Source organism: Mesoplodon bidens (assembly GCF_964165515.1).
Source record: "Mesoplodon bidens genome assembly, contig: HAP1_SCAFFOLD_97, whole genome shotgun sequence".
Classification (NCBI taxonomy): domain Eukaryota; kingdom Metazoa; phylum Chordata; class Mammalia; order Artiodactyla; family Ziphiidae; genus Mesoplodon; species Mesoplodon bidens.
In genome coordinates, this window is record NW_027672422.1 from 174,461 (window position 1) to 246,549 (window position 72,089).

A 72,089-nucleotide genomic window follows, 5' to 3' on the forward strand; every position below is an offset into this window, starting at 1 on the left:
TGGAAGGTGCTCGGAACCACAGGAGCTGCCTTTGTGCTCTCTTCGTTAGAGCTTGGGCCCAGCAGTGCTGGTGGACACTGTTGCCTTTGGTCTAAGGAGTCTTGCTGCAAATCAAATTGTTAGTAGTTTTCAGCCTGGGAGGTGCACTTTGGAGTCACCTGGGGGAACTTCAGAAAAATTCCCACTCCCGGGCCCTACTGTAGAATTCCTGATTTCATGGGTCTGGGGGCAAGTACTTGTCGCCTTTTCCTTTTTTAAACTTAAGCTTAAACTCACTCTCAGGTGTTTCCGTCGAGTGGCCAGCCTTGCGGCCTGGCTCCTAAGGGTTCAGGAGGGAGGGGGAGCAGCCTTGGGGCCCATCGGGGTCACGTCTGCCTTCCTCAGTAATGGTCCCCCCACGGGCCCTGAGTGGGGCGAGGCCCACCACCAAAAACCATCTGGCCATCTCTGCTTTTGTTCAGAAGGAGATTCCCAAGGGCTGCAGAGTGGGGCTGGGGAAGGAGGTCTGGGAATATATCCAGAGAAAACCATAATTTGAAAAGATACGTGCACCCTGATGTTTATTGCAGCATTATTTACGATAGCCAAGCAACCTAAATGTCCATCCCCAGAGGAATGGATAAAGAAGATGTGGTACATATATACAATGGGATATTACTCGGCCATAAAAAAGAACAAAATAATGCCATTTGCAGCAACATGCGTGGACCTAGAGATGGTCATACTGAGTGAAGTAAGTCAGAGACAAATATCATATGATGTCACTTATATGTGGAATCTAAAAAAATGGTACCAATGAACTTATTTACAAAACAGAAATAGAGTCATAGATGTAGAAAACAAACATGGTTACCGGTGGGAAGGGGAGGGGGAGGGATAAATTGGGAGATTGGGATTGACATGTACACACTACTATGTATAAAATAGGTAACTAGTAAGGACCTACTGTATAGCACAGGGAACGCTTCTTGTTAGTCTGTAACGGCCTCTATGGGAAAAGAATCTAAAAAAGAATGGATATATGTGTATGTATAACTGATTTGTTTTGCTGTACAGCAAAAACTAACACAACATTTAAAATCAACTATACTCCCATAAAAATTATTTAAAAAAACACAAAACAAAAACCACACTGCCACCATTCAGGTCACAGGGACATCTTATTTGGGTTCCTCTGGTCAGAGGGATGGGTTTTCTGTGAGGATTTTCCCACAGTCCCCGCTCACACGGGCCTCTTTTCCTGGTCCTCCAGAAAACTACAAAACATTGCTGCTGCTTCCTTTACCAAATACCCACCCTGGTCATTGCAAGTATCTGAAATAGTTAATTCTGATCTTTTTTTTATAGTCTACTGCCATAAAAAGGCATAAGGGCATCACTGTTTTTTTTAAGTGCATTTATAAATTAAATCTTTTATTTTTTTAAATTAAACTTTTTTAAAGAAAAAATTGGAAAATTTTATTTGAGCCGAATTTGAGGATTCTAACCCAGGAAGAGCATCTCAGAAAGCTCTGAGAACTGTTCCCTAATTTTCTTTTTAAGCCCTTTAATTGCCACCTCTTCTAGTATTTAACCTGATCTAGTGAATCTAATAAACTCATAAACACGGTGAATCTCTAGTTCTTTTAAAAATACCATTTACATACGTACACTATTATGTATAAAATGGATAACTAATAAGAACCTGCTGTATAAAAAAGTAAAATAAAATTCACAATATAAAAAAAGAAACCAGAAAACCTGAGGTTTCTTTTCCTCACATCGAAAAATAATAATAATAAAACAAATAAATATCATTTAATACAATGTTCTTAAATTTTCCATTTAATCCTAAACTGAGTTATTTAGTAGGTTTCTAATTGAAATAACAAAACTAATCTGAGATGAATATGCCAAATTCTCTTCAATGTTAAAAACGAGCCATCAAATACACTTTAACACATACAATTTGATCTAAAAACATCACTATCGTTTTAATTTACTACATCATCTCAGATTTAATTTTCAGTCTTTACAAAGTTAGAAAGCAGCCACTAAGGGAAGTTTTTATCTTCCTGCGTGAATTAAGGTTGGCATCCCAAGCAAGTTAAAAAACAAATATGTGACCTGGGAATGGTGTATGTCCACAGTGATTCTCAGACCACTGATTGGCACAGACCTGGCTCTTAAAACTTTTGTGAAATAAATCATACATATCAGAGTGTATATAAGTGATGTAAAAGGAAAGACATAATAAAATAGACACTCGTGTACCCCACACCCCATCGTAAGTAACGGCACTGCTGACACCTGGAAAGGTCACTCCATGTTTCTTCCAGACACTCCGCCCCACCACCCCCTTCCACCTAGTTGTAACCCGAATTCTGAATTCTGTAGTTTGTATAAAGTTTCACTGCACACCCCCAAATTATACTTACTTAATTTTGATGTTTATGTGTTATATACAATGGGTATTCTGGAGCTGACTTTTCTCCCCATCATTGTTATATTTCTGAGATGACTAGCCGTTATCCACTCTTTTTGGGTGGAGGGTAGTATTCCATTTTAGGAACACACCCCAGTTAGCCCGTTCTACTCTGATGGACTTTGGGGTTGTTACTGCTTTTCCTGTCACATTCCTCTGGTACCCACGTAGAAGAGTTTTCCCAGGCAGTGCTTAGACCTTTGTCACATAGGGACACAGGACAGGAAGGCACTCCAGAGCACCCAGACGTGGATGTTTCTGGGCTTGAGGCTGTGACATCAGAGCTCCAGACAGCAGCACGGTCAGATGCTCCCTTCCCCAGGAAGCAAGCCAGGAGGACTGCATGCCAGATGGGGACTGATTGGAGCCCCGCCCTTTGCATCATAATCCCCTTATCCCACCAGTAAACCCCTTGGTCACAGGAGCCAGACTTTGTGGGTTCCATTCTTAGTAACATAAGTGCCTTGATTGGAGTACTCCTTACCTAGCAATCTAAGGTAGTTAGGGGTCTAGAGACACATCCTGTGGTCCTAGCGATGTTGGAATTACACCCACCTCTCTGGGGCAGAGTTTCAGCGCCAGATGTAAATAGATCCCGGTAGCTGGGAACTGTCCACAATGTTATGGTTAGGTGGGAGTTATAGTTTTTGTTTTCTGTATACGTGTATATATGTGTGTGTGTGTGCGTATATTTGAACAGAGTAAAGAGGCAATGGAACAGGAAGCATAGGAATTCTATGGAATGGGAGAAAAGATTTGCCAACTACATGACAGCTAAGGGACTAATGTCCAAACATAAAAGGACACAATTAAAACAAAAGCTGAATAATCTAATTAAAAAGTGGGCTGAACACTTTAGCAGATATATTCCTCTCATAGGAGACCTATGAATGACCAACAGACACATGAAAATTTGCTCAAGTTCTGTACTAGTAAGAGAAATGCAACATAAAACCACCAAAAGATATCGACTCACACATTTTATAGTGGTCATTATGAAAAAGACAAGACATAAAAGTGTAGTCAAGCATGTAGAAAAAAAGAGAACACTTACAGACTGTTGGTGGGAATGTAACTTAGTACAACCACTATGGAAAATAATTCGGATGTTCCTCAAAATAGTAAAAACAGTACCACCATATAACCTAGCAATTCCATTTCTGAATATACATATTTGAAGGAAATGAAATTAGTTACTTTACTGAGATATTTGCACTCCCTTGTTCACTGTATTAATATTTACCTAAAATATGCAAGGCATAGTCATTAACTATGTCATTGTTTATCAATGGTTAAATGAATCCTTTTAATGTGCTGTTGCATTCTCTTTGCTAGTATTTTGCGGAGGATTTTTGCATCTATGTTCATCAGTGACATTGGCCTGTAGTTTTCTTTCTTTGTGACATCCTTGTCTGGTTTTGGTATCACGGTGATGTTGGCCTCCTAAAATGTGTTTGGGAGTGTTCCTCCCTCTGCTATATTTTGGAAGACTTTGAAAAGAATAGGTGTTAGCTCTTCACTAGTTGTTTGATAGAGTTCGCCTGTGAAGCCGTCTCGTCTTGGGCTTTGTTTGTTGGAAGATGTTTAATCACAGTTTCGATTTCAGTGCTTGTGATTGGTCTGTTCATATTTTCTATTTCTTCCTGATTCAGTCTTGGCAGGTTGTGCATTTCTAAGAAGTTTTCCATTTCTTCCAGATTGTCCAATTTATTGGCATAGAGTTGCTTGTAGCAATCTCTCATGATCTTTTGTATTTCTGCAGTGTCAGTTGTTACTTCTCCTTTTTCATTTCTAATTCTATTGATTTGAGTCTTCTCCCTTTTTTTCTTGATGAATCTGGCTAATGGTTTATCAATTTTGTTTATCTTCCCAAAGAACCAGCTTTTGGTTTTCTTGATATTTGCTGTTGTTTCTTTCATTTCTTTTTCATTTATTACTCATCTGATGTTTTTGATTTCTTTCCTTCTGCGAACCTTGGGGGTTTTTTGTTCTTCTTTCTCTTATTGCTTTAGGTGCAAGGTTAGGTTGTTTATTTGAGATGTTTCCTGTTCCTTAAGGTAGGATTGTATTGCTATAAACTTCCCTCTTAGAACTGCTTTTGCTACATCCCATAGGTTTTTGGTCGTCATGTCTCCATTGTCATGTGTTGCTAGGTATTTTATGATTTCCTCTTTGATTTCTTCAGTGATCACTTCGTTATTAAGTAGTGTATTGTTTAGCCTCCATGCGTTTGTATTTTTTTACAGATCTTTTCCTGAAATTGCTATCTAGTCTCATAGCATTGTGGTCGGAAAAGATACTTGATAGAGTTTCAATTTTCTTAAATTTACCAAGGCTTGATTTGTGACCCAAGATATGATCTATCTTGGAGAACGTTCCATGTGCATTTGAGAAAAATGTGTATTCTGTTGTTTTTGGATGGAATGCCCTATAAATATCAATTAGGTCCACCTTTTATAATGTATCACATAAAGCTTGTGTTTCCTTATTTATTTTCATTTTGGATGATCTGTCCATTGGTGAAAGTGGGGTGTTAAAGTCCCCTACTATGAATATGTTATTGTCGATTTCCCCTTTTATGGCTGTTAGTATTTGTTTTATGTACTGAGGTGCCCCTATGTTGGGTGCATAAATATTTACAATTGTCATATCTTCCTCTTGGATCGATCCCTTGATCATTATGTAGTGTCCTTCTTTGTCTCTTGTAATAGTCTTTATTTTAAATTCTATTTTTTTTCTGATATGAGAATTGCTACCCCAGCTTTCTTTTGAATTCCATTTGCATGGAATACCAATTTCCATCCCCTCACTTTCATTCTGTATGTGTCCCTCGGTCTGAAGTGGGTCTCTTGTACACAGCATATATATGGGTCTTGGATTTGTATCCATTCAGCTTGTCTGTGTCTTTTGGTCGGAGCATTTAACCCATTTACCTTTAAAGTAATTATCAATATGTATGTTCCCCTTCCCACTTCTTAATTATTTTGTATTTGTTTTTGTAGATCTTTTTCTTCTCTTGTGTTTCTTGCCTAGAAAAGTTCCTTTAGCATTTGCTGTAAAGTTAGTTTGGTGGTGCTGAAGTCTCTCAGCTTTTGCTTGTCGTTAAAGTTTTTAATTTCCCCATCAAATGTGAATGAGATCCTTGTTGGGTAGTGTAATCTGGGTTGTAGATTTTTCTCCTTCATCACTTTAAATATGTCCTGCCACTCCCTTCTGGCTTGCAGGGTTTCTGCTGAAAGATCCACCGTTAACCTTATGGGGAATCTCTTTTGTGTTTGTTTGTTTGTTTGTTTTCCCCTGCTGCTTTTAATATGTTTTCTTTGTATTTAATTTTTGATAGTTTGATTAATATGTGTCTTGGCGTGTTTCTCCTTGGATTTATCCTGCATGGGACTCTGTGCTTCCTGGATTTGATTAAATTTTTCCTTTCCCATATTACGGATATTTTGAACTATAATCTCTTCAAATATTTTCTCAGTCCCTTTCGTTTTCTCTTCTTCTTCTGGGACACATATGATTCGAATGTGCTTCATTTAATATTGTCCAAGAGGTCTGTGAGACTGTCTGCAGTTCTTTTCATTCTTTTCTCCTTATTCTGCTCTGCAGTTTTATTTCCATTATTTTACTTCCAGGTCACTTATCCATTTTTTCTGCCTCAGTTATTCTGCTACTGATCCATTCTACAGTATTTTTAGTTTCATTTATTGTGCTGTTCATCATTACTTGTTTCTTCTTTACTTGTTCTAGGTCTTGTGAAATGTTTCTTGCATTTTCTCTATTCTATTTCACAGATTTTGGATCATCTTCACTATCATTATTCTGAATTCTTTTTCAGGTAGACTGCCTATTTGCTCTTCATTTATTAGGTCTGGTGGGTTTTTACCTTGCTCCATCATCTGCTGTGTGTTTTTCTGTCTTCTCATTTTGCTCATCTTTCTGTGTTTGGGGTCTCCTTTTTGCAGGCTGCAGGTCCGTAGTTCCCATTGTTTTTGGTGTCTGTCTCCAGTGGCTAAAGTTCATTCAATGGGTTGTGTAGGCTTCCTGGTGGAGGGGACTCTGGTGCCTGTGTTCTGGTGGGTGCAGTTGGATCTTGTCTTTCTGGTGAAAATTTCCAGGTCTAGAGTTGTGTTCTAGGGTGTCTGTGGCCTTATTATGATTTCAGGCAGCCTCTCTGCTAATGGATGGTGTTGTCTTCCTGTCTTGCTAGTTGTTTGGCATATGGTGTCCAGCACCATAGCTTGTTGGTTGTTGAGTGAAGCTGGGTCTTGACATTGAGACGGAGATCTCTGGGAGATTTTCACCATTTGATATTATGTGCAGCTGGGAGGTCTCTTGTGGGCCAGTGTCCTGAATTTGTCTTCCCCACCTCAGAGGCACAGCACTGACTCCTGGCTGAAGCACCAAGAGCCTTTCATCCACATGGCTCAGAATAAAAGGGAGAAAAAGTAGAAAGAAGGAAAGAAAGAAGGAAGGAAGGAAAGAAAGCAAGAAAAAAGAAAAGATAGATAAAATTTAAAAAGTTATTAAAACAAAAATAGAAAATAATTATTAAGGAAAGAAATATTTTATAAGTAAAAAAAAAAAATTGACAGACAGAACCATAGGACAAATTGTGAAAGCAAAGCTATACAAACAAAATCTCACACAGAAGCATACACATACACACTCACAAAAAGAGGAAAAGAGGAATAAATAATATATCTTGCTCACAAAGTCCACCCGTCAATATGGGATGAACCATTGTCTATTCAGGTATTCCACTGATGCAGGGTACATGAAGTTGATTGTGGAGAATTAGTCCGCTGCTCCTGAGGCTGCTGGGAGAGATCTCCCTTTATCTTTTTTTGTTTTTGTTGTCTGTGTTTTGTTGTTTGTTTTTGTTTTTGACCCTGGTGTGAAATATCTTTTAAAAATATATTTTTTAATTAAGTGTACTTTCATTTATTTATTTATTTTTAACTGTACTGGGTTTTCATTTCTGTGTGAGGGCTTTATCTAGTTTTGGCAATCAGTGGCCACTCTTCATTACAGTGTGCAGGCCTCTCACTGTCGTGGCCTCTCTTGTTGTGGAGCATAGGCTCCAGACGTGCAGGGTCAGTAGTTGTGGCTCACGGGCCTAGTTGCTCCACGTGGCATGTGTGATCTTCCCAGACCAGGGCTCTAACCCGTGTTACCTGCATTAGCAGGCGGATTCTCAATGATTGTGCCACCAGAGAAGCCCCCCTTTCTCTTCTTTGCTCACACAGCTCCTGTGTTTCCGCTATGAATTTGGCCCTGCCTCTGCATGTAGCTTGCCTGAGGGTGTCTGTTCTTCGCTCAGACAGGACAGGGTTAAAGGAGCCACTGATTCAGTGGCTCTGCCTCTCTCAGGCCGTGCGGATGGAGGCATATGGATGCAGGTCTGGCCTGTGGTGTCCAAACCTGGCGTGACTTTGCAGCAGCCTGAGGTGCACAATTAATTCTCCTGGGGAAGTTGTCCCTGGATCTCGGGACCCTGACACTGGCGGGCTGCTCTGCTTCCTGTTCACGGAGGCATGAGGAGGGACCTGTGCTTCTACACAGGATTCTAGGTGGTGGCAGCAGCAGCCTTAGCATCTCATGCCCATCTCTGGGGTCACGCTGATAGCCACAACTCGCACCCTTCTCTGGAGCTCCTTTAAGTAGCGCTCTCCTCGCGCACCAGGAATCAAAGAGGGAAGAAAATGTCTCTTGCCTCTCTGGAAGCTCCAGACTTCTTCCCGGACTCCCTCCCAGCTAGCCGTGCTGCACTAACCCATTCAAGCTGTGTTCACACCGCCAACTCCAGTCCTCTCCTTGCGCTCTGACCCAAGCCCGAGTCTCAGCTCCCAGCTCCTGCATGCCCCAGCCATTTAGCAGACCAGCCTCTTGGGCTGGTGAGTGCCAGTCATCACCGATACTCTGTGTGGGAACCTCTCTGCTTTGCCCTCCGCACCCGTTGCTGTGCTCTCCTATGTGGTTGCAAAGCTACACCCCTCAACCACCAGCAGTCTCCGCCCACAAAGGGGCTCCTAGTGTATGGAAGCCTTTCCTCCTTCACAGCTCCCTCCCACTGGTGCAGGTCCCATCCCTATTCTTTTGTCTCTGTTTTTCCTTTTTTTTCTTTTGCCCTACACAGGTACGTGGGGAGTTTCTGGCCTTTTGAGAGGCCTGAGGCCTTCTGCCAGCGTTCAGTAGGTATTCTGTAGGAGTTGCTCCACGTGTAGATGTATTTCTGATGTATCTGTGGGGAGGAAGGTGATCTCCGTGACTTACTCTTCTGCCATCTTCCTGAACTCCCCCTCTATTTATTTTTTAAACAGAGAGGACAAAGGAAAAAATAGCAAACCAATGGTTTACCAGAACAGGTGGATTTAATCTTTTCTCATAAGCTTGGATGTGAGGCAAATTCCATGCTGGTGGGAGGGGCTGAGCCTTTCATACTATCACCTGAACCTGCAGAGCTAAAGAAAGGCTGGTCTTTCCCACAGACAACAGTGTACGGGCGTTTGACAAAAGAAGGATATGACACACTTGGATTAATAACTCTTTATTAAGAATTCCAACTCCAAACAGTAGAAAGCAGCAGCAACAACAAAAAGTCCTCAGAAGAACTTAAGGCTCAGCATTTGCGACAACTATAAGAGAAAGGGAAATAGATTGATTTGACTGAGAATGAGGTAGATGGGTGTAGAGGGAATAGCGAATGGTGTATCATACATAGGGGACATCCAAATCATTGCCGCTCTAGTTGCAGCACAGCTCAAGAAACAGTGCTTGAATGTGGTGTCCCAGCTTTTGCTTTGATACTCGTTTCACTATTGCTGACATCCTGGGGTGAGGAGAAAGAGAGTCTGTGAAGTAAACAGAGAGGAAAGACTTACAGAGACAAAGTTAAGAGAACAGTGAAGATGAGTTGCATAGCTAGCTGATGTTTCCCAACCCAGGCAGGACCTGTTTCTGTTTGCACACTGACCCAACTCAAGCCTGAGTTGATCTTTGATCTTACTTGCTGTCTTGATAAAGGAGTAGAACATAGATACACCCTGGAACAGCATGATGATCTCTAACTTGTACTCTGTCTGAAGAGGGTGGAAACGAGGATGGGCAACAGGGTCACTGGGATGGACAGTACCAGTAACCTGGTCAACCACCACCACAGGTGCAGTGAGTGAAAGGGTCTTACCTTAAAATAGTCAAGGAACTGCTTGAGGGGCATCTCTTCACCATTAGGCTGCAGCCACTGTACCTCAAAGCAATCCCACAGTGACCACTGCTGGTTGCAGTATTATGGGACAAAGCACAGAGTAAAGCACAAAGAGTAAAATGGGAGCAAGCCCTAATCATACGCTCCTCTTTATTTCACAAACATGCCAGTTCCATTCCTACTTTGCACAGGTTCAAACAATGAACAAAGGATACACAAAATTAAAAAAGCCTCTCACCAGGTATGATGAAAACTAGAGCCTGTTCTACCGAAATAAGATACACACAACTTCTTCGCATACACACACACACACATAGCATCAATCACTGATGGGCAACACCAAAGGTTTCTATAAAAGCAAGCCCTTACCTGGTGATGGTGTGGGGCAAGAGGCTCAGAGAAACGGAAAAAAAAGGAAGGGCCAAGTTGATGAAGCTGTTCTTATAGGACTCAAGCTGTTGGTGTCCCTGAACTACCTTGTACAGCTCCAGACCTGAAAGGCCAACTATAGCTGCTATGGCTGGAATGATCTTCCCTGCAATCAGCTTGATCTGTAATACAGAAGGTGATGAGAAGACGTAGTTGTTAGACACGTTCAAGGTCTACAGAAGACTTCAAATGTGGCAGAGTTAAACTTGGAAAAGGATGCAAGGTTAGGTATAGACTATTGTAATCTTATGCCGGTCAGCAGGGGGAATGTTATAGCTCTCTGCCCGGAGACTCGATACAGCCACAATGAAATGCATATGAAAGTTGCTGTCACCATCCTGTTGTGAGTGGAGAGAGAGGAAGAACAGGAGAGACAGAGTTAAGGAGAAAAAGTTTTCCTGGATACTGGGACCTGAGGTATATTCACCTCAGTTACCTGCCAGACCAGCCAAATACTAGCCCAGACCACAAAAGATACTTGGGTCATCCGATGCAGGAGAAACGGGTCCGTGCACCAGTCGGGGAAGATCCCACATGCCAGGGAGCGGCTGGGCACAGGAACCATGTTTGCTGAGCCTTCCCCTCCGGCGCCTGTGCTCAGTAATGGGAGAGCCCACAAGAGAGAGAAAGCCACGTACCGAAAACAACAACAACAACAACAACAACATAATTACAGTCAGGCCTGTAATCCCCAAAAAAGCTTAGGGTGGCTCAGCCATTTCTCATACACGGTTTAGGTCCCCATCACAGCACCTTCTCAAAGTTGATGGGGTAGATCTTGAACCCAGGGAGGCTCTCTGGTTGGTCAGCATGGCTTGAGCTCCTGCAGGTGATTATCCACTGCGGAAAGGGAGGAAGTACACGTTAGTCCTTAGATACATGTTAAATCCCTGTTCACGGTCTGAGGTGCCAGCAGGAATCCAGGGTGGGGCAGAGATGTTCAGGCAGATAAAGGATTTGAAAAGGAGAGACATCATGGGAAAGAGAAAAGAAGGGGGAAAGATAGGGCAGAAAACATGTCAGAAAAGAAAAAGGTAGACAGGTGTGTGGGACATGGAGATCTGTAGAGACACTGAGGGCAACAGGTAAAGCCACTAAGAAAGGATATAGACAGCAGCATTAATCATGACAGATAAGAGGTGAAAGCACAGAAGTTGTTCACTGCTGAATGAGTGGACAGAAAAATGTGATCTATCCATCCAATGAAATATTAAGCCTTAAAATCCATTCCATTAAATAGTAAGCCTTCCAAACTGGAAGTCTACTATATTTAAAGATGGTAAATCCTTTGTGTTTCTTACCACAATTAAAAAAAAAAAAGGAGTCAATGAGAACATACTTCAAGAGAAAGACATAGAGAGAGATGGGGAGACATGAAGGAAGATACGAGGGAAAACAAGAGACAGAGGGATAAGAGATACAGAAAGGAACATAGGGGGAAAGTGTACAGACAGCAAAGAATAGAGTAATATGAAATGGGAGAGACGTGAAAAAAATCTGAAGAGGGAGACCAAGGAGGATAAATGTGAAGATTATGAGAACGTTCAGAGAATGGGAAAGTTCAAAACACCTGAAAGGGAGACACGTAGGGAGATAAATAAAGAAAATATACAAAGAGGAGCATGAGAGAGTAGTTATTTCGGAAGGGAAATGCGGGGGATACATCAGGAGGGGAGAGATATACAGAGGAAGAAATTGAAGGATATATCCAAAGAAGATGAAATGTAGAGGAAGACTTACAGAGCATGAGACAGAATACGGTAGAGGGGGGGGAAATTTGAGTTGGGGGGTAGTTAGAGATGGAGAGATGAGGAGGGCTATCTAGAGAGGGAGATGAGGAAAGATATATGGAGGTTAAAAATAGGTTAGGCCTTCCCTGGTGGCCCAGTGGTTGAAAATATGCCTGCCAGGGCAGGGGACACGGGTTCGAGCCCTGGTCTGGGAAGATCCCACATGCCACAGAGTAAGTAGGCCCGTGAGCCACAAGAAGTGAAAGCCCTCACACAGAAACGAAGACCCAACACAGCCTAAATAAATAAATAAATCAGTAAATAAATAAATAACAATAGGGTAAACAGGCATACCAAAGAAGGGGGGAGGTGGATGAGGAGATCTATAATGAAATGAATCAAGGAAGAAATCAAGGCAGAGAGCCTACTGGTAAAGATCATATCCATTTGTCCCTGCATATGGACACAAAAAGAAACAGAGAAAGAACAAAACAAAGCAAACATACACACAGAAAAGAGCTGGACAACTGGTGCACCTGAGGGAGAAACAGTGGGAAGAACAAAGTAGTAGGGCATCAGAGAACTTGCCTCAACCAACCAACCTTATTTTAAATTGGAAGAAGCAAGGACCAAAGGACAGTGTGGATTAATCTCAGGCCTGAGATCTCAGAGCAGAGCCAGTGGCAAAACACAAGTACAGGGGAGGCTTGCATAGGTAGGTGATAAGTAGGATGCTAGCTCTAGGCCAACTAGATAAACATCCTCACCAACACATGAAGTGGTCTGCAGCTCCTGGTCAGAAACATGGATCTTGACACCAGACTTCGGGGTGAACTCAAGGGCCTGCACAGACTGAATGAGTATCATCACAGAAGCTCGGTCCTGAGAGCCCCTCAGCCCATAGGCCTGGGCAAACAGGTTGGCAGCAACTATCACCTAGTCCAGATGCAGGGGCTAAGAGAAGTCAAGGTATGGAGGGGTAAGCATATCAGTACTCACCTAAGGAGCTGCAGCCTCCTTCCCATCCACGTACCCACATTTGACCCGACTGTAGGAGACCTGAGGGAGGAGACTTCATTGCTGACATCAAAGATGAGCGGCTGTGCACAGACCAGAAAGGGGCTCCTGAGCTTGTAAGCTAGGAAAACAGAAAGATGTGGGAGAGTGGGACCTGAGAGGAGAGGTCTTTCTCATAATTGTGACTCCTCATTTTCAAGCCCGGAAGTCCCAAATTAGTATATCGCTGGGCACTCCCTTTGTGCCAGACACAGAGCTATTTATGAAACTTTTATGGATTGCCAGTCGTGTAGTAACATATTTAACTTATTAACTTAGTAAATATAAATCAACCCTCATAGAACTCTCATGAAATTAGGTCACCATTATTCCAACTTCCTACATGAGGCTACTAAGGCACAGAGAGAAAATACATGATTAGTCCCAATATCAAATGCAGTTGAAGCTTGAAGCCACCTAGGTCCTGTGCTCTTAACACCAAAATTTCTCTTCTACAATCTCTATAGCCCTGACAGGGAATCTGGAATGACTCATGTCATATCTAAGGGAAATAGGTACCAAGTATGTTGCTTGAGAGAACAGGGCTGGGCAGGTAGAGGAGAGAGGTTGGGAGGAACAGGTCTTTGACTTCAAAAATCACTCACTTAATCATTTAATGAGATCTCTGGGACTTGGTGGTCTTGCCACAAATGGATGAACTGCAATGAACCATGTCAAAAGCGTGTAACAAACTGCTTCCAGTAAGCCTATTCTGACAAATGGAGCCCAGAAGAGTGTAATACCTGGTTCGGAGGAAAGCTGTGCAGCAGCTGTCTGATGTTGTTGGAGCACTGGTTGTGCCAGTGCTAGTAAGCCCACGTCACACAGTCAGCCCATGTATGTGGCCGCTGAAGCACCAGGCTGAGCTGCACAGCCTGCAGCACCTCTAGGGTTTGGATGCCTGCCAGGTGCAGTGTTTGCTCCACAAACTTTGAATCCCTATCAAGAATTAGAGAGGACACAAACTCAGAGTTACACAGTGATCCCAGAGGGAGCTTAACAGCATGAAAAGTCAGTGCTGACTCCCAAATGTATAAGGCCCAAGGAATCATTAGATTATTTGAAAAGTAGACCAGGTCCTAAGTGTTACACTGGTTACAGAATGCTTTGACTGACAGGCAGCAGACACGGTGAGCGAGGATTTGGACAGAATTACTCACATTAGGTACTGGTTGACGTTTTCTGCTGGCTGCTTGAAGAGACCTTCAAACTCATCCACGGCAGACAGAGCAAATCAACACTACGTGGGTTATGGGAAACAAATAAGTTTCTGAAGGCCTTAGGACAACCATCAGGAAATACAGCAAATAGGAAGAGCATGGCTGTTATGGCAGAACAGAGGAAGAAAACCCTCCCAATCTGTCTCGTCAAACTTGTCAAGCCCTCACCACTTCAATGTAAAAACCTATGATCTTAATCTGGGAAGAGGTTTACACACAAGTGTACATTCATGCAGAATTTATTAAGATGTACACATTACCCTAGGTATGTCATGCATCAATTCAAGAAAAAGTTCACACCAAGAATAAAACATGAACGATCTCTATGCAGGTTCTGGGGACTGGGAAGAAAGTAAGATAGAGGTTTGACCCCTGTGAATTCGGAGGTCGATAAATAGTCACTGGTGAAGTGATCTGGAGCACCTTGATGCTCGAAATCCAGGTTCAAAGGCCAGCTGTGCCACAGTCTTGTGACAATCAGGCATATCTGTACTTGTGTTTCCTAATTTTAAAGACAAACACTGTAACAGTAAAACTACACCTCATGGAGTTAATAAGAAATAAGCAAACGTGTACACATTTAAAGCTTAGTTTGAAAGTCACAAGGGCATATTAAGTATACATGTTTTTCAGAATTCCTGTGCGAGTTACTACTGTCATTCCAATTTTACAGATAAGGAATCTGATGCATGAAGTGGTTAAGTCCAAGGGCACATAGTATATTAGTTTTAAAATCCTTTTTATTGGCCTTTCTGCGTACTGGGTAGAGAGAAACACAATAATAGAACCATAACCTAGGAGAGGATTTATATGTATAGAAATGAACACACACACACACAAACACATCTCTTTCTCCGTCTCTCTGTATCTACACACACACACACACACACACACACACACACCAACATGGGATGCATGGAAAGGGAGAAAGACACATACTGAACTGACTCCACAAGTATAAACTCATCCCTTCTGGAAGGAAAAGTGACAGACTGAACTGTTACTGCTCATTTTCTTCCTGTTCCCATACTTCCTAAACATAGCCTCAAAGACTGGGTTAAGAATCATTTTGATAAAAGGATGGTTATTTGTGGTTTGAAAGGGGACTGTAATTAGGGCCAAGTTCTGAGGACCAGTTAATGGGGTGCTTTTACTTTGTCAATGTACATGAGAGTTATGCTCTTTTGTATGTATGTGTACTATATAAACCCAACTATGCTGACAAACTATTAAACATATTTTGGGAAACAATTAGAAAATTATTCCTAAATATGGACTTAATATTAGAGATATCTAAATAACTAGCAGAGATGATATTAAGTTAATTTTGTTCAACGACAAAATAGTATCCTGTACACAAAGAAACATATCCTCACCGTTTAGATATACACTTCTCACATAAAGTATTTCACATGGTATAAATAATACTTCCCTGTATGCTTGCAAAATAAAAATTTCAAGTTAAAGAAATCATTATGAAAAGCGTTAGGCTCCTAGGTTTAAAGTGAGTGAAGGAGAGTTAAAGAGAGGGCAGATATTACATACACTGAGGCTTCATCATCGGAATAACAAGAGTTTGGCAACTGAGACACTGTCCCAGTACATATCTGTTCCACCTCTTTCTCCCTGCAAGGCTGATCACCTGCAAAGTGTGCTCGATGACATTCGGGAAGTTCTTCAGTGTGCACCTGGGGATGGACTTGTCAGGAGGGTCCTGGCTGGAGCTGTATGACTCTGTCAGGAAGGGGATAAACCCTTACACATTACCCTTGGTACCCAGTGTGCCTGACTCCAGAAGAGGCTTTCGGTACAACACACAGCAGCAGTCCATATACGTGCCTGTGAGAAAGTTGCAGCAGGTGAGGGTGGGGAAAATAACATCAGGATAGGACACGGTGACACACACTCCCTAAAACACACACATTACTCTCGCCTCGTCCTCACCCATCCCCAAAACTCACGGGCATCCACATTGTCCGAGGCATTGTCCACACCATCCAGGTTTTGGAGGAATTTATCAATCATACACATGCTCTGTGTGAGGGCCCACACAGTTCTGATGGCTCATCACACGGATGTGTGCGTTTATCTGGTTCACAGCTGCAGCATCTGTATCAGACTTCAATTTCTGGGTAGTGATGGAGAAACAGAACTGTCATTCACATAATCACCCAACAAAACTTTACAGAGCAGTTCTGAAAACTGATTTAAGTAATGATGCACAAGACCTAGGCTCTGAGGTCAGGAGGCTCTGTGGTCTATGACAAATGCCACACAGCTTGGGCTGGGACAAATGAGGAATGGCGTGAATAAAAAAGGAAAACAGTGATACAATAGGAGACAATGGGTTGAGTATCTGTTCTTTTGTCTACCGAACATACACTGTTTTTCGTTACTAGCACCCCGAGTTGGAGTGCATTCACGCAAAGAAAACCAAGGTCCTCTGAACTTACAAAAACAAAAAGGATCCTCTGAAAGTCCAAGTCAGATCACATTCCTCTCCGCAAAGCCCTCTATTGATTCCCACTTTCACTAAGGGTGAAATGAGCTGGTCCCTATTCCTTTGACAACCTTCTCTCTTACCATGATCTATCTCTGTCTCTACTCCTTAAACATAGCAGTCATATTCCAAACTCAGGGTTTTGCTCACACTGTTAACTTCACCTGGCATACTCTTCCCTGAGATTTCTTCCTGTTCTCGTATACCATCTTTAATTCTCTGTGGTTATACCACCTTTCCAATGTGGATTTCCTTTACCACACTGCAAACCACCCTCTCATGGCACTTCCAGTTCTATATCTTGATTTTCATTCTTGCCCCTACACAGTATGTTTCACCTTGTTATGTTCTAACCACATACAGTGCTATTGTATTTATTATTTGCTCTAGCAGTTGTCCAAAATGAAGTTAAAACAAAGTTTGTGGTTTCTTTTTTATCTGATGCACAGCTATCAGGATTTCCTACGTTTGATATTTAATCTGAGAACATTTTAAAATATTATTACTCCATTTAAAATTGGAGGGGCTTCCCTGGTGGCACAGTGGTTTAGAATCTCCCTGCTAATGCAGAGGAAATGTTTTTGAGCCCTGGCCTTGGAAGATCCCACATGCAACGGAGCAACTAGGCCAGAGCCACAACTACTGAGCCTGCGCGTCTGGAACCTGTGCTCCACAAAAAGACAGGCTGCACTAGTGAGAGGCCCACGCACTGCGATGAAGCATGGTCCCCGCTTACCACAACTAGAGAAAGACTTCACATAGAAAGGAAGCCCCAACACAGCCAAAAATAGATAAATTAATTAATTAATAAATATGGAATAATTCCATTATATACTAAAAACACTATGAAAGAAACTCCAATACAAAGCGTTAATGACAGGAGTCAATCTGTATTTACAGTTTTACAAATTTTACTTATATAATGTCTTAGAAGATAGCTGAATTTTCGTTATTTACTGACTTTAATGTATTACATGTTTTGCTTGAAAGATGTCAGGGATATCCAGCCTCACAGAAAAAACAATCAATAACATTTTCAGATGACTGTTGATATTTAAAATTATATATATATCAAAACTTGACAAGCGATATTTCTTTAAAGTTTAGTTGAAAGGTAAAATACTGATCCACATCAATACGCACTGTCTTTCTCTGTATTTTGAATGGCTCTTTAGTTAATGCACAGTTCTGTATCATCATGAATTGGTCTGGTCATTTGGAAAATACTGTGTTTTTGGGTTATGGACAGCCTCCTAGAACAGAGTGGAAAATTACCCTTTCACCTGATAAAATGAGGATAAAAAGGACATAATGTCTTAGTATTCTTAAAAGAGTTGTGATCTTTTGGACTTGAGGAAAGAGTGCTGCCAACCTCCACTGCATTAGAGAATCTCTCATTTACTATGTCTTCTCACTAGACAAAAGCAGAAACCTTTCATTTGCTATCTTATATATTCTAACTACTTAAGTAGTACCTAGTATTTGCATGATAAAATGAAAGGAAAGATAAACACTGAGCAGGCAAAATAACACTGAACTTTACAGAGACGCCCCAGATAGATCCCTCTATAATCTAGCTTCCAGAGTTCCACATTAGCCGTAACCAAAAACCAAAGAAAAAAAAAGATGGCTGGGGACAGGTTTAAACTCACAAATGAAAGATGTAATAAGTTTTCAATAAATATCTCCTGGAAGAAAGAGTGAGTGGTAGAGAAAAGAAATAAGGTAAGAACTGAAGGAAAGAGACAAACAAAAAAGTCCTAAGGTGGGCTTCCCTGGTGACACAGTGGTTGAGAGTCCACCTGCCGTTTCGGGGACATGGGTTCGTTCCCTCATCCAGGAAGATCCCACATTCCGTGGATCGTCTGTGCCCATGATCCATGGCCGCTGGTCCTGAAGGTCTAGAGCCTGCGCTCCACAATGGCAGAGGCCACAACAGTGTGAGGCCCGCATACCAAAAAAAAAGAAAAAAAAAGTCCAAAGGCAATAAGACAGATAACCAGAAAAAGACAGGAGAAAAGTGAAAAACAAAGCTGAACCACATACCATATCCATTCCACTCACCTTGATATCACAAGATCGGAACAGAAACTGTCGATTCAGATTGGATTTTACTATGGTGTCCATGTCTGTAATGGTGATTGCCACACCCTCCCCACAGCCTAGCCCAGTCATGGCAAAGGTCTTGAGTAGCTCACAGCCAACGGCCCCTGCACCCACCTGGGAGGTGGCCAAGAAGAGAGTCACAAGATGGTTAGGGTCACTGGGTAACAAAACCACTCCTCACTCCTCACTACCCCTGCAGATGGCAAGAGAGTGTAAGAGGATCTATGACTGCATATTTAAGTCACAGTGCCATAAAAATCCATGGTCCTCTAAGGAAAGAGGCACAAGACCAGGATATAAAGGACCTGGTGCGAAGAAAATGGAAGAGGGATGAGATGAGGGTACAAGCCAACACCATCCCTTGTACACCACGAGGAGACTCCAGAAGAGGTGGCCAGAGCCTAGGGGACCTAAAGGTAGCTTTTGACCACAAGGTTCTCTCACCAAGAAGTATCTCTGCTTACCCAGCTTCTCTTGCAGGTCAGAGCCAAATACAGCCACCTGCCCATCATAATGGTTCTGGCACTGAGTCATGTGAAGGGAAGAGAGGGTTAGGGTAAAGCCACGTTAAAAAGATCCACAATAATGTCTTCTCCATGGGCCCAAATCACATACTGGAAGGCACGTGTCCTCTGTGAAGGCCTCTTTTTCCACAGGGAGACACTCAATGGCATCAAAGTACAGCTACTGTATAACAGGCATAAACTTTCCAGAGCAGCCCTGAGGAGTCGGTTAGAAAGAGAATGTGATCGCTGGTTAATCAGAGCTGGAAAGCAAGCAGCAGGGCTGGAAAGGAACCTGGCCCAGGCCCAGCACTGTCCGTCTCCACTCACGCTGACCTTCATAAACTCCTGGGCAGCCACACAACCAGTGAAGGAGTTGATGGGTGCCAGATCCCCAGGGGCCATATAAGCCGGCTTCTGGATGAGGTCTTCATCCAGACTGTTTTGCTGCACTGCTGGCAGAGCTTGAGAATTCAAGCCTGTGCTAGGGTCACCAGTTCTGTTGCATCCTCCTGGAAGGAGTAAAAGAATCACACCACTGTGGGGAGAGGGAGAGGTAGAAAAACTAAGTAGATGAAAAGGCATAGAGCAGCTTTGGTTCAAGGACCTGGTTGGCTTGCCCACCCATCTACCTCATTGTGGGGCCGAGAGGGCTGACCATGCTGGGCACGGAACTGGTGCAGGACCTGGAAGCCAATTTGTAGCTGAGGAGGGCGAGAATACTTGACAAAATTTGTTATCACAAAGTCCGGCTCTGCCTGTGAAGTAGGCAAGGTTTTCTGTGAAGAACAAGATATCAGAACCAAAAAAGTAAAATCGTGGAGATGCCTGGAACCCTACAACACACCCTCCTGCTCATAGTCACAAAGCTTATCCTCTTAGTTACTTTGACTTGACTGACAATGCCTCCACAGATGTAGTCAGAGAAATTGGAGGTATCACAGATACTAAAGGTGTAGGGACCTGGGGGATGAAAAGAATGAAGGGTTATCTGTCAATTCATTCCCTCCCAAGATCAACAGCACTATCAAAACAGGAATATGAAAACCTCCCACCTTCTTCCTCACCTAACACCCTCCCCCATACAGTGGGAGTTTGGAGTTAACAGATATAAGCTATTATATATAGAATGGGTAAACAACAGGGTCCTACTGTAGAGCACACAGAAATCTATTCAGTATCCTGAGATAAACCATCATGGAATAGAATATGAAAAAGAATGTATATATAGATAACTGAGTTACTTTGCTGTAAAGCAAAAAGTAACTAATTTTTAAATCAACTATACTTCAATTAAGAAATAAAAATAATGTATCGTACATCATAAAACAAAATCAAAAACGAAAACACAATGCTGATTTCTTCAGACAACACAGGTATTCTATGCCTAAATGCCACTCTAGAGAAAAAGAAGTAAGGCCTGAAAGGATCAGATGGCAACTACATAATTTCTCTAGAACAGACTCAAAAATATTAAAGGAACACAAAACACAACTCCAAAACGCTAACATTCACAATTACCTTCCATCCATCAACACTTACCAGAAACTTACCAGCAACATCTGTGGCTTTAGTTTTCATTAAATTTGTAAATTTTTTGTCCATTATTTCTTCAAAAACTCTTTTGGCCCACCCCTTTCTTGGGAATTTCTTTGACATGTGAAATATATTTATAATAGATGTTTTAATGTTCTTGACCTGTGATTTTACATAACAGATGTGATTAACAAATTAACACACAAGAAAAAATTAGGAAGTTTAACAAAGTAGAAGAAACTATGCAAAATACAAAAGGTGTGTGTGTGTGGGGAAAGTCAAACAAGTCAAGTGCCTTAATACTCATGTAATTGGAGTTCTGGAAAGAGATAATGATATGGCAGTGAGCTCCGAAAGTAATATTTTCAAAAAACATGTGGGCAGAAATTTTCCCAATTTCATCAAACTATAAACCCATATTTAATAAATACTTAATAAACTGCAGAAGAGACATGGAGAAAACTATACAAATGTATATAATGTATTATATATATATATATATATATATTCCTCTGTGCTCTGTTTTTTCCGAATCCCATGTTTTGGTACTTTGTGTTTACATTTTCATTCACTTCAGAGTATTTTCTAATATCTCTTGGACACTGTTTGACTCTTTTATTACTTAGGAATGCATTGTTTAATTTCCACATATTTACAAGTTTTCACATGTTCCTCCTATTACTGATGCCCATTATTCTTTCCTTTGTGGTCAGAGAACAATTTGGTGTGATTTAAATTATTGACACTTGTTTTATGGCCTAACGTGAAGTCTATCCTGGAGAACATTCCTAGTTCAAGTGAAAGGAAATTGTATTCTTCTGTTCTTGGGAGGAATTTTGTGTACATGTCTGTTAAGTGCACTCGGTTTATATCATAGTTTTGTTTAGGTCTTCTCTTCCCTTGGTGATCATATGTTTTGTCATTCATTTGGATATGCTGTTGAACCTATTTATCTCTCTCTCAAATTTTGTAAGTTTTTGATTCAGGTATCTGGAACTTTTTTGTTAGGTGAGCATTTGTTTATAATTCTTGTGTATTTCAACAGATTTACCCTTTTATCAATAATACATTATTAATCTAATATAATAATACAGTAATATATACTGTCCTTTGTCTCATTTTTTTATTTAAAATCTGTTTTGTCTGTTGTTAGTATAGTCACTATAACTCTCTTTCGAGTTTTCTTGGCATGAGACTTATCTTTGCAACATTTTACTTAAAATCTATTTGTTTCACACTAAGATTTGTCTCTTTAACAACATATAGGTGGTCATGTTTTTAAAAAATCCATACTGACAATCTGCTTTTTAATTGGACATCTTCTAGTGTACCACTTTTATGGTTATTTGTTATTTCTTTTACTATATACATTTTAGAGCCATTTTATTAGTGGTTGCTCTGGAATTAGGTTGTTATAAAGTAAACTGACAGTTTCTAACAACCAAGTTCACATTAATACCAACTTAATTTCAATATATGAATTTTTTCTTTTATCTAGTTTATCCTTTTTCTTGTGTTGTTCTTATCATAAATTACATCTTTATACACTTTTTACATCAGCACCAATTAATTTTTTTTTTCCTGTGGAGTAATGCTTTAAATCAGGTAAGAGAAAAAAGTAACTGCATTTGTTTACTATTGTTGCTTTAACACATTTTCAGGAATTCAATTGTTTCAAACTTTACAAATTGTTCTCTTAAAATACTACATGTTACAAGTCCCAAATCCATTTTACTGGGCTAAAGTCAATAAGTTGGCAGGATTGGGTCCATCTGGAGACTCTGCTGGGAGAATGTATTTCCTTGCCCTTTTTTTTTTTTTTTTTTTTTGCTTAGTGGTTGCTAGTATTCCTAGTCTAGTAACCCCTTCTACTACCTTCAAATACATCAGTTCATTATCTACTTCTGTCATCACATTAACTTGTCCTCTGTCACCGACATCTCCTTCATTCCTCTTATAAGAAGCATTTTGATTAGATCCACCCAAGGTAACCCAAGAAAATTTCCCATCTGAAGACTCTAATATAATCATATATGCAAAGTTTTCTGCATAAAATAACATACATGTCCTGGGGATTAAAATGTGGGCATATTGGGGGACTATTATTCAGACTACAATCATACAAACAAAAAAATCGTTTAAATTATCCTCTATATTTACCTATATAATTACTTTTACTGATGTTCTTTCTTTCTCTGGATTTGAGTTATCATCAAAGTGTCTTTCATTTTAGTTTGTACTCTCTCCAAGAATTATCTCATCTTGTAGGGCAGATAGTTAGCAATAAATCCTCTCCGTTTTGTGCTTATCTGGAATTGTCCTAATCCTGTCCTCAGTTTCAAAAGATGGTCTTGCTGCATATAAAATTCTTGGTTGACAGTTTTTGTTTTTTTTTCTTTTAGCACTATGAATGTATCGAAGTGTTTTCTGTCCTGCATGTTGTCTGATGAGTAGTCTGTTTTTTTTTTTTGGCTTAATTGAGAATCTCTTACATGTCATGGGTTGCTACACAGTGCTTTCACAATTCTCTCTTGGTTTTTGGCTTTCAGTAGTTTATGATATGTGTTGCTATGGATCTCTTTGAGTTTAACCTGCTTTGAGTTTGTTTAGCTGAGCGAATCTCTATAATGATGTTTTGCATCAAATTTGGGATGTTTCTTGGCATTAATTCTTTTTTTTTTTTTTTTTTTTTTACTTTTTATTTTATATTGGAGTATAGCCGATTAACAATGTTGTGATAGTTTCAGATGCACAGCAAAGGGACTCGGCTATACATATGCATGTACCCATTCTCCCCCAAACTCCCCTCCCATCCAGGCTGCCACATAACATTGAGCCAAGTCCCCTGTGCTATATAGTAGGTCCACTGGTTATCCATTTTTTTTAAGTTTATTTATTTATTTTTTTAATTAGTTTCTGCTTTATAACAAAGTGAATCAGTCATACATATACATCTGTTCCCACATCCCTTCCCTCATGCATCTCCCTCCCTCCCACCCTCCCCATCCCACCCCTCCAGGCGGTCACAAAGCACCGAGCTGATCTCCCTGTGCTCTGCGGCTGCTTCCCACTATCTATCTACCTTACGTTTGGTAGTGTATATATGTCCATGCCTCTCTTTCGCTTTGTCACAGCTTACCCTTCCCCCTCCCCATATCCTCAAGTCCATTCTCAAGTAGGTCTGTGTCTTTATTCTCGTTTTTGGCATTAATTCTTAAAACTTTCTTTCTGCACCCATAATTATTTTGACAACTCCCCAGGTTAAAGTACATCTGCACTGGGTGACCTCCAAATTATGTCAAATATAGACAGTCTTGCAAACGCAGAATTCCAAGGAACATCTCAGTCACATCAGATAATGATAAATCTTTGGAGATGAGGTTCTGAAAGAATTCTCACTTTGTTCTTCTCCTTCTGGTGGCTACTCGGATGCAAAAGGAATGCATACTCTTTCAATATGTACTATTATTAAGCTGGAAAAAAGGAGGATGGGATTGTGACCCTTTAAAGTCTCTAGAGCTTGCTGATCTTACCAAGATTCAGTCATTTTTCAACACGTAAATACTTCCATAGTTCCTGTCAAATTTTGTCAATTTCCAGAGTTCTGAAAAAGTTGAGTCTGACAACTTTGTAGGTTTGTAATGTAAAGAATTTTTGGAGGGCCTTACACTATCATCTTCTGACATAACTCATTAGCTGTCCTTTCTGAGGAAGAAACAATGATCCTTTCGTGTTCCAGCCCGCAGTTGGCACAAGAGAAGTGTTGGACCCTTACAGTAATTCTTTCCATGATTATCAGCTGTGTGACCTGAAGACAGGGACCTCACTTCTCTGGGCCATCTATAAAATGAGGATAATGATTGTACCTTTCCCCATTGGTAGAGTTTAAATGACTAAATATGAATAAAGGGCTTAAAAAAGAGTGTGACACACAGTACATACTACCTAATTAACATTAGTAACTGGAATACTATTAAATTACCTGGTGTATTATGACACCTGATAAAGACTTACATTCACCACACTGTAAAGATCATGTAAGTATTTGCTGTTCTTCTTATCATCACCTTCATACCACCAATGGATGCTGAAAAGAAATTGCCTGTGATCACACAGCTGGGAGAGAACAATGCTGGATTTTTCATTTAGAAACTTTGCAGGTAACTGACATACTGGACCAGAAGGCTTTCCCTTCCTCATATACAGAAGTATGTACTTCTTCGCTAGACACAAGGCTCACAACTCTGTAACCCGTTAGGGAAAATTATACATAGTTTATGTACATGAATGAGCAAAGGCCATACTCTTCATGATAGATGTACATCTGTCCTAAATAGAGCCTCTCTAAATTGGGACTATACTTTCCCTCATGAATAACCAATGCATGTAATTTTGCATGATAATATCTGTGTCCCAGCAGCACAACTGTTCTTTCTCCATTCCTGACAAGAAGGGCGCCATATGTTCATGAATGGTAGTAAAACTATAGAAAATGAAGTCCTAATGGTACCCTGTTTCTCTCCAGATCCCAGTTGACTATCTCCAGTATCCTTTCTTAGCCTGACTTGAAGACTATCTTTACGAGAAAAGTGATTTCCGATGAATCGAATCTTATTGACACAGATCACCAAATGCTTGGAGGACCCTATAATGGAACTTGGGTCACAAAAGTCATTCTGGCAAGATCCCAACACTTGTACTAGGACCCTTACTTAAACAATATTCCTCAAATCCTGCCTTGATTAGAAATCTCCAATTTTACCCAAATCCACCTCCCTTTGGAGAACATTGCAAATACCATGTGCTTTCGAAACATGGCCACCAATGACCATCTGCCAAATATTCCTAAGCCCTGGGGCAAAATGATATGCCTCCAAAGAGACATCCAAATCCCTCCCCTCAGTCCCTAAACACCACCTCTATAGGTCCCCTCCAGAATAGACATCCCCTAAATGGCACCATGGGCCATAGATGCAAAGACATACCTCAGGGTATACCTGAAGTTTAGATCCTTTCTACAAATGACATGTAGGCTTTTAGACAACTTGAACTCCTCTTGAGTCATGAAACACTCTTATTTACCATTGCAACAAAAAGAATAGGAATAAACATACCCGGGGAGAGAAAAGAGTTGTATGCAGAACACTATAAGATGCTGATGAAAGAAATGAAAGGTGATACAGATGGAGAGATATGTCATGTCCTTGGGTTGGAAGAATCAACATTGTAAAAATGACTATATTACCCAAATCAATCTACAGATTCAATGCAATGCCTATCAAACTATCAATCGCATTTTCCAGGGAATCAGAAGAAAATATTGCACAATGTGTATGGAAATAAAAAGACACCGAATAACGAAAACAAACTTGAGAAAGAAAAACGGATCTGGATGAATCAGGCTCCTGCACTTCAGACTATACTACAAAGTTACAGTCCTCAACACAGTATGGTACTGACAGAAAAACAGAAATATACATCAATGTAACAGTATAGAAAGCCCAGAGATAAACCCACTCACATATAGTCATCTTATTTTTGACAAAGCAGGCAAGCATATACAATGGAGATAAGACATCCTCTTCAACAAGTGGTGCTGGGAAAACTGGACGGATACATGTCCAAGAATGAAATTAAAACACTCACTAACACCATACACAAAAATAAACACAAATGGATTAAAGTCCTAAATGTAAAGTCAGACATGACCAAACAATTAGAGGAAAACTTAGGCAGAACACTCTATGACATAAATCACAGCAAGATTCTTTTTGACCCACCTCCTAGAGAAATGGAAGTAAAAACAGAAATAAACAAATGGGACCTAGTGAAATTTAAAAGCTTTTGCACAGCAAAGGAAACCATAAACAAGACCAAAAGTCAACCCTGAGAATAGGAGAACATATTTGCAAATGAAGCAACTGAAAAATGATTAATCTCCAAATTTTACCAACAGGTCATGCAGCTCCAAACCAAAAACACAAACAACAATCCAAAAATGAGCAGAAGATCTAACTATACAGTTCTCCAAGGATGATATACAGATTGCCATAAAACACATGAAAGGTTGCCCAATATCATGAATCATTAAAGAAATGTAAATCAAATCTACAATGAGGTATCACCTCACATTAGTCAGAATGACCATCAACAAAAACGGTACAAACAATAAATTCTGTAGAGGGTGTGAAGAAAAGGGAAACTTCTGGCACTGTTGTTTGGAATGTAAATTGTTACAGTCACTACGGAGAAAAGTATGGAGGTCATAAGAAACTACTACTAGAAATAGCATATGACCCAGCAATCCCACTACTGTGCTTATAACCTGAGAAAACCATAATTCAAAAGGAGTCATGGAACACAAAGTTCATTACAGGTCTATTTACAATAGCCAGGACATGGAAGCAACTTAAGTGTCCATGGACAGAAGAATGGATAAAGAATGTGTGGCATATATATATAAAATGGAATATTACTCAGACATAAATAGAAATGAATTTGAGCTCTTTGTGGTTAGTTGGATGGACTTAGAGTCTGCCATATTTTGTGAAGTAAATCAGAAAGAAAAAAGAAAAAACTGTTTGCTAAGACTTATGTACGAAATCAGAAAATAAAAAGGTTCTGATGAACGTAGGGGCAGGAGAGGAATAAAGATGCAGATGTAGAGAATCGACTTGATAACACTTGCAGGGGCAAGGATAAGCTGGCACGAAGTGAGATAGTCATATAGACGTACATACACTACCAAATGTAAAATGGATAGCTAGTGGAAAGCAGCTGCATAACACAGGGAGATCAGTTCAGTGCTTTGTGACCACCTAGCTGGGTGAGATAGGGATGGTGTGAGGAAAATGCAATAGGGAGTGGATAAGGTAATATATGTATATCTATAGCTGATTCACTTTGATATACAGCAGAACCTAATACAATATTGTAAAGCAATTATACTCCGATATAGGTGTTAAAAAAAAGGAATATGCTGTCTATAAGAGCCATTTTAACTTTAAGGACACACATAAGCTAAAGGTGTGGGAATACAAACTGATAGTGCAAACACTTTCCAAACAAGAGCAGGACTGGCTCTCCCAATCTCATTTAATACAGACTTTCAGTCACAGTAAATAAGGTCAGTATAAAATAATAATGGATCAATTTATCAAGAGGTTATAATAATTGTAAATATATATGTACTGAATGTTGCATGATTAAACAAATATTTAAATCAACCATTAAGAGATCTGATAGGAGAAAACAACAGTAAAAATAATAATACTAAGGAACTATATTATCCCACTTTCTACCTTAGAAAATTAATAAAGACACAGAAGGTACCTAATAAACTTATAGAGAACTTCCATTCATCAGAACCAGAATCCACATGCTTCTTAAGTGCTGATGGAACATTCCCCCTGATAGTCACTGCCTTGGTACATAAAGCAAGCCTTAACAAATTTAAGAAGATCAAAACCACATTGAGCATCCTGTTTTATCATAACGTTATGAAGCTAGAAATCAGTAACAAGAGAAAAAGTGAAAAATTCCTAATATGTAAAATTAAACAGCACACACTGGAAAAATCTATGGGTCAAGGAAGAAGTCAAAAGGGAAATCTGAAACTACCTTCACATAAACAAAAATGACAACATACTAAAACTTTGGGGATGTAGCATAATCAATCTAAAGAGTGAATTTTTAGCATTCATAACTTCTTTTATTAAGAGAAAAGAATGATCTTAAATAAACGACATATCATTATACATGAAGGCATAGGGAAAAGGAACAAATTAATTTCCAAGAATAAAAGGAAGAAATATGAAAGTTTCAAATGGAAATGAATAAAACAATAATCATATAATTATTTAAAAACTGAATCCAAGAGCTGGTATTTGTAAAGCATAATAAAATTGACAAACTTTAGCTAGACTAATGAAGAGAAAAAAGAACTTAATAAATAAAACTTTAATTGAAAGAGGAGAAATTGTGACTGACACCCTAGCATACAAATAATAATAAAGAAAGCTAAAAAACAGGGTCACACAAATGCATAAATCTCCACTAACTCTAATGTACCATGTTGCAAGACCATCACGAAGAAGACAAAAAAAAAGTATGTCTTGATCATACAAATGATGAATTAGAAAATTGATTCAGTATTCAAAACTCTCCAAACAAAGAGAAGTCGAGGATCAGATCATTTCATGGGTGAATTCTACTGAACATTTAATGAAGATTTATTGCCAGGCCTTCCCAACCCTACCAAATAACTAAAAAAGAGGAAACATTTCCAAACTCATTTTATAAAACCAGCATTTATCTGATTAACAAAGCCAGATAAAGATATAACAAGGGAATCACAAAACAAAACAAACAAAAAACGCAGAACTTACAGGCCAATATACTTGTACATATTGATCGAAAAATTCTCAAGAAAATTCTAGCAAACCAAGTTCAATAGCACACTAAAAGGATCAACATGATAAGGTGGGATAACTCCTAAGGATGTAAGGGTAGTTAACATATTAAAATCAATACTTTTAATTAACCACAGGAACAGCATGCAGAAGAAATGTTTGAAAGTATTTTTTAGACTTTCTTGATTAAAGCTCTCAACTAACTGTGTAGCGAAGAAACATTTTAAATGTAATAAAGGTCATATATTAACAAGCCCACAGCTAACATCATATTCATGGTGAAGAGCTGAAAACTTTTCCTCTCAGACAGGAAGAAATAAAAAATGCCCACTATCACCACTCCTATTCAACATAATATTAGAATACCTAGCCAGAAGCATTAAGCAAGAAAAAGAAAAGAAAGGGATCAAAAGTGGAAAGGAAGAAGTAAAAATGCCTCTGTTGGAAGATAAAATATGCTGTATGAAGGAAATCCTAAAGTCTCCACCAAAAACCGCATGAAATTGTTAATACTAATAAACAAATTCAGTAATGTTGTTGGCTGTGAAACAAAAATACCAAATTAGTTGCATGTGTATACACCTACAAGAAAATAGCAGACACAAAAATAAAGAAAACACTTCCATTTACGGCAGTACCAAAAACAATAAAATGTTAGGACTACATTTAAGCAAGGAGACAAAAAACATCTGTACACCTAAAAATATGACATTTACAAAAACTGAAGAAGACACAAGTGAATAGAAACATATCCCATGTTTCTGAATTGAAAGAATGAATACTGTACAAATGTTCACGCTACCTAAAGCCATCTATAGTTTCATTTGAAACCCAGTAAATTTTCAATGGCAATTTTCCTAGAAATAGAATAACAATCCTAAAAATTGTACAAAACAACAAAGGAACCTGAAAATAGCCAAAACAATTTTCAGCAAGATAAACAAAGCTGGTTGCAACTCACTTTCTGGTTTCAAACTATTATACAAAGTTATGGTAATCGAAATAGTGTGAAATTAGCATAAAGAAGACAATAGACCAATAGAATAGGACTGACAGCCCAGAAATAAACTCAGCCATGTCCAGTCAACTAACATTTGACAAGGACGACAAGAATAAACAATGGAGTAAAAATAGACTTTACACTGAGTGGTGTTGGAAAAACGGGATATCCACACAGAAAAGAATAAAATTGAACACCCATCTTAGACGATTCAAAAATTAACACAACATGAACAGAAATCACAACATGCCTAGAATTAAACAGAAAATAATCTCCAAGGCATTTGTCTCAGCAATGATTCTTTTGGGTATGATACCAAAAGTAGAAGGAACAAAAGGAAAATTCAACATGTGTGACAAAATCAAATTTAAAAGCTTCTGCACAAAAAGAAACTTGAACAGAGTGAAGAGGCATTGAACAGGAGGCATAAGAATTCTCCTATGGAATGGGAGAAAAGATTTGCCAACAACATGCCTGCTACGGGACTAATGTCCAAACATAAAAGGATTCAATTAAAAAAAAGCTGAATAATCTAATTAAAACGTGGGCTGAACACCTTAGCAGATATACTACCTTCATAGGAGACCTACAAATGACCAAGAGACACATGAACATTTGCTCAACATCTGTAATAGTAAGAGAAATGCAAAATAAAACCACAAAGGGATGTCAACTCACACATTTCCTAGTGGTTATTATGAAAAAGAAAAGACAGAAAAGTGTAGTCAAGCATGTAGAAAACTGGGAAAACTTACAGACTGTTGGTGGGAATATACCTTAGTACAACCACTACATAAAATAATTAGGATGTTCCTCAAAGTACTAAAAATAATACCACCATATAACCTAGCAATTCCATTTCTGAATATACATATTTGAAGGAAATGAAATCAGTTACTTTACTGAGATATTTGAACTCCCATGTTCACTGTATTAATATTTACCAAAATATGCAAGGCATAGACACTAACTGTTTATCAATGAATAAACGGATTAAGAACTGTATATATTACCACAATGGATATTATACAGCCATATAAAGAAAATCCTGCAATTTGTGACCACATGAAATCAACTTGTGGGCATTATGCTTAGTGAAACAATCAGAGACATAAAGACAAACTGTGTGGTCCCACTTATTTATTAAATCTAAATGGCAGAGGTCATCAAAACAGAGAGTTGATATGTATTTAATAGGTGTGGGTTTGGGAAAAATAAGGAGATGAGAGTCAAAGAGTACAAATGTCCTGGTATAAAATATGTAGATTCTTGGGATCTAAGTTACAGCATAGTGACTTAGTTACCAACACTTTATTGCATATTTCAAGGTTACTAGGAAAGTAGATCTTAAATGTTCTTACAGCACACACACAAAAATGGTAACTATGTGAGGTGATAGAAGTATTAACTAATATTATTATCACATTATTTCACAACATAGATGTAAGTCTAATCATCATGCTGTGTACCTTATAATTACCAAGGTTATATGTCAATTATATCTCAATAATGTTGGGAAAAATGTATTAAAGATAGGACCTAAATGTTTCAAAGCCTTTGAGTAAAGATAAGGAACAAACTTCTCAAGATTGGCCTTGGCAATAATTTCTTGACAATGACAGCAGGAGAGAAGGCAACAAAATCAAAAGTTAAGTGAAGTGAAATTGACCTGGAACATTCCTATATAATAAAGGAAACAATCAACAGAATTAACAGGCAATCTATAGAATAGTATAAAATATTTACAAACACGTACCTTAGAAGTGGCTAATATCCAACATACATAAGGAAAGTGCAAAACCTCAGTAGTGGGATATCACCTCATATCTGTTAGATTGGCTATTATCAAAAAAGAGAAGACAGCAGGCATGACAAAAGGGAACCACCTTACACTCTTGTTGGGAATGCTGTTTGGTGTAGCCACTCTAGAAAAGAGTTTGGAGGTTCCTCATAAAACCAAAAATTAGAACTACCAAATCATCCAGAACAAAATCTTTGGTTATTTATAAAATGGAAGGAAAAATGCCGACTCTAAAAAACACCTGAATACCATGTACACTGCACCATCATTCTCAAATGCCATACCAGGATAACTACACACTTAGCCTGAATAGATGGATAAAGGAAATGTGCCCCAGCAAGTTATTTTGTGTGGCAGGAAAAAAAAGTGGCACAATAAAAATATATTCAGGCATACTAGAAATAAAATGGTGCCTTTGTAACAAAATGGGTGCACCTTAAGGGCACTATGTTAAGTCAACATCTCTAATAGTAAGAGATGTTGAGAAGAAGTATGATGAAATAAGAAGTAAGAAGTACTTAAGAAGTAAATCAGACAAATAAAAACAAAAATGGTGTAATCTCACTTATAGGAAAAAAAATTAATCTTCGTTGCAGGTTTTTCTCCTTCATCACTTTAAATATATCCTGCCAGTCCCTTCTGCCTTGGAGAATTTAACAACTGTCCTTCACAATCTCTTCCAAAATATAGCAGAGGGAGGAACACTCCAAAACTAATTCTATGGTGCCACAATCACCCTGATACCAAAACCAGGCAAAGATATAATAAAAAAAAGGAAAACTACAGGCCAATATCACTGATGAATATAGATGCAAAAATCCTCAACAAAATGGTAGCAAACAGAAGCCAACAGCACATTAAAAGGATAATACACCATGATCAAGTGGAGTTTATTCCAAGAATACAAGGATTCTTCAATATATGCAAATCAATCAACGTGACACTTCATATTAACCAATTGAAGGAGAAAAACAATATGATCATCTCAATGGATGCAGGGAAACTTTCGAAAAAATTCAAACCCAATATATGATAAAAACCCTCCACATAGTAAGCATAGAGGGGAGTTTCCTCAACATAATAAAGGCCATATATGACAAACCCACAGCAAACATCATCCTCAATGGTGAAAAACTGAAAGTATTTTCATTAAGATCAGGAACAAGACAAAGTTGTCCACCCTCACAGCTCTTTCTCCACATAGATTTGGGAGTTTCAGACACAGCAATCAGAGAAGAAAAGGAAATAAAAGGAATCCAAATCAGAAATGAAGAAGTAAAGCTGTCACTCTTTGCAGATGACTTGATACTACACATAGAGTATGCTAAGGATGCTACCAGAAGATGAATAGAGCTAACCGATAAATTTGGTAAAGTAGCACAATACAAAATTAATGCACAGAAATCTCTGGGATTCCAATAGGTTAATGATGGAAAATCTGAAAGAGAAATTAAGGAAACACTCTCATTTACCATTGCAACAAATAGAATGGAAGGAAACATACCCAGGTAGACAAAAGACCTGTATGCAGAAACCTATAAGATGCTGATGAAAGAAATGAAGGAGGATACAAAGAGATGGAGATATATACCATGTTCTTGGGTTTGAAGAATCAACATAGTGAAAATGACTGTATGACATAACGCAATCTACACAGTCAATGCAATCCATATCAAAATACCAATGGCATTTTCGAGGGAACTAGAAGAAAAAAATTCACAGTGTGTATGGAAAAAAAAAAAAAAAAAACATGCCGAATAGCCAAAACAATCTTGAGAAAGAAAAACAGAGCTGGATGAATCGTGCTCCTGGACTTCAGACTATACTAAAAGCTACAGTAATCAAGACAGTATGGTACTGGCACAAAAACAGAAATATAGATCAATGGAGCACGGTAGAAAGCCCAGGGGTAAACCCACAGATATATGGTCACCTTATTTTTGATAAAGGAGGGAAGAATATACAATGGAGATAAGACATCCTCTTCAACAAGTGGTGCTGGGAAAACTGAAAGGCTACATGTACAAGAATGAAATTAGAACACTCCCTAACGCCATACACAAAAATAAACACAAAGCGATTAAAGGACTAAATGTAAGGTGAGACACTATCAAACACTTAGAGGAAAACATAGGCAGAACACTCTATGACATAAATAACAGCAAGATTCTTTTTGACCCACTTCCTAGAAAAATGGAAATAAAAACAAAATTAATGTAATGGGACATAGTGAAAAAAAATTTTTCACAGGAAAGGAAACTATAAACAACACGAAACGACAACCCTCAGAATGGGAGAAAATATTTGCAAATGAAGCAACTGAAATAGGATTAATCTGCAAAATTTACCAACAGCTCATGCAGCTGTAAACCAAAAAACACAAACCATCCAAAAATGGGCAGAAGACCTAAATAGACATTTCTCCAAAGATGATACCCAGATTGCAATAAAACACATGAAAGTTTGCTCAACCTTTCATGTTGAGCATGAATCATTATAGAAATATAAATCAAATCTACAATGAGGTATTACCTCACACTAGTCAGAGGAGCCGTCATCAAAAAATTAATATACTATACATTCTTGAGAGAGTGTAGGGAATAGGAAAGCCTCCAGCACTGTTAATGGGAATGAAAATTGTTGCAGTCACTATAGAGAACAGTATGGTGGTCATTAAGAAACTAAAACTAGAACTAATATATGACCCCACAATCCCACAACTGTGCATATACCCTGAGAAAACTATAATTCAAAAAGAGTCATGGACCACACAGTTCATTACAGGTGTAATTACAATAGCCAGGACAGGGAAAAAGCTAAGTGTCAATCGACACATGAATGAATAAAGAAGGTGTGGCATATATATACAATGGAATATTACTCAGAGATAAAGAGAAATTAAATTGAGCTATTTGCAGTTAGGTGGATAGACTTAGAGTCTATCATACTGTGTGAAGTCAGAAAGAGAAAAAGAAAAACACTTTGCTAACACATATATATGGAATCTAAAAAAAAGTTTCTGATGAAGGTAGGAGCAGCACAGGAAAAAAGATGCAGATGTAGAGAATCGACTTGAGAACATGGGGAGTGGAAAGCATAAGCTGGCACGAAGTGTGAGAGTGGTATGTACATATATACACTACGAAATGTAAAATAGATAGCTAGTGGAAAGCAGCTGCATAGCACAGGGAGATACGTTCAGTGCTTTGTGACCACCTAGCTTGGTGGGATAGGGAGGGTGGGAGGGAGATGCAAGAGGGAGTGGATATGGGAATATATGTATACGTATAGCTGATTCATTTTGTTATACAACAGAAACTAACACAACATTGTAAAACAATTAAATTACCATATAAATGATAAAAAAAACACAATATGTTGTCTACAAGAGCAATTTTAACTTTAAGGACACACATAAGCTGAAGGTGAGGGAATAGAAACTGATAGTCCAAACAGTTTCCAAACAAGAGCAGGACTGACTCTCCCAATCTCAGGTAATACAGACTTTCAGTCAAAATAGTTCAAAATTGATAAAGAAGGTCAGTATACAATGATAATAGATGAATTTATCAAAAGATTATAATAATTGTAAATATATATGTACTGAACGTTGCAGGATTAAACAAATATATAAATTACCCATCAACAGATCTGATAGGAGAAAACAACAGTAAAACTAATAATGGTAAGGGACTATATTGTCTCACTTTATACCTTAGGATATTGATAAAGACACTGAATGTACCCAATAAAATTATATAGAAGTTCCATCCAACAGAATCAGATTCCACATTATTCTTAAGTTCAGATAGAGCATTCCCTAGGATAGATGCTGTCGTGGAATATAAAGCAAGCGTTAACAAATTTAAGAAGATCAAAAGCACATTAAGCAACATTTTTGATCATAATGTTATGAAGATAGAAATCAATAACAATAGAGAAAGTGAAAAAAAACTAATATGTAGAATTATACAGCACACACTGGAAAAACCTATGGGTCAGGAAAGAACTCAAAAGGGAAACTTGAAACTACCTTCAGATAAACAAAAATTACAATATACCCAAACTTTGGGAACGTAGAAAAATCAGTCTAAAGAATGAATTATTTTTAGCAATCATAAATTCTTATATTAAGAGAAAGGAATGATTTAAATAAACAACTTAAACTTATGCCTGAAGGATTAGGAAAAATGATCAAATTAAGCACGAGGAATAAAAGGAAAAAGTAAGAAAGATTCAAATGGAAATGAATAAAATGAATATCAGATAATTAGGAGAAAATGAATCCAAGTGATGGCATTTGGAAAGGATAATAAAATTGACAAGCTTTAGGTAGACTAACAAAGAGCAAAAAAGAGCTTAATAAATAAAACTTTAACTGAAAGAGGAGAAATTGCAACTGACATCATAGCACACAAATCATTATAAAGGATGATAAAAAACCGGGTCACACAAATGGATAAATCTCCAAAAACTCCTATATAAAATGAAGCAAGACAATCATGAAGAAGCAAAAAAAACAAACAAACAAAAAATATCTTGATCATACAAATAATGACTTAGGAAATTGAAGCAGTATTCAAAACTCTCCCAACAAAGAGAAGCACAGGATCAGTTAGTTTCACTGGTGAATTCTACTGAACATTTAATGAAGATTTATTGCCCGTCCTTCCCAAACTCTCCCAAATCACTACAAAAGAGGAAACATTTCCAAACTCATTTTACATAACCAACATTTTCCTGAATAACAAAGCCAGATAAGGAAATAACAAGGGAAACACAAAACAAAAGAAAACAAAACAAACATACAAACAAACAAGCGAAAACCACAGAACATACAGGCTAATATCCTTTTATATATAGATGCAAAAATTCTCAACAAAATTCTAGCAAACCTAATTCAATAGCACAATAAAATGTTCAACGTGATAAGGTGGGATAATTCCTGGGGATGCAAGGGCAGTTAATGTTTTAAAATCAATAAATTTAATTTATGACACGAATAGCATGCAGAAGATATGTTTGAAAGAATTTTCTAAATTTTCTTGATTAAAGCTTTCAACTACCTGGGGAGAGAAGAAACATTTTAAATGTAATAAAGGTCATATATTATCAAGGTCCCAGCTAACATCATATTCATGGTGTAAAGCTGAAAATCTTTCCTCTAAGACAGGAACAAATAAAAAATGCCCACTCTCACCACCCCTATTCAACATAATACTAGACACACTAGTCAGAACCTTTAGGCAAGCAAAAGAAATAAAAGGGATCAAAAGTGGAATGGAAGAATTAGAAATGTCGCTGTTTGAAGATGACATATTACGTATGCAGGAAATCCTAAAGACTCCACCAAAAACCCCGTGAAACTGTTAGAACTAATATATGAATTCAGTAATGTTTTTGGATATGAAATAAAAATACAAAATTAGCTGCATTTCTATACACTAACTAGAAAATAGCTGACAGAAAAATAAAGAAAACACTTCCATTTACAGCAGCACCAAAAACAATAAAATCTTAGGAATACATTTAAGCAAGAAGACAAAAACATTTGTACACCTAAAAATATGATATTCACAAAAACTGAAGAAGAAACAAGTGAATAGAAACTTATCCCATGTTTCTGAATTGAAAGAATGTATACTGTTAAAATGTTCATGCTACCTCAAGCTGTCTATAGTTTCAATGGAATCCCAATCAACTTTTCAATGGCAATTTTCCTAGAATAGAATAAGAGTCCTAAAAATTGTACAAAACAAGAAAGGACCCTGAAAATAGACAAAGCAATTTTCAGCAAGATAAACAAAGCTGGATGAAACTCACTTCGTGGTTTCAAACCATAATACAAAGTTACAGAAATCAAAATAGTGTGAGACTAGCATAAAAACAGACAATAGACAAATAGAATAGGACTGAGAGCACAGAAATAAACTCAGCCATGTCCAGTCAACTAACATTTGACAAGGATGACAAGAATAAATAATGGAGTAAAAATAGGCTTTACAGTGAGTGGTGTTGGAAAAACTGGATATCCACATGGAAAACAATAAAATTGAACATGCATCTTAGACAATTCAAAAATTAACACAACATGAGCAGAAATCACAGAATCCCTAGAATTAAACAGAAAAAAAATCTCCAAGACATTTGTCTCAGCAATGATTCTTTTGGGTATGATACCAAAAGTAGAAGGAACTAAAAGAAAATTCAACATGTGTGACAACATTAAATTTAAAAGCCTCTGCACTAAAAGAAACTTGAACAGAGTGAAGAGGCACTGAACAGGAGACATAGGAATTGTCCTGTGAAATGGGAGAAAATATTTGCCAACAGCATGCAAGCTACAGGAGAATGTAGAAACATAAACACTCTCAGTTAAAAAAAAGCGAAAAATCTAATTAAAACGCGGACTGAAGATGTTAGCAGATATATTCCCCACACAGGAGACATACAAATGACCAAGCAACACATGAATATTGGCTCAATATCTGTAATAGTAAGAGAAATGCAAAATAAAACCACAATGAGATATCAACTCACACATTTCCTGGTGGTTTTTATGAAAAGGAAAAGAGAGAAAAGTGTAGTCAAACATGTAAAACACAGGGAACACTTACAGACTTTTGGTGGGAATGTATCTTAGTACAACCACTATGGAAAATGATACGGATGTTCCTCAAAATACTAAAAATAATACCACCATATAACCTAGCAATTCCATTTCTGAATACACATATTTGAAGGAAATGAAATCAGTTAACTTACAGAGATATTTGCACTCCCATGTTCACTGTATAAATATTTATCTAAAATGTGCAAGGCATTGTCACTAACTGTTTATCAATGATAAAAAGGCTTAAGAAATGTATATGTTACCACAATGGGTATTATACAGTCATATAAAGAAATTCCCGCAATTTGTGACCATATGAAATCAACTTGCAGGCATTATGCTTAGTGAAACAATCAGACATTAAGACAAACTGTGTGGTCCCACTTATTTATGAAATCTAAATGGTGAGTTCATCACAAAGAGAGTTTATACATATTTAATAGGTGTGAGGTGGGGAGAAACAGGGAGATGATTGTCAAAGAGCACAAATTTCCTGTTATAAAATGTGTAAATTCTTGGGATATAAATTAAAGGATAATGACTTAGTTACCAATACTTTATTGCATGTTTAAAAGTTACTGGGGGGCTTCCCTGGTGGCGCCGTGGTTGAGAGTCCGCCTGCCGATGCAGGGGACACGGGTTCGTGCCCCTATCCCGGAAGATCCCACATGCCGCGGAGCGGCTGGGCCCGCGAGCCATGGCCGCGGAGCCTGTGTGTCCGGAGCCTGTGCTCCGCAACGGGAGAGGCCACAGCAGTGAGAGGCCCGCGTACTGCAAAAAAAAAAAAAAAAAAAAAAAAAAAAAAAAAAAAAAAAAAAAGTTACTGGGAATGTATATCTTCAGTTTTCTTACAGCACACACACACAATTGGTAACTATGTGAGGTGATAGAAGTATTAACTAACATTATTATTATATTATTTCACAGCATAGATGTAAGTCTCATCATCATGCTGTGTACCATAAAACTACCAACGTTATATGTCAATTATATCTCAAAAGTGTAGGGGAAATTGCTTTAAAGATAAGACCAAAAAGTTTCAAATCCATTGAGAAAAGATAAGGAACAAACTTCTCGAGATTGGCCTTGGCAATAATTCCTTGGCTATGACAGCAGTAGAGCAGGCAACAAAACCAAAGTTAAGTGAATTGAAATTGAACTGAAACATTCCTATATAATAAAGGAAACAATCAATAGAATTAAGAGGCAATCTACAGAATAGCATACAATATTAGAAACAAGTACCTGATAAGTGGTTAATGACGAACATATATTAGGAAAGTGCTAAACCTCTGTAGTGGATTATCACCTCATATCTATTAGATTGTCTAATATCGAAGAAGAGAAGATAGCGGGCATGACAAAAGGGAACGCTCCTACATTCTTGTTAGGAATGCTGAATGGTATAGCCGCTCTAGAAACCAGTTTGAAGATTCCTCAAAAAGCTAAAAATTAGAACTACTTAATCATCCAGAAAAATACTCTTTGGGTGTTTTTATAAAGGAAAGAAACACACAAAATCATAAAGACACCTGCATCCCATGTACACTGCACCATCATTCTCAAATGCCATAACAGGAAACAACAAACTTAGGCTAAATAGATGGGTAAAGAAAATGTGGCACAGAAAAGTATTTTGTGTGGCCGGAAAAAAATGTGTCACAATAAAAATATATTCAGGCATAGTAGAAGGAAAAATGCTGCCTTTTGTAACAAAATGGCTGCACCTTGAGAGCACTATGTTAAATCAACATCTCTAATAGTAAGAGATTTTGAGAAGAAGTACGACGAAGAAAGAAGCACTTAAGAAGTAAGTCAGACATATAAAAACACACATGGTGTGATCTCACATATTTAAAAAAAATATCTTCTTTGAAGGTTTTTCTCCTTCGGCACTTAAGATGTCCTGCCAGTCCTTCCTGGCTTGGAGTGTTTAACACCTGTCTTTCTAAACTCTTCCAAAATGTAGCAGAGGGAGGAAAAATCGAAAACTAATTCTATGGAGACACCATCACTAATACCAAAAGCAGACAAAATATCAAAAAAATAAATGAATAAATAAAACTGAAGGCCAATATTACTGATGAATATAGATACAAAAATTCTCAACAAAATAGTAGCAAACAGAATCCAACAGCACATTAAAAGGAAAATACACCATGATCAAGTGGGATTTATTCCAGGAATACAAGGATTCTCCAATATATGCAAAGCAACCAATGTCATACACCATATTAACAAATTGAAGTAGAAAACACATATGATCATCTCAATAGATGCAGAGAAAGCTTTCGAAAAAAATCAACACCAGTTTATGATAAAAACCCTCCACATAGTAGGCATAGAGGGAAGATTCCTGAACATAATAAAGGACTTATATGACAAATCCACAGCAAACATCGTCCAGAATGGTGAACAACTGAAAGTATTTTCACTAAGATCAGGAACAAGGCAAGGTTGCCCACCCTCTCAACTCTTATTCAACATAGTTTAGGATGTCTCAGCCACAGCAATCCGAGAAGACAAGGAAATAAAAGGAATCCAAATTGGAAAAGAAGAATTAAAGTTGTCACTCTTTGCAGATGACCTGATACTACACAGAGAGAATCCTAAAGATGTTACCAGAAAATGCCTAGCGCTAATCAATGATTTTGGGAAAGTAGCAGGATACAAATTTAATGCACAGAAATCTCTGGGATTCCTATAGGCTAATGATGAAAAATCTGAAAGAGAAATTAAGGAAACACTCTCATTTACCATTGCAACAAATAGAATAGGAACGAATATACCAAGGTAGACAGAAGACCTGTATGCAGAAACCTATAAGACGCTGATGAAGGAAATGAAAGAGGATACAAAGAGATGGAGAGATATATTATGTTCTTGGGTTGTAGGAATCAACATAGTGAAAATAACTATATGACCTAACACAATCTACAGAGTCAATGCAATCATTATCAAATTACCAATGGCATATTCCAGGGAACTAGGAGAAAAAATTACACAGTGTGTATGGAAACAAAAAAAGACACTGAATACCAAAAGAACTCTTGAGAAAGAAAAACACAGCTGGATGAATCAGGCACCAGGTCTTCAGACTATACTACAAATATACAATAATCAAGATAGTATGATACTGGCACAAAAAACGAAATATAGATCAACGGAACAGGATAGAAAGCCCAGAGGTAAACCCATGCACATATGGTCACCTACTTTTTGATAAAGGTGGCAAGAATATACAATGGAGATAAGACATCCTATTCAACAAGTTGTGCTGGGAAAACTGAAGAGCTACATGTACAAGAATGAAATCAGAACACTCCCTAACACCATACACAAAAATAAACACAAATGGATTAGAGTCCTAAAAGTAAGTTTCCACACTATCATACACTTAGAGGAACACATAGGCAGAACACTCTATGACATAAATCACAGCAAGATTCTTTTTGACCCACTTCCTAAAGAAATGGAAATAAAAACAAAATTAAACAAATGGGAACTAATGAAACTTAAAACATTTTTCACAACAAAGGGAACCACAAACAAGACCAAATGACAACCCTCAGAATCAGAAAATATTTGCAAATGAAGCAACTGACAAACGATTAATCTTCAAAATTTACCAGCAGCTCATGCAGCTCTAAACCAAAAAATACAAACAACAATCCAAAAGTGGGCAGAAGACCTAAATAGACATTTCTCCAAAGATGATACACAGATTGCAATAAAACACATAGAAGGTTGCTCAATATCATGAATCATTAAAGAAATATAAATCAAACTACAATGAGGTGTCACCTCACACTAGTCAGAATAGCCATCAACTTCAAAATTCTACAAACTCTAAATTCTGGAGTGGTGTATGGAAAACAGTACCCTCTGGCACTGTTAGTGGGAATGTAAATTGTTACAGCCACTATGGTGAACAATATGGAGGTCATTAAGAACCTAAAACTTGAACTAATATATGACCCCGCAATCCCGCTTCTTTGTATATACCCTGAGAAAAGCATAATTCCAAAAGGGTCATGGACCACAAAGTTCATTACAGGTGTAATTACAATAGCCAGGACAGGTAAACACCTAAGTATCAATTGACAGAAGAATGGATAAAGAAGGTGTGTCATATATATACAATGGAATATCACTGAGCCATAAATAGAAATAAAAATTGAGCTATTTGCAGTTAGGTGGATAGACTTAGAGTCTGTCATACTGTGTGAAATGAGTCAGAAAGAAACAAAAGACAAACTTTTTGCTAATATATATATATATATATATGGAATTAAAAAAACATTCTGATGAATGTAGGTGTAGGACAGCAATAAAGATGTTGATATAGAGAATTGACTTGAGAATATAGTGAGTGGAAAGGGTAAGCTGGCATGAAGTTAGAGAGTCATCTGTACATATATACACTACGAAATGTAAAATAGATAGCTAGTGGAAAGCAGCTTCATAGCATAGGGAGATACGTTCAGTGCTTTGTGACCACCTAGCTTGGTGGGATAGGGAGGGTGGGAGGGAGATGCAAGAGGGAGTGGATATGGGAATATACCTATAGCTGATTCACTTTACTATACAGCAGAAACTAACACAACAGTGTAAAACAATTATATTGCCATATAAATGATAAAAAAAACCAATATGCTCTCTAAAAGAACCATTTTATCATTAAGGACACACATAAGCTGAAGGTGAGGGAATAGAAATTGATAGTCCAAACAGTTTCCAAACAAGTGCAGGACTTGATCTCCCAATCTCAGGTAATACAGACTTTCAGTCAAAGTAGGTCACAAGTGATAAATAAGGTTAGTATACAATGATAATGGATCAATTTATCAAGAGAAAATAATAATTGTAAATATATATGTACTGAACGTTGCGGGATTAAACATATATTTAAATCAACCATTAAGAGATCTGATAGAGGGCTTCCCTGGTGGCGCAGTGCTTGAGAGTCCACCTGCCGTGCAGTGGGCATGCCTTCATGCCCCGGTCTGGGAAGAACCCACATGGTGGAGCGGCTGGGCCCGTGAGCCATGGCCGCTGAGCCTGCACGTCCGGAGCCTGTGCTCTGCAGCGGGAGATGCCACAACAGTGAGAGACCCGTATACCCACAGCCCCCCACAAAAAAAAAAAAAAAAAAAAAAAAAAAAAGATCTGAGAGGATAAATCAACAATAAAACAAATAATAGTAAGTGACTGTATTATCCCACTTTCTACCTTAGAAAATTAATAAAGAAACAGAATGTACCTAATAAACTTATAGAAAACTTCCATTCAACAGTACCAAAATTCATATTCTGCTTAAGTGCTGAAGGAGCATTTCCCAGAATGGACACTGTCTTGAAACATAAAGCAAGCGTTAACAAATTTAAGAAGATCAGAGTCACATTAAGCATCTTTTTTGATCATAATGTTATGAAGCTAGAAATCAATAACAAGAGAAAAAGAAAAATCCCTTATATGTAAACTTATACAACACACACTGGAAATATATATGGGTCAAGGAAGAAGTCAAAAGGGAAATCTGAAACTACCTTCACATAAACGAAATTGACAACATAACAAAACGTTTGGAATATAGAAAAATCAGTCAATGGATGAATTAATTTTAGCAATCATAGATTCTTCTAAAAGAGAAAAGAATAATCTAAAATAAACCACTTGTGCATATACATGAAGGACTGGGAAAAATGAACAAATTAAGCACCAGGAATAAAAGGAAAAAAATAAGAAAGATTCAAATGGAAATGAATAAAACAAATATCAGATAATTAGGAAAAACTGAATCCAAGTGTGGGAATTTGGAAAGGATCATAAAATTGACAAGATTTAGCAAGACTAACGAAGAGAAAAAAAGTGCTTAATATATAAAACTTTAACTGAAAGAGGAGAAATTGCAGCTGACACCATAGCATACAAATAGTTATAAAGAATGCTAAAAAACTGGGTTACACAAATGGATAAATCTCCAAAAACTCCTATATAAAACATAGCAAGACAATCATGAAGAAGCAAAAAACAAACAAACAAAAAATATCTTGATCATACAAATAATGACTTAGGAAATTGAAGCACTATTCAAAACTCTCCCAACAAAGAGAAGCCCAGGATCAGTTAGTTTCACTGGTGAATTCTACTGAACATTTAATGAAGATTTATTGCCAGTCCTTCCCAAACTCTCCCAAATAACTACAAAAGAGGAAACATTTCCAAACTCATTTTATAAAACCAGGATTTTCTTGATTAACAAAGCCACATAAGGAAATAGAAGGGAACACAAAACAAAACAAAACAAAACAAAAAGCACAGAACTTACAAGCTAATATCCTTGTACATATAGATGCAAAAATTCTCAACAAAATTCTAGCAAACCAAATTCTAAAACACACTAAAATGTTCAACATGCTAAGGTGAAATAATTCCTGGTGATGCAAGGGCAGTTAACATTTTTAAATCAAAAATTTTAATTTGGGCTTCCCTGGTGGCGCAGTGGTTGAGAGTCCGCCTGCCGATGCAGGGGACGCGGGTTCGTGCCCCGGTCTGGGAAGATCCCACATGCCGCAGAGCGGCTAGGCCCGTGAGCCATGGCTGCTGAGCCTGCGCATCCGGAGCCTGTGCTCTGCAAGGGGAGAGGCCGCGACAGTGAGAGGCCCGCCTACCGCAAAAAAAAAAAAAAAAAAAAAAAAAAAAAAAAAAAAAATTTAATTTACGACACGAATAGCATGCAGAAGAAATGTTTGAAAGAATTTTCTAAATTTTCTTGATTAAAGCTTTCAACTACCTGGGGAGAGAAGAAACATTTTAAATGTAATAAAGATCATATATTATCAAGCCCACAGCTAACATCATATTCAAGATGAAAAGCGGAAAACTTTTCCTCTAAGACAGGAACAAATAAAAAATGCTCACTATCACCACTTCTCTTCAACATAATAGTAGAATCCCTAGCCAGAACCATTAGGCACGGAAAAGAAATGAAAGGGATCCAAAGTGGAAAGGAAGAATTCAAAATGTCTCTGTTTGAAGATGACATATTCTGTATGCAGGAAATCCTAAAGACTCCACCAAAACCCCATGAAACTGTTAGAACTAATACATGAAATCAGTAATTTTGTTGGATTTGAAATAAGAATACAAAATTAGTTGCATTTCTATACCCTAACAAGAACATACCTGACAGAAAAAAAAAAAAAAAAAGAACACTTCCATTTACCACAGCACCTAAAACAATAAAATGTTAGGAATACATTTAAGCAAGGAGACAAAACCATCTGTACACCTAAAAATATAATATTTACAAAAACTGAAGAAGATATATGTAAATAGAAAAGTATCCCATATTTCTAAATTGAAAGAATGAATACTGTTAAAATGTTCACGCTACCTCAAGCTATCTATAGTTTCAATGGAATCCCAATCAACATTTCAATGGCAATTTTCCCAGAAATAGAATAATAATCCTAAAAATTGTACGAAACAACAAAGGACACTGAAAATAGACAAGGCAATTTTCAGCAAAATAAACAAAGCTGGGTGCAACTCACTTTCTGGTTTCAAACTATTATACAAAGTTACGGTAACCAAAATAATGTGAAATTAGAATAAAAACAGACAAAATACCAATAGAATAGGACTGAGAGCCCAGAAATAAACTCAGCCATGTCCAGTCAACTAATACATGACAAAGAAGACAAGAATAAACAATGGAGTAAAAATAGACTTTACACTAAGTAGTGTTGGAAAAGCTGGATATCCACATGGAAAAGAATAAAATTGAACACCCATCTTAGATGACTCAAAAATTAACACAACGTGAACAGAAATCACAAAATCCTTAGAATTAAACAGAAAAAAATCTCCAAGGCATTTGTGTCAGCAATGATTCTTTTGTATATGATACCAAAAGTAGAAGGAACAAAAATAAAATTCAACATGTGTGAAAACATCAAATTTAAAAGCCTCTGCACAAAAAGAAACTTGAACAGAGTGAAGAGGCAATGGAACAGGAGGCATAGGAATTCTCCTATGGAATGGGAGAAAATATTTTCCAACAACATGCCAGCTACAGGACTAATGTTGAAACATAAAAAAGACTTAGTTTTTTTTAGAAAAGTTGAATAATCTAATTAAAAGGTGGGCTGAAGATCTTAGCAGATATATTCCCCCCATAGGAGACGTACAAATGACCAACTGACACATGAACATTTGCTCAACCTCTTTAATAGTAAGAGAAATGCAAAATAAAACCACAATGAGATAGCAACTCACGCATTTCATAGTGGTTATTATGAAAAAGAAAAGACATAAAAGTGTAGTCAAGCATGTAGAAAACAGGGAACACTTACAGACTTTTGGTGGTAATGTAACTTAGTACAACCACTATGGAAAATAATATGGATGTTCCTCAAAATTCTAAAAATAATACCACCATATAACCTAGCAATTCCATTTCTGAATATACATAATTGAAAGAAATGAAATCAGTTAACTTACAGAGATATTTGCACTCCCATGTTCACTGTGTAAATATTTATCTAAAATATGCCAGGCATAGTCACTAACCGTTTATCAATGATTAAATGGATTAAGAAATGTATATATTATGACAGTGGATATTATACAGTCATATAATGAAATTCCTGCAATTTGTGACCACATATAATCAACTTGCAGGCATTATTCTTAGTGAAACAATCAGAGACATAAAGACAAACTGTGTGATCCCACTTATTTATGAAATCTAAATGTCTGAGGTCTTCAAAAAAAAGAGTGTATATGTATTTAATAGGTGTGAGGTTCGGAGAAATAGGGAGATGATAGTCAAAGAGCATAAATTTCATGTTATAAAATGTGTAACTTCTTGGGATCTAAATTACAGGATAGTGAGTTAGTTACCAATACGTTATTGCATGTTTAAAAGTTACTGGGAAAGTAGATCTTAAATGTTCTTACAGCACACACACAAATTTGGTAACCATGTGAGGTGATAGAAGTATTAACTAACATTATTATCACATTATTTCACAGCATAGATGTACATCTAACCATCATGCTGTGTACCTTAAAACTGCCAACGTTATATGTCAATTGTATCTCAGAAATGTTGGGGAAATTGCTTTAAAGATAAGACCAAAATGTTTCAAATCCATTGAGAAAAGATAAGGAACAAACTTCTCAAGATTGGCCTTGGCAATAATTTCTTGGCTATGACAGCAGTAGAGCAGGCAACAAAATCAAAAGTTAAGTGAAGTGAAATTGAACTGAAACATTCCTATATAATAAAGGAAACAATCAACAGAATTAACAGGCAATCTACAGAATTGCAGAAAATATTAGAAACACATACGAGATAAGCAGCTAATAACAAACATACATTAGGAAAGTGCAAAACCTCTGTAGTGGAATATCACCTCATATCTATTAGATTGTCTATTATAAAAAAAAAAGAGACGATAGCAGGCATGACAAAAGAGAACCCTCCTACATTCTTGTTGGGAATGCTGATTGGTGTAGCTGCTCTAGAAAACAGTTGGAAGATTCCTCAAAAAGCTAAAAAAGTAGAACTACTAAATCATCCAGAAAAAATCTTTGGATATTTTTATAGAGGAAGGAAAATCACCGAGTCATAAAGATACCTGCATCCCATGTACACTGCACCATCATTCTCAAATGCCATAACAGGAAAACAACACACTTAGGCGGAATAGATGGAAAAAGAAAATGTGGCACAGAAAAGTATTTTGTGTGGCAGGAAAAAAATGTGTCACAATAAAAATATATTCAGGCATAGTAGAAGGAAAATGCTGCCTTTTGTAACAAAATGGGTGCACCTTGAGGGCACTATGTTAAGTCAACATCTCTAATAGTAAGAGATGTTGAGCAGAAGTACGACGAAGTGAGAAGTACTTAAGAAGTAAGTCAGGCATATAAAAACAAACATGGTGTGATCTCACATATTCAAAAAAAATTAATCTTAGTTGCAGGTTTTTCTCCTTCATCACTTAAGATGTCCTGCCAGTCCTTTCTGGCTTAAAGAGTTTAACATCTGTCTTTCTCAAACTCTTCCAAAATATGGCAGAGGGAGGAAAAGTCCAAAACTAATTCCATGGAGACATCATCACTGATACCACAACCAGACAAAGATATCACAAAAAAAGAAAACTGCAGGTCAATATCACTGATGAATATAGATGCAAAAATCCTCAACAAAATAGTAGCAAACAGAAGCCAACAGCACATTAAAAGGAAAATACACCATGATCAAGTGGGGTTTATTGCAGGAATAAAAGGATTCTTCAATATATGCAAATCAATCAATGTGATACACCATATTAAAAAATTGAAAGAGAAAACACATGTGATCATCTCAATAGAAGCAGAGAAAGCTTTTGAAAAAATTCAACACCAGGTTATGATAAAAACCCTCCACACAGTAGACATCGAAGGAAGATTCCACAACATAATAAAGGCCCTATATTGCCAGAGTCCAGCTCTAGTGAGTCTCGGGATACCCGAGGGATGGATAGCGTCGGCAAAGGAAATAATTCTATTACACTTCTTAAAGTATCAGCATTGCATATTTCTCTTTCTCATGTCTTTATTCTTCATTCTTCCTCTATTGTTTACAATCACAGGTTTATATATCGTAGTTGATTACATTACCAGGTACGTGGCCAAACAATCTTAGCACAATCAAACCTGAAAATATTCTATAAAGATTTTTTAAAACAAACATCCCCTAGTTTCTAGATGTCCTATTAAAATATTTCCCCAAGTTCCCATTAATCACAGGTTGTTTCTTAGTAACCAAGCCAAGCAGTTCTATGATTATTTCAATTGTAAAATTTGGAGCTACTTGTTCCTATTTTTCTTCTTGCATGTGCATCCTTTTACAATGGTTCCAGGAAAATATTTACAATGTACCTGCATGCTCTTTCTCGTTGTTTCCTTCAACTGAGACAGCGTTTTCTCCCTATCCGGGCAACGAATTCTGCTCTAGTCATTTGTTTTTCTATAATTAATTTTCCTTTATAATAGAACCATAAATTTCCTATGTCATCATCAGGAACTCCAGCCCATGGCCATAACTCCATACTAGAGGGTGTTTTTCACAAAAACATCCCCTTAGCTCCAGGCTCTTAATTCTTTACCATTTACACAGGGCTTTAGTGGGTACTTCCCATCCTATGATAGTTTCAGGAGGGGGAGTCCTAGAGGAATTTTTTTTCACCTGGAGCAACATCCCCCCAAAATTGCCCCTGTATGTAAAGTGATTATCATAAAACATAACAACGGAGCTGTAGTCCACCTTACTGACACGGCACTGCCTTGCAGTGCCTTCCGTTGCTCATGACTTTGTCATGGTGCAATGCCTCCAGGATGGCTTCCGACATCACCCCCTTTTTTATTTTTTAAAAGTGCAGTATGTAGCTCCACGGAAAGTTGTTTGATGCTTTTAATAATTATTCTAATGATGACTGGAAGTAAAAATATCAGAATTAGTACAACAACTGCCATGATTCCTCCATTAATGAGCATTGAGAATAAGGTTTTATGTGACACAAATGACTTAATACTTTCAAAAAATTTCTGAGCAGACTCTGCCGGAGATAAACCTAAGTTTGTATTTCCTATGTCATGAATCTCTTGATGTAATTTAGTAGGGTCTAAACTAGCATCTGTTTGGTTCCAAACTCCCATAATATGAGTACGAATTTATTCCCAAGAATATAATGATTCATTCACTTTTAGAGGAGTAACACAAATCCATCTATATTTTTTATGACACCTCAAAGCTAATCTTACTTTGAGCGCTGTTAATTCATGCCCTATGTGTAAAATTGCTTCTTCTAAGGCATCCACCTTTGCTTCTAACTTTCTGTCTAAAACTTCCTGAGTAGCCAAAGCTAAAGATACATTTTTTGAAAGCTCATTTACATGTTGAGCTGTATGTACATGTTGAGCTAAGGAACTTATTGAAAGAGAAAGTGATGCTATTACAGCTATAAATGTAGATATTGCTAGAATTAAAGCTGCAACAAGTCTCTTTGAATGTAATAAAAGTTCAGTTTCATGCAGAACTTGTAAGCCATAATCATCATACGAGGCAGAGGATAATTTTACAGGCAACATAATGTATGGCGGTCGTTTAAGAATCATTAAAACTTGTACATTCATAGAGGGATTTATACAACTTGTCGAAATACAATCATAGCAATGTGTCCAAAAAGTAGAATCAGAAGTATTATAATAAATATTTAGATCCACATATTTTGGGGCTACCAAGTATACATAAGGTGCTGACACACAAGCCTGCATAGAATAAATGCCCATATTTTTAGGTCTATGAAGAATAACTGGTGGTGGTGCAGCAATAGCTTTCCAAAGCTGGGTCTGTGCATAATACATACTCTCTTGAGCCATAGTTAGTATAGGAGGCACACATCCTCCAGTGTGCCATCTATTAACAAGCATAGAAGCAGGAATGAGTGTATTATTCCAATCATAATGTGCATGATGTTGTAAATAAGATCTCTAATCCTTACATGGATCAGGATTACTCCAATCATGCACATTTTTGTGGTATCCTCTATGGGAATATCAATTCTTGAAGAATATATACAATAATTCCATGTAGGAAATCTGGTATTGGTATCTACAGCGTCCCAGTTACTATCCAATTGGTCTTCCGGAGATTGTAATATAGATGATTGTACTTCTGTATGGATACCATAAGGAGGATTACAAGGAAGAAATTTTAAAGATGAGAGGAAGGTTGATTATAAGTTGGATCTTCTCCAGGTGCTAGGTAAATCAAAGACCAAAGAAGTCTCTTATTAGATTGACTCAAAGGAGAAGCAGTAAGCTGTCCTTTAAGAAAAACCGGTATACATCCATCCTTACGAGAGGCTACAGAGTTATTAATTGATGGAAATATAAAACATATAGTATGGAACCCTGATTTTCCATGAAATGTAAAATTATTATTTGTTTTAAATTTATTATATGGATAGGAGCTTATGGCTCCTCCCATTAACCTGGGCATAGTAGTAGACACTGGTATACCCTCATTATCCCAGGCTACAGTTTGTAAAATCAGTGGATCAGGGAGATATGTCCAATAAGATTTATCCAAAGCATTTCCCCTAGTTACCTGGCAGGCCAATATAGCAAGCATAGCAACAAAAAGATTTCCAGGTGTTAAGGTAGCTCCCTGGTCTGTTACCACTTTATCGGCGTCATCAGCAAGCGTTTAATCTGACCCCACGTTGGTGGATTCGAAGTTCTTGTAGAGATGGCTTGTGTCTTGCGAGGTCTTGGGTGCGGACGCGGAAGACAAAGAATTGGTCTCTCTCCAATGGTGAGCTTTTGTATCTGCTGCAGCAGCGGTTCTTTAGCTGATGGTGATTCATTAGCTGACGTCTCCGGCTGTGGTGCCTTGTGCCTGACTGGGAAGTGGTAAGGCGGGGTCGGAGGGCCCGACATGTCTGATGAGACGGTCAGGCACCCACAACGGCGAGTCAGCGTCCTGTGGAAATACACAAGCATACCCTCAGCCGCTGGTTAGAAAATATCAGGTCCTTTCCATTGACGAGTGAGCAGATCCTTCCATTTCACCCTATGTTTAGGTTTATTAATATCGGGATTCCAATGCCTCATCATGGCAGTATTACCTTGTGAATCAGTATTCAAATTATTTAATACAAATAGTGTGTGTTGAAGGTGTGATGTGGAGAAGTGTATTTGAATTCCCCTTGCTGTAAATTTGTAATTTGAACTTTTAAAGTATGATGGGCTCTTTCCACTATTGCATGACCCTGAGGATTATAGGGGATTCCCATAGAATGGGAAATATTAAATTTTTCACAAAAGTCTTTAAAAGCCTTAGAAATGTAGGCAGGAGCGTTATCAGTTTTTAGAGCTTTTGGAATGCCTAGAAAGGCAAAACAGAAAAATACGTGTTGCATAACATCCTTAAAAGCTTTCCCGGTTCTTGCTGAGGCAAGAATTACATGAGAATAGGTATCCACAGAACCATGTACATAAGATAGCTTTCCAAAAGTTGGCACATGAATTACATCCATTTGCCATAACATATTAGGTAATAATCCTCTAGGGTTGACCCCCATGGGCAAACTGGATGAATAAGTTGGACAATGTGGACAATTTTTAATTATAGATCTGGCTGTCTCCCGGGGCAGTTGAAATTGATATCACAGAGCTACGGAATTTTGATGATGCAAATTATGTGAAGCTTGTGCCTCCTCAATACAAGGGAAAGCGACAATTCGTGTCAAAAGGTCAGCTTGGCGATTACCTTCACATATGATTCCAGGCAAGTTAGAATGTGACCTTACATGACCGACATAATAAGGTAAAGAACGTGCCCAAACTTGTTTTTGTAAAGAAGCTCACAGTGATAGTGCCAATGGTGGCGGTGCCCACGGTGACACTGCCCACGGTGACAATGCCCATGATGACAGTGCACATGGAGACAGTGCCCACGGTGCCATTGCCTATGGTAACAGTGCTCACAGTGACAGTACCCATGGTAACAGTGACCACGGTGAGAGTGCTCATGTTGATAATGTCCATGGTGAGAGGTCTCACTGGGACAGTCCGCATTGTGCCAGTACCCATAGTGACAGTGCTCATGGTGACAGTGCCCATGGTGACAGTGACCATGGTGAGAGCGCTCGCGGTGGTAGTGCTCACAGTAATAGTGCTCATGGTGACAGGGCCGATGGTGACAGTGCTCACAGTGACAGTGCCCATGGTGATAGTGCCCATGGTGAGAGTCCGCCCATTGATAGTGCCCATGGTGGCAGTTCCCATTGTGAAAGTGCTCATGATGACATTTCCCATGTTGGTAGTTCCCATGGTGACAGTGCTCATGGTGATAGTGACCATGGTAACAGTGTACATGGTGGCTGTGCCTTTGGTGACAGTGCCCATGGTGATATTGCTCATGGTGACACTGCTTATGGTGATAGTTCTTATGGTAATATTGTGTATGGTGAAACTTGACACAGTGACAGTGCTTATGGTGACAGTGTTCACAGCGATAGTGCCGATGGTGAAAGTGCCCATGCTGACAGTGCCCATAGTCACAATTCTCACGGTATAGTGCTCATGGTGACAATACCAGGGTGACAGAGCTCATGGTAAAAGTGCTCATGGTGGCAGTGCCCATGGTGACAGTACCTAAGGTGACAATTCCCATGGTGAGAGTGATCATGGTGAGAGTGCTCATGGTGACAATACACAGGGTGTCCTGCCCATGGTGACAGTGATCATGGTGAAACTGCTCATGTGGACAGTGCCATAAATGACAGTTCTCATTGTGGCAGTGCTCATGGTGACTGTGCTCAGAGGGACGGTGCCCATTGTTACAGTGCTTATGGTGATAGATGTCACGGTGGCCGTGCCCACGGTGACAGTGCCCACGCTGACAAAGCCCATGGTGATACCTCCCATTGTGACAGTGCCCACAGTGAAAGAGCCCACGTTGACAGTGCCCAAGATCACAGTGCCCATAGTGAGAATTCTAATGTAGACTGTGCCCTTTGTGACAGTGCCCACTGTGACAATGCCCATTGTGACTCTGCTCACGGTGACCGTACTGATGCTGACAGTGCCGATGGTGATAGTGCCAATAGTGAGAGTGCTCACAGTGAAACTGCCCATGGAGACACTGCCCATGGTGATAGTGCTCATCGTGACATCCCCTCGGAGGCAGTGCCAATGGTGAGAGTCCCCGTGGTGACAGTTCTCATGGTGAAAGTGACCCTATTGACTCTGTTCATGGTGACAATGCTCAAGGTGATAGTCTCCATGATGACAGTGCCCATGGTGACTGTTCACATGGTGACAGTGCCTATGGTGATAATGCAATTAGTGACAGTGCTCATGGTGAGAGTGCCCATGGTGAGAGTGCCCATGGTGAGAGTCCTTACGTTGATAATGCCCATGGTGGTAGTTCCCATTGTGAAAGTGCTCACGATGCTGGTGACCATGATAACAGTGCAGGTGGTGGCAGTGCCCTTGGTGACAGTGCCCATGATGACAGTACTCATGGTGACAATTCTCACGGTGATAGTGCCCATGGTGACATTGCACATGGTGGCAACGAAAAATGGTGAGAGTGCCCATGTTGACAGTTCTCATGGTGACAGTGCACATGGTGACAACCCACGCAGACAGTACTCACGGTGATATTTCTCATGGTTGCAGTACCCATGGTGACAGTGCTCACAGTGATAGTGCACATGGTGGCAGTGCCCATGGTGACAGTGCCCATGGTGACACTGCCCACAGCACTATTGTCTATGCTGACAGTGCTCATGGTAACAGTGCCCATGAGACAGTGAGTAAGGTGAGAGTGCTCACAGTGATATTGCCCATGGTGACAGGGCTCATGGTGACAGTCCGAATTGTGTCAGTACCCAGGGCAACAGTGCTCGTGGGGACAGTGACGACAGTGAGAGTGCTCACGGTGATAGTGCTGACGGTAATAGTGCTTATGGTGACAGTGCAAATGGTGACAATACCCATGGTGAGAGTACTCATGTTGAAAATACCCATGGTGGCAGTTCTCATAGCGACAGTTCTCATGGTGACAGTGCTCATATTAGCAGTTCCCAAGGTGGCAGTGCTCGTGGTGACAGTGCTACTGGTGACAGTGCACTTGGTGGCAGTTCCCATGGGGACAGTACTGATGGTGACACTGTGCATTGTTACAGTGCCCATGGTAACCGTGCTCACGGTGATAGTGCACATCGTGACAGTGCCCCTGGTGGTAGTTCACCTGGTGACAGTGCTAAATAGTGACAGTGCACATGCTGACAGTGCTCATGGTGATAGTGCCCATGGTGACAATGCACACGGTGATAATGGACATTGTTACAGTGTTCATGGTGACAGAGCCCAAGGTGGCAGTGGCCATGGTGACAGTGCCCACAATGACAGTGCCCTTGGTGACAGTGCCAACAGTGACAGTGCCCATGCTGACACTTCTAACGGTGGCAGTACCCATTGAGACAGTTAGCTTGGTGAGATTTGTCACAGTGATAGTGCCCATTGTGACAGTGCTCACAGTGACAATGCCCATGGTGCCAGGTCCCATAGAGACATTCCACATGGTCACATTTCTCAGAGTGCATGTGCCTATAATGATATTACCCATCTTGACACTGCACATGGTGGCAGTGCAAAATGGTGACAGTGCCCATGGTGACATTGCTCATGGTGACTTGGCTTACATTGATAGTCCTTATGGTCACAGTGTGCATGGTGACACTGCACAGAGTGACAGTGTTCATGGTGACAGTGTTCACGGTGATAGTTCCCATTGTGAGAGTGTCCATGGTGACAGTGACCATAGTCACAAATCTCATGCTGTAGTGCTCACAGTGACAGTGCCCAAAGTGAAAATGCCCAGGGTGACAGTACTCATGGTGAGAGTGCCCATGGTGACAGTGCCCTTGGTGACATTGCCCATGTTCACAATTCTCACAGTGATAATGCCTATGGTGAGAGTACCTAGGGTGACAATGCCCATGGTGACAGTGCCCATGGGGTCATGCCCATGGTAGAGAGCGCTCATGGTGACTGTGCCATGTTGGCAGTGCCATAAATAACAGTGCTCATTGTGGCAGTGCTCATGGTAACCGTGCTCATGGTGACATTGCCCTTGTATACAGTGTTTATGGTGTCAGTGTCCACGGGGACAGTGCCCACGCTGACAAAGCCCATGGTGATACTTACTATTGTGACAGAGCCCACCCTAACAGTGCCCATGGTGACAGCGCCCAGTGTGACAAGGCCCATGGTGACAAGGCTAATGGTGACCGTGCCAATGGTGACAGTGCCGATGGTGAGAGTGCCAATAGTGACAGTGCTCATGGTGAAACTGCCCATGGAGACATTGCCCATGGTGATAGTGCTCATTGTGGCAGTGTACATGGTGACCATGCTTATGGTGACAGTGCCCCTGGTTACAGTGCTTATGGTGATAGATGTCACGGTGGCCATGCCTATGGTGACAGTGCCCATGCTGACAAAGCCCATGGTGATACTTCCCATTCTGACAGTGCCCACTGTGACAGAGCCCATGGTGACGGTGCCCAATATCACAGTGCTCATGGTGAGAGTGCTAATGGTGACTGTGCCCATGGTGACAGCGCCCATTGTGACAACACCCATTGTGACAGTGTTCATGGTGACCATGCCGATGATGACAGTGCCGATGGTAATAGTGCCAATACTGAGAGTGCACAGGGTGACACGGCCCATGGAGACCACTGACAATGGTGATAGTGCTCATCGTGACAACCCCTAAGGGGCAGTGCCAATAGTGAGAGTATGCATGGTCACAGTTCTCACGGTGGAAGTGACCCTGTTGAAATTGCTCATGGTGACAGTGCTCAAGGTGATAGTCTCCATGTTGACAGTGCCCATGGTGACTGTTCTCATGGTGACAGTGCCTATGGTGATAATGCTCTTAGTGACAGTGCTCACAGTGACAGTGCCCATGGTGACAGTGACCACGGTGACTGTTCTCACCGTGATAGTACCCATGGTGACAGTGTTCATGATGACAGCCCGCACTGAGGCTGTGCCCGTGGTGACAGTTCTCAGGGTGATAGTGCTCATGGTGATAGTACTCACGATGACATTGCCCAAGGAGACAATACTCACGGTGTCAGTAATCATGGTGAAAGTGCCCATGGTGGCAGTTCTCATAGGGACAGTTCTTGTGACAGTGCTCATGGTGGCAGTGCTCGTGGTGACAGTGCTCATGGTGGCAGTGCCCATGGTGAGAATACCAATGGTGACACTGCACATGGTGACAGTGCACATAGTCATGGTGCCTCTGGTGGCAGTGCAAAATAGTGAGAGTGCCCATGGTGATATTGCTCATGGTGATAGTGCCCATGGTGAGAGTGCCCATGGTTATCATGCTCATTGTGACAGTGTCCATGGTGACAATGCCCCTGGTGACAGTGCACACCGTGAGAATGCCCATGGTGGCCGTGCCCATGGTCAAAGTTCTTATCATGATAGAGCTACGGTACCAGTGTTCATGATAATAGTGCCCACGGAGGCAGTGCCCACAATGAGAATGCCAAAGATGAGAATACTGACTGTGACAGTTCCGATGGTGACTTTTCTCTCTGTGACAGTGCCCTTGGGGAGAGTTAGCGTGGTGAGATTTCTCACGGTGATAGTGCCCATTGTTTCAGTGCTCATAGTGACAAGACCCATTGCGCCAGTGCCCATCATGACATTGCTCATGGTGATAGTTCTCATGGTGAGAGTGCCCATGGTGATATTACCCATGGTGAGAGTACTCAGTGATAAAGTGCTCATGGTGACAGTGCCTAAGTTGATAGTGCACATGGTGGCAGTGCAAAATGTTGACAGTGCCCATCATGACATTTTTTAATGTGATAGTCCTTGCAGTGACATTGTGCATGCTGACACTGCCCACGGTGACAGTGCTTTTGTTGACAGTGCTCATGGTGATAGTGCCAATGTTGGAAGTGCCCATCGTGAAAGTGCCCATGGTGACAGTTCTTATAGTGAGAGTGGTCAGAGTGGCAGTGCTCATGGCAAAGTGACCATGGTGACAGAGCTCACGGTGACAGTGCCCAAAGTCACAATACCCATGGTGACAGTGCTCAGACTGACAGTTCTCATGGTGATACTGAGAATGATGACAGTGCTAATGGTGACATTGGTCAGGGTTGCAGTACCCATGGTGATAGTGCTGAAACTGACAGTGCCTATGGTGATAGTGCCCATGGTGAGTGTGCTCACGTGAATAGTGCCATGGTGGCAGTGCCCTTTGTGAAAGTGCTCATGATGACAGTGCCCATGTTGGTAGTTCCCATGGTGACAGTGCTCACGGTGATAGTGACCATGGTAACAGTGCACAGGGTGGCCGTGCCCTTGGTGAGAGTGCCCATGATGACAGTACTCATGGTGCCAGTGCTCATGTGATAGTGCCCATGGTGACAGTGCACATGGTGGTAGTGCACATTGTGGCAGTGGAAAATGGTGACAGTGCTCATGTTGACAGTTCTCATGGTGACAGTGCAAACGGTGACAACCCATGCTGACATTGCTCACAGTGACAGTGCACATGATAGTAGTACCCGTGGTGACAGTGCTCACAGTGGTATTGCCCATGGTGGCCTTGCCCATGGTGACACTGCCCACGGTGACAATACCCATGATGACAGTGCCCATGGTGACAGTGCCCACGCTGCCATTGCCTATGGTGATAGTGCTCACAGTGACAGTACCTATGGTAACAGTGATCACGGTGAGAGTGTTCATGGTGATAGTGTCCATGGTTACAGTGCCCATGTTCACAATTCTCACAGTGATAATGCCTATGGTGAGAGAACCTAGGGTGAAAATGCCCATGGTGACAGTGCCCATGGTGTCATGCCCATGGTGACAGTGCTCATGGTGACAGTGCTCATGATTGCAGTGCCATAAATAACAGTGCTCATTGTGGCAGTGCTCATGGTGGCCGTGCTCATGGTGACAGTGTCCATGTTTACAGTGTTTATGGTGATAGATGTCATGGTGTCAGTGCCCACGGAGACAGTGCCCACACTGACAAAGCCCATGGTGATACTTCCCATTGTGACAGTGCCCATTGTGACAGTGCCCATGATGACATTGCCCAGTGTGAGAAGGCCAATGGTGACAGGGCCCACAGTGACCGTGCCTGTGGTGATAGTGCCAACAGTGAGAGTGCAAATAGTGACAGTGTTCAGGGTGAAACTGCCCATGGAGGCAATGCCCATGGTGATAGTGCTCATTGTGACAACCCCTCAGTGACAGTGCCAATGGTGATAGTCCCCGTGCTGACAGTTCTTACATTGAATGTGACCATGGTGATATTGCTCATGGTGACAGTGCTCATGGTTACAGTGCTCAAGGTGATGGTCTCCATGTTGACAGTGCCCATGGTGACACTTCTCATGGTGACAGTGCCTATGGTGAAAATTCTCATAGTGACAGTGCTCATGGTGAAGTGTCCATGGTGATATTACCCATGGTGACAGTACTCATGGTAAATGTGCCCATGGTGACACTGCACATGGTGGCAGTGTAAAATAGTGGCAGTGCCTATGGAGATATTGCTCATGGTGACATTGCTTACGGTGATAGTGTGTATGGTGAAACTGCACACAGTGACAGTGCTCATGGTGGCAGTGTTAACGGCGATAGTGCTGATGGTGAATGAGCCGATGGTGACAGTGCCCAGAGTCACAATTTTCACGGTGTAGTGCTCACGGTACAGTGCCCAGGGTGACAATAAACAGGAAGACTGTACTCATGGTGACAGTGTTCATATTGGCATTGCCCATGTTCACAATTCTCACAGTGATAATGCCTATGGTGAGAGTACCTAGGGTGACAATGCCCATGGTGACAGTGCCCATGGGGTCATGCCCATGGTGACAGTGCTCAGGGTCACAATGCTCATGGTGGCAGTGCCATAAATAACAGTGCTCATTGTGCCAGTGCTCATGGTGACATTGCCCGTGTTTACAGTGTTTATGGTGATAGATGTCACGGTGTCAGTGCCCATGGGGACAGTGCCAAGGCTGACAAAGACCATGGTGATACTTCCCATTGTGACAGTGCCTACGGTGACAGTGCCCATGGTGACAGCACCCAGTGTCACAAGGCCCATGGTGACAGTGCTCACGGTGATGGTGCCCATGGTGACAGTGCCGGTGGTGAGATTGCCAATAGTGACAGTGCTCTTGGTAAAACTGCCCAAGGAGACATCGCCCATGGTGATAGTGCTCATGGTGACAACCCCATGGTGACAGTACCAATGTTGGTAGTCCCCGAGGTGACAGGTCTTACATTAAATGTGACCATGGTGACAGTGCTCAAGGTGATAGTCTCCATGTTGGCAGTGCCCATGGTGACAATTCTCATGGTGACAGGGCCAATGGTGAAAATTCTAATAGTGAGGGTGCTCATGGTGACAGTGACCATGGTGATATTACCCATGGTGACAGTACTCATAGTGAAAATGCCCATGGTGACACTGCACATGGTGGCAGTACAAAATGGTGAAAGTGCCCATGAGGATATTGATCATGGTGACATTGCTTACGGTGCTAATCCTTACAGTGAGAGTGTGTATGGTGAAACTGCACACAGTGATAGTGCTCATGGTGACCGTTTTCACGGCGATAGTGCCAATGGTGAATGTGCCAATGGTGACTGTGCCCATAGTCACAATTCTCACGGTGTATTGCTTACGGTGACAGTGACCATGCTGAAAATACACAGGGTGACAGTATTCATGGTGACATTTCTCAAGGTGATAGTGCCCATGGTGAGAGTGCCCAAGTTCACAACTCTCACGGTGATAGTGCCCATGGTGACAATACCCAGGGTGACAGAGCTCATGATAAAAGTGTTCACGGAGACAGTGTCCATGGTGACAGTACCTACGGTGAAAATTTCCATGGTGAGAATGCTCATAGAGACAGTGCCCATGGTGACAATACCCAGGGTGTCCTGCCCATGGTGACAGTGACCATGGGGACACTTTTCATGAGGACAGTTCCATAAGTGACATTACTCATTGTGGCAGTGCTCATGGTGACCATGCTCATGGTGCCAGTGCCCATGGTTACAGTGCCTATTATGATAGATGTCATGGTGGCCTTGCCCACGGTGACATTGCCCATGCTGACAAAGCCCATGGTGATACTTTCCATTGTGACAGTGCCAACGGGGGCAGATCCCATGGTGACACTGCCCAAGATCACAGTGCCCATGGTGAGAGTGCTAACGGTGACAGTGCCCATGGTGACAATACACATTGTGACAGTATTCATGGTGACATTGCTCATGGTGATAGTGCCCATGGTGAGAGTGCCCATGTTTACAACTCTCATGGTGATAGTGCCCATAGTGACAATACCCAGGGTGACAAAGCTCATGGTAAAAGTGTTCACGGTGACAGTGCCCATGGTGACAGTACCTAAGGTGACAATTCCCATGGTGAGAGGGCTCATGGTGACAGTGCCCATGGTGGCAATACCCAGGGTGTCCTGCCCATGGTGAGAGTGATCATGGTGACACTTCTCATGAGGACAGTGACATAAGTGACAGTGTTCATTGTGGCAGTGCTCATGGTGACCATGCTTATGGTGACAGTGCCCATGGTCACAGTGCCCATGGTGAGACTGCTAATGGTGACTGTGCCCATTGTGACAGCACCCAGTGTGACAACACCCATTGTGACAGTGCTCACGGTGACCGTGCTGACGTTGACAGTGCCAATGGTGATAGTGCCAATAGTGAGGGTGCTCATGGTGAAACTGCCCATGGAGACACTGCCCATGGTGATAGTGCTCATCGTGACAACCTCTCAGAGGCAGTGCCAATGGTGAGAGCCCCGGTGATGACCGTTCTCATGGTGAAAGTGGCCCTGTTGAAATTGCTCATGGTGACAGTGTTCATGGTGATAGTGCTCAAGATGAGAGTCTCCATGTTGACAGTGCCCATGCTGACAATTCTCATGGTGATAGGGCCAATGGAAAAAATTCTCATAGTGAGAGTGCTCACGGTGAAAGTAACCATGGTGATATTACCCATGGTGACAGTACTCATAGTGAAAATGCCCATGGTGACACTGCACATGGTGGCAGTACAAAATGGTGACAGTGTCCATAGTGATATTGCTCATATTGATAGTGCCCATGGTGAGAGTGCCCATGGTTACAGTGCTCATGGTGACAGTACCCATAGTGTCAGTGCCCCTGGGGACAGTGCACACCGTTAGAGTGCCCATGGTGTCTGTGCCCATGGTGACAGATCTTATTGTGAAAAATCTCACCCTGCTAACTCTCCCCAAGGGCACTGTCACACAGAGAAAAGTCCCCATGGGCACTGTCACTGTCAGTATTCTCCCCTTTGGCACTCTCATTGTGAGCACTGCCACCGTGAGCACTCTTACCATAAACACTGCTACCGTGAGCACTATGATGATAAGAACTGTCACCATGGGCACAGCCACCATGGGCACTCTCACGGTGTGCACCGTCACAAGGGGCACTGTCACCATGGGCACTGTCTCCATGAGCACTGTAACCATGGGCACTCTCACCATGGGCACTATCACCATGAGCAATATCACCATGGGCACTGTCACTATGCGCACTGCCACCAGATGCACCATGACCATGTGCACTGTCACCATGGTCAGTTTTCACCATTGGTAGTCTGACCATGGGCACTGCCACCATGAGCACTGTCACAAGAACTGTCACTATGAGAACTGCCACCATGGGCACTTTCACCATGATTACTGTCACCGACGGTATTGTCACCTTGGACACTGTCAACGTGAGTACTATCACTGTGGGCACTATAACCCTGAGCACTGTCACCATGGGCACAGCCTCAAGGCGGACTGTCACCACGAACACTGTCACCATGTGCACTATCATGGTGAGAACAGTCACCGTGGTCACTGTCACCATGGGCACTGTCCCCGTGAGCACTGTCACTAAGAGCATTATCACCATAGGCACTGTCACCATGAGAAGAGTCACCATGGGCACTGTCAACATGGAGACTATCACCTTGAGTACTGTCACCATGAGCACTGTCACCATGAGCAATTTCAACAGGGTCATTTTCACCGTGAGAACTGTCACCAAGAGGACTCTCACCATTAGCACTGCCTCCGAGGGGTTGTCACGATGAGCACTATCACTATGGGCAGTGTCTCCATGGGCAGTGTCACTGTGAGTACTCTCTCAATTGACACTATCACCATCGGCACTGTCAGCATCGACACAGTCGCTGTGAGCACTTTCACAATGGGTGTTGTCACACTGGGTGCTGTCAACATGGGCACAGTCACAGTTATCACTCTCACCTTGGGTACTGTTATCTTGTGCACTGTCACCATGGTCTCTGTCACCGTGGGCACTGTCACAATGGGAAGTATCACCATGGGCTTTGTCATCGTGGACACTGTCACCATGGGCACAGCCACCGTGACATTGATCACCATAAGCACTGTAACCTTGGGCACTGTTCAGCATGAGCACGGTCACCATGAGCACTGACACAATGAGCACAGTCACTTATGGCTCTGTCCACATGAGCAGTGTCACCATGATCACTGTCACCATGGGCAGGACACCCTTGGTATTGTCACCATGGGCACTGTTACCATGAGCACTCCTAGCATGGGAATTGTCACCTTAAGTACTGTCACCATGGGCACTGCCACTGTGAGCACTTTTACCATGAGCTCTGTCACCCTGGGTAAAATCACCATGGGCACTGTTACCGTGAGCATGGTCACTATTAGAATTTTCACCATAGGCTCTCTCACCGTGAGAACTGTCACCATGGTCACATTCAATGTAAGAACTGTCACCACGGGGACTATCACCATTGGCCCTGTCACTGTGGGGTTGTTACCAAGAGCACTATCACCATGGGCAATGTCTCCATGGGCAGTTGCACCATGAGCACTGTCACTATTGGCACTCTCACCATCGGCACTGTCACCATGAGCAGTGTCACCATGGGACTTGTCACACTGGGCGATGTCACCATGGGCACTTTCACAATGGGAAGTATCACATGGGCTTTGTCAGCATGGGCACTGTCCCCGTGGGCACTGACACCGTGACATCTATCATCATAAACACTCTAAACATGGGCATTGTCACCATGAGCACGGTCACCATGAGCACTGCCCCAATGAGCACTGTTATTTATGGCACTGCAAACGTGAGCACTGTCACCATGAGCACTGTCCCCATGGGCATGACACCTTGGGCACTGTCTCCATGGGCATTGCCACACTAGGTACTCAAACCATAGGCATTATCACTGTGAGAATTGTGAACATGGGCACTGTCACCATTGGCACTATAACCCTGAGCACTGTCAACATGAGTACTGTCACCCTGGGTATTTTCACCATGGGCACTGTCACTATGAGCACTACACCATGAGATTTGGGACTATGGGCACTGTCACCATGTACACACCATGTGAACTATCACCATAAACACTGTCACCATGAACACTGACACTGCGTGCAGTGTCATCATGTGCACTTTCAGCGTAATGACTATCACCATAAGCAAAATCACCATGAGCAATGTCATCATGGGCACTATCATCCTTTTGCACTGCCACCATGTGCAGTGTCACCATGGGTAATATCACCATAAGCAGTTTCACCGTGAAAAATGTGACCGTGAGGAATGTCTCTATGGGCACTGGAACCATGGGCATTGTCAATGTGAGCACTGTCCCAACAGGCACTATCACCATGAGAAATCTCACCATGCTAAGTGTCCCCATGGGCACTGTCACCATGCGAAGTGTCACCATGCACATTGTCACTGTCGGCACTCTCACCACGGGCACTGTCATTGTGGGCACTGTCACCATGGCCACTGCCACCTAGAGTTCTGTCACCATGAACACTGTAACAATGCCTATTATCACCATGTGCACTGTCACCATGGCACTATCACCATGAGCACTGTCAGCAAGTGCACTGTCACTATTTAGCACTGTCACCAGGTGACCTACCACCATGGGCACTGTCACGATGTGCACTATCACTGTGAGCACAGTTACCATAGGCACTGTAACAATGCCCAGTGTCACCATCAGTACTGTCCCCATGGGAACTGCCACCAAGAGTACTGTCACCACGAGCACTGCCACCTTGGGCACTGCTATTATGAGCACTGTCACCATGAGAATGGTCACTATGAGAACTGCCACCATGGGTATTTTCAACATGAGTACTCTCACCATGGGTATTGTCACCATTTGCACTGTCACCATGAGAACGGTCACTATGAGAACTGCAACATGGGTATTTTCAACATGAGTAGTGTCATCATGGGTATTGTCACCATTTGCACTGTAACCATGAGCACTATTACTGTGAGCAGTATCACCATGAGCACTCTCACTATTGGCACTATCACGATCGGTACTGTCGTGGGCATTTATTCTATGCAGGCTTGTGTGTCAGCACCTTATGTATTTTTGGTAGCCCCAAAATATGTGGATCTAAATATTTATCATAATGCTTCTGATTCTACATTTTGGACACATTGCTTTGATTGTATTTTGACAAGTTGTATAAATTCCTCTATGAATGTACAAGTTTTAATGATTCTTGAACGACCACCATATATTATGTTGCCTGTAAAATTGTCCTCTGCCTGGTATGATGATTATGGCTTACAAGTTTTGCATGAAACTGAAGTTTTATTACGTTCAAAAAGGTTTGTTTCAGCTTTAATTCTAGGAATATCTACATTTATAGCTGTAATAGCATCATTTTCTCTTTCAATAAGTTCCGTAGTTAAACAAGTACATACAGCTCAACATGTAAATGAGCTTTCAAAAAATGTATCTTTAGCTCTGGCTACTCAGGAAGTTATAGACAGAAAGTTAGAAGCAAAGGTGGATGCCTTAGAAGAAGCAATTTTACACATAGGGCAAGAATTAACAGCACTCAAAATAAGATTAACTTTGACGTGTCATAAAAAATATAGATGGATTTGTGTTACTCCTCTAAAAGTGAATGCATCATTATATTCTTGGGAACAAATTCGTACTCATATTATGGAAGTTTGGAACCAAACAGATGTTAGTTTAGACCTTACGAAATTACATCAAGAGATTCGTGACATAGGAAATACAAACTTAGATTTATCTCCAGGATAGTCTGCTCAGATTTTTTTTGAAAGCATTAAGTCATTTGTGTCACATAAAACCTTATTCTCAATGCTCATTAATGGAGGAATCATTGCAGGAGTTGTACTAATTATGATATTTGTACTTCCAGTCATTGTCAGAATAATTATTAAAAACATCAAACAACTTTTCGGGGAGCTACATACTGCACTTTAAAAAAAAATGAAAAAGGGGGAGATGTTGGAAGCCATCCTGGAGCCACTGCACCATGACAAAGTCATGGAGCAATAGAAGGCGAAACTGCAAGGCAGCGCCATGCCAGGAAGGTGGACTACAGTTCTGTTGTTATGTTTTATGGAAATAAATTTACATATAGGGGCAATTTTGGGGGATATTGCTCCACGTGAAAGAAAAAATCCTCTATGACTCCCCCTCCTGAAACTACAACAGATTGGGAAGTACCCACTAAAGCCCTGGGGAAATGGGTAAAGAATTAAGAGCCTGGCACTAAAGCCATGTCTTTATGAAAAACACCCTCTAGTATGGAATTATGGCCATGGGCCAGAGTTCCTGATAACATAGGAAATGTATGGTTCTATTATAAAGGAACATTAATTATAGAAAAGCAAATGACTAGAGCAGAATTGGTTGTTAGGATAGGGAGAAAACACTGTCTCAGTTGGAGGAAACAACAAGAAAGGGCATGCCGGGTATATTGTAAATATTTTCATGGAACCCATGTAAAAGGCTGCCCATGCAAGAAGAGAAATAGGAACAAATAGCTCCAACTTTTAAAATTAAAATTATCATATAACTGCTTGGCTTAGTTACTAAGAAATAACCTGTGATTAATGGGAACTTGGGGAAATATCTTAGTAGGACATCTAGAAACTAGGGGATATTTTTTAAAAAACAATCTTTATAGAACATTTTGAGGTTTGATTGCGCTAAGACTGTTTAGCCACGTACCTGGTAATGGAATAAACAACAATATATAAACCTGTGATTGTAAACAATAGAAGAAGAATAAAGAATAAAGACGTGAAAAAGAGAAACATGCAATGCTGATACTTTAAGAATTTTAATAGAATTATTTCCTTTGCCGACACTATCCATCCCTCGGGAATCCCTGGACTCAATGTAGCTGGACTCCGTCAAGTGCACATGGTAATACTGCCAATGGTGACAGTGCTCATGGTGATATTGCCCATGGTTGCAGTACCCATGGTGACAGTGCTCAAACTGACAGTGCCCATTGTGACAGTGTCCACAGTGACCATGCCTATGATGACAGTGCCCAAGGTGACAGTTACCATTGTGACATTGTCTATGGTGACAATGTTCACGGTGAGATTGCCCATGGTGACAGTGACCACGGGAACAATGCTCACGGTGATAGTTCCCATGGTGACATGGCTCACGGTGAGCCTCCGCATTGTGCCAGTGCCCATGGAGACAGTGCTCATAAAGAAACTGCTCATGGTAACACTGCTAACGGTGACAGTGTCCATGGTGAAAATACCCATCGTGATAGTACTCATCATGAGAGTGCCCCTGGTGTCCATGCCAATGGTGAGAGTGCCCATGGTGAAAGTACTTATGGTGATAGTTCTAACGGTTACAGTGTTCATGGTAATAATGCTCACAGTGGCAGTGCCCACAGTGACAGTGCCCATGGAGAGTGCCGACAGTGACAGTGTCCATGGTGACAGTTATCACGGTTACAGAGCCCATGGTGACAGTTAACATGGTGAGACTGCTCACTGTGATAATACCAATTCTGACAGTGCTCATAATGCCAAGGCCCATGGCGCCAGTGCCCATTATGACATTGCTCACGGTGATAGTTCTCATGGTGACAGTTCCCATGGTGATATTATCCATGGTGACAGTACTCAATGATAAAGGGCCCATGTTGACAGTGCCCATGGTGATAGTGCACATGGTGGCAGGGCCAAATGGTGACAATGCCCATGGTGATATTACTCATGGTGACATTGCTTACGGTGATAGTCCTTAGGGTGATAGTGCACATGGGGACACTGCACACAGTGACAGTGTTCATGGTGACAGTGCTCATGGATGCAGTACCCATGGTGACAGTGCTCACAGTGACAGTTCCCATGGTGGCAGTGCCAATGATGACAGGGCCCATGGTGATAATGCCCACGGTGACATTGCCTACGGTGACAGTGCTCATGGTGACAGTGCCCATGGTGACAGTGAACACGGTGAGAGTGCTCACAGTGATAGAGCCCATGGTGATTGGGCTCATGGTGAAAGTCCGCATTGTACCAGTGCCCATGGTGACAGTGCTCATGGTGATAGTGCTTGCGGTAATAGTGCTAATGGTGACAGTGCAAATGGTGCCAATACCCATGGTGACAGTACTCATATTTGGGTGGCAGTGTTCGAGGTGACAGTGTACTTGGTGTCAGTTCCCATGGGGACAGTACCGATTGTGACACTGCACATTGTGACAGTGCCCATGGTAACTATGCTCACTGTGACAGTGCCCATGTTGAAAATGCCCATGGTGAGAGTATTCATCGTAAAAGTTCCCATGTGGCAATTCTAATAGTGACATTTGTCACAGTGACAGAGCTCATGGTGACACAACAAATGGTGTCAATACACATGGTGACAGTACTCATAGTGAAAATACCCATGGTGGCAGTTCCCATGGCGACAGTTCTCATGGTAACAGTGCTCATAATAGCAGGGCCCAAGGTGGCAGTGCTCGTAGTGACAGTGCTCTTGGTAACATTGTTCACGGTGAGAGTTCTCATGGTGACAGTGTCCATGGTGATATTGTGCATGGTGACATTGCTCAAGGTGATAGTCCTTGTGGTGATAGTGCACATGGTGACAGTGCAAAAGGTGACAATACCCATGGCGACAGTACTCATGGTGAAAATAACCATGGTGGCAGTTCTCATAGTGACAATTCTCAGAGGGACAGTGCTCATAATAGCAGGGCCCAAGGTGGCAGTGGTCGTGGTGACAGTGCCCATGGTGACAGTGCACTTGGTGACAGTCCCCATGGGAACAGAACTGATGGTGAAAATGCACTTTGTGACAGGGCCAATGGTAACCTTGGTCTCGGGGATATTGCACATGGTGAGCGTGCCCATGGTGACATTGCCCATGGAGACAAAGCTCAGTGTGAAAATGCTCATGGTGACAGTGCTCATGGTGGAAGTGCCCATGGTGACGCTGCTCATTGTGGCAGTGCTAATGGTGACAGTGCGGATGATGACAGTACTTGTGGTGATAGAGTACACAGTGGCTGTGGTCATGGTGATAGTGCTCATGGAGGCAGTGCCCTCAGTGATACTGCTCATGCTGGCAATGCCCATGATGACAGACGTATGGTGACAGTGCCCACCATCACAGTGCAATGGTGAGAGAGCTTACGGTGACATTGAAACTGGTGACAGTGTCCAAGAAGACAATGGCCATGATGACAGCACCCATGTGCCAAGGCCCATGGTGACAGTGCCCACGGTGACAGTGTCCATGGTTACAGTGCTCATGGTGACACTGCCCATGGTGGCAGTGCCCCTGGTGACAGTATTTATGATGTTGCTGCTCACGGTAGCAGTGTTCATCATTATAATGCTCATGGTGGCAGTGCCCACAGTGACAGTGCCCATGGTGACAGTGCCCATGATGACAGTGCCCATGGTGAAAGTGCTTACCTGGAAAGGGTCCATGATAACAATACCGACAGTGGTAGGGACCCTTGTGACAGTGCCCATAGTGACAGTGCTAATTGTGAGAATGCCCATGGTGACAGCACCCATGTGACAAGGCCCCTGGTGACAGTGCCTACGATGAAACTGCACATGATGTCAGTGCCCATGGCGACAGTGCCCATGGTTACAATGTTCATGGTGACACTGGTCATGGTGGCAGTGCCCCTGGTGACAGTGCACACCATGAGTATGCATATGATGGCCATGCTAATTGTGATAGTGCCCGTGGTGACAGGATTTATGATGATACTGCTCACAGTAGCAGTGTTCATTGTAATAATGCTCATGGTGGCAGTGCCCACAATGACAGTGCCCATGGACATTGCCAAAAGTGACAGGGCCCATGGTGACACATACCACAGGGAGACTGCTCATGGTGATAGTGCCCATTGTGACAGTGCTCAGAGTGACAAGGCCCATGGCGCCAGGGCCAATCATGTTATTGCTCACGGTGATAGTTGTCATGGTGACAGTGCCCACGGTGATATTACCCATGGTGAGAGTACTCAATGATAAAGTGCCCATTCTGACAGTTCTCATGGTGATACTGCCCATGGTGAGAGTGCACAGGGTGATAATGCCAATGGTGACAATGCTCATGGTGACAGTGCTCATGGTTGCAGTATCCATGGTGACAGAACTGAAACTGACAGTGTCCCTGGTGACAGTGTCCACAGTGATAATGCTCATGGTGATACTGCCCGTGGTGACACAGTGCTAATGGTGAAATTGCCCTTGGAGAGAGTACACATGTTGACAGAGCCCTTGGTGACGTTCTCATGTTGACAGTGCTCACAGTGATAGTGCCCATGGTGACATTGTGCATGGTAGCAGTGCCTAAGGTGAAAGTGCTGACAGTGACAGTGCCCATGCTGACAGTTCTCATGGTGATATTGCCCATGGTGACAGTGTTCATGGTGACATCACAAATGGTGACAATACCCATGGTGACAGTACTCCTGGTGAAAATACCCATTGTGGCATTTCTCATAGTTACCATTCTCATGGGGACAGTGCTCATAATAGAAGTGTGCAAGGTGGCAGTGCTCATGGTGACAGTGCTCTTGGTAATATTGCACACGGTGATAGTTCTCATGGAGACAGGGCCCATGGAGATATTACCCATGGTGACAGTACTCAATGATAAAGTGCCCATGGTGACAGTGCCCAAGGTGATAGTCCACATGGTGGCAGTTCAAAATGGTTACAGTGTCCATGGTGGCATTGCACATGGTGACATTGCTTAAGGTGATAATCCTTGCGGTGATAGTGCACATGGTGACAGTGCAAATGGTGACAGTACCCATGGCGACAGTACTCATGGTGAAAATACGCATCGTGGCAGTTCTCATAGCGCCAGTTCTCAGGGTGACTGTGCTCATAATAGCATGGAACAAGGTGGCAGTGGAAGTGGTGACAGTGCTCATGGTGACAGTGCCCTTGGTGAAGGTATCCATAGGAACAATACTGATGGTGACACTGCAATTTGTGACAGAGCCAACGGTAACCTTGCTCGCAGTGATAGTGCACATGGTGAAAGTGCCCAAGGTGACATTGCCCATGGAGACATGGCTCACTGTGACAGGGCTCATGGTGACAGTGCTCATGGTGGAAGTGCCCATGGTGACACAGGTCATTGTGGCAGTGCACATGAGGACAGTGCCGATGACGACAGTGCTTAAGGTGATAGAGTTCACAGTCGCTGTGCTCATGGTGATAGTGCTCATGGAGACAGTGCCCTTAGTGACAAACCTCAAGCTGGCAATGCCCAGGTGATAGACGCATGGTGACAGTGTCTACAATCACAGTGCAATGGTGAGAGAGCTCACGGTGACAGTGTAAATGCTGACACTGCCCACGAGGACAATGGCCATGGTGGCAGTGCTCATGGTGACAGTGCCCATGATGACAGTGTCCATGGTGCAAGTGCTCAATTGGAAAGGGCCCATGATGTCAATACCCATGGTGGTAGTGCCCCTGGTACAGTATCCATAGT

The 72,089-nt window shown here is 40.8% G+C and overlaps 1 pseudogene across 1 annotated transcript; it reads right to left on the reverse strand.

Annotated features, from left to right (window-relative positions):
* Positions 1-2,561: 2,561 nt before the first annotated feature.
* Positions 2,562-52,073, reverse strand: LOC308610221 (ubiquitin-like modifier-activating enzyme 1; annotated as a pseudogene). The gene is made up of 19 exons: positions 51,851-52,073; positions 20,078-20,175; positions 19,845-19,991; positions 19,549-19,724; positions 19,325-19,429; positions 19,154-19,234; positions 18,668-18,823; positions 16,065-16,231; positions 15,746-15,942; positions 14,044-14,108; positions 13,627-13,822; positions 12,904-12,965; positions 12,595-12,781; positions 10,851-10,937; positions 10,343-10,435; positions 10,038-10,219; positions 9,648-9,749; positions 9,471-9,543; positions 2,562-2,662 (listed from the first exon to the last, which is right to left on the reverse strand). The product of its transcript is annotated as a ubiquitin-like modifier-activating enzyme 1 (transcript).
* Between the last annotated feature and the right edge of the window lie 20,016 nt (positions 52,074-72,089).